The sequence below is a fragment of the Microtus oregoni genome, unplaced genomic scaffold (genome assembly GCF_018167655.1).
Source record: "Microtus oregoni isolate MIOR12 unplaced genomic scaffold, Mior012 000033F_ref0000390, whole genome shotgun sequence".
In the NCBI taxonomy this organism is placed as follows: domain Eukaryota; kingdom Metazoa; phylum Chordata; class Mammalia; order Rodentia; family Cricetidae; genus Microtus; species Microtus oregoni.
Window position 1 is genome coordinate 10,085,683 of NW_024543092.1, and position 72,089 is coordinate 10,157,771.

Here is a 72,089-nt window from a genome sequence, read left to right on the forward strand (position 1 = left end):
TATTGACCGTTCAGCTCTTTATGACCAATCAGGTGTTTTAGGCAAAGTAATTCAGTTTCATGGAGTTAAACAAATTCAACATAAAAGAATCCAACACATCTTTGCATCACTAAACAAATATTCCACAACATAAAAGAACGTAATACATCTTTAACTAATATTCCACAATAGCTTACCCTTTATATTTTTTGAATTCCATTTGTTGGCTCAAAAATGATCTTTCATAGTGGCACACCCTTTAATTCCAGCATTTGGAAGGCAGAGGCGGGTGGATTTCTGTGAGTTCAAGAGCAGCCTGCTACACATTGAGTTTTAGGACAGCCAGGGTTCACTAGTGAGTCCCTGGTGCAAATTAAAACAAAATAACAAGAAAACCCAGGGGGGGAAAGGCTCTTCTTGGAGGCTGTCACACATGAATCAAATAAGAACATATATTTTGCTCTTCCGAGATGGAGTATCTAGCAAAAATTCTGTTGGGTTTCCTGTACCAATCCTTTTGTTCTTGCTGTTGTGAGCTTTTCTCAACCACTGAGAGAGAGTCCTGAGGTCCCCAGCTATAACGGCACATTGGCATATTTAAGTTTACCTTTGGTTTGTGCCTCTTGAAGCTTCGTGGCTTCTGATTTATGTAGGGTGGCCACCACTCTTTTCTGATCTCAGGAAAAAGTGAAGTTGTGGCCCTGCCCTTCCTAAAGGAGTTTCTCATTCTTTGAGGTTCAGTTCACCTAGCTTGCTGACCTGTGGTTTCAACTATCTTCACAGTTATGCTCAACATACTAGACCTGGATGGAGGTGGGGGTTCCTTGGACTTCCCACAGGGCAGGGAACCGTGATTGCTCTTCGGGCTGAGGGGGGGGGGGGACTTAATTTGGGGAGGGGGAGGGAAATGGGAGGCGGTGGCAGGGAAGAGACAGAAATCTTTAATAAATAAATAAATTAAAAAAATAAAAAAAAAGATCCTTGGAAACAAAACAAAACACATAAAATAAATTTTAATAAGAGATAAAAAAAGAAAAAAGAAAAGTAAGAGGTGTGGCTGGATTGACTTTTAATCATTGTTAAAGAAGGACTGAAGTTTTCTTGTAGCTTTTACATGCTTAGCAGAAGTCTAATGCCTCCAGGAAGTTATGTAGCCCTGTTGGCCCAGACTGGCATTAACCTTATAAAGATAGGCATGCCTCTGCCTCCTGAGTACTGGGATTAAGCACGCCATCACGTCCAGTAGTACTTGCTAAAAAAAAAAAATTGTGTTTCATTACATTATTTAAAAAAACAAAACAAAAAAAATCCACTTTTCTCGCTGGGCGGTAGTCCTCCACTTCTTTATTTCCAGTACTCAGGAGGCAAAGGCAGGCAGATCTCTATAAGCTCAAGGTCAGCCTGGTCTACAAGAGCTTGTTCCAGGACTGGCTCTAAAGCAACATAGAGAAATCCTGTCTAGAAAAAGAAAGAAACAAACAAACAAACAGAACCTTTTCTCTTATTAGTCCTCATAATATTCAGTAATTGGAAACTGACAGCCCCCAAAACCCTTTCCTAAGCAAGACACCTTGATTTACAGATTACTCTGAAGGTAGTGTCTGTTGCGTTAAGACCTGAGTGTGAGGCCCATATGTCTTAAAAATAATTTTTTGTACAATATAACTTATATTTCAGTCAGGCATTAACCTTCTGCACGGTTGCAACTGATTCTCAACCAGTGTGTCATGAACATTTGGGGATCACACATGAGTTATCCTGCATATCATATATCTATATTACAATTTATAACAGTAGAAAATTTACAGTTATGAAGTAACAATGAATTAAATTTTATGGTTGGCGTCACCACAACATGAGGAACTATATTAAAAGATTGCAGCATTAGGGAGGTTGAGAAGCACTGGACTAGAGCAGAGTGCTGTGTGTAGTGTGCTCATACATCAGGTAGCTGTACTTGATTTGTTCTCAGATTTGAATGTCTGAAGCTCCCAGGTTACTCTGGAGAACCACATGACTTCCGAGTGATACTAGAGATGATTGAAACTGATATTTATGGACATTTCCCTGTAGTGGCATTTCAATTGTATCTTAATAAACAAAGCTTGCCTAGGGATCGTGAAGTAAAACAGTCACCCTGATCAGCCTTATAGTCAAGCAGTGGTAACACACACCTTTAATCCCAGTAGCCACACTAGTGGCCATAGAAATCGGGAGGTACATATCTTTAATCCCAGTGGTGCATACCTTTAATCCTAGCCCTAGATAGGATTATAAAACAGGAGGAGAGAGTTGGCAGACACAGTCTCATTCTGAGATTCCTGGACGCAGGAACGCCATTTCTGACTGAGGTCGAGGTTAAGAGCTCAATAGCCCAAAAGCTGGCTGCTTTGTTTTTTGGATCTTCAAGTTGAACTCTAATTTCTCTCTCCGAGTTTTTATTAATTATGCTTCACTTCCTTGCTCTACTTTCTGCTTTTTTTCATTGGTTAAAGACAGTAGTGTTAAACTGTGGAGTGGTTTGGGGGGAAGAAGGTCTTCCTAAGAAAGCAGAAGACAGCTTAAAGCATAAACAAGCTGTTTGCTGTTGTCACTTTGTACCAGAAGGACGATCTCACTTATTATAAACAAAGGAGGGACTGGAAATCAAATAACATGGGTCCTCTGCAGAGTTGACACTTTGGGCTTTAATCTGTCTGTGGGGGATGTCCTCTGACTTAATGGAAAAGTCACTTATGTCTTTCAGTCTTTCCTTTTACATCAATACTCTCTTCAGAACAGGGGGAGGCTGCTTAGAACAGGAAATAAGCAAATTCCTGTGGTTGAGAAAGTGAAACTTAGAAGTTTTAGAAGGAACTCAAGCAGGCTGTAGAAGGAGAAACCTTGAGCAGCTTCAGAGAAGACCCCAGACCTTTCCCTAGCCTGCAAGCTGTGCGGTTTCAGCTGTGCTGTTTCCTGAGTTGCTGCCTGAGCTGATGTGGGTTCTGCAGGGAGGCAGCTGCTGTGAATCCGTTCCGGCTCCTGTAAGTAACTCCTCACCACAACCCTGTTAGTAACCCCAAAGAAAACTTGATGGTTCGCCAAGATGGACCTTTGTGTTGTTGGTACTCTGCTCTCTCATAGGTGTGAGTGTGTGTATGCGTGTGTGCGTGCTCACACATCACCCCAGATCAAGTCTCTGGTACAACATCAGTTTTCATAAGATTCAATCATGCCTTGGTTTGATAGCAGCAGACAGTGGAATAGTGTGGCAGGCTTTGTCTTCACAGCTGCTGTCATCCTGGGTGTGTGGATGCTGGCTGTGTAAAAGTCGCTCTGTAGAAATGGAGGGATGGATGAACTTTACAAAGCCAGTTACTAAGCAGGCCTGCAGTCTGGAGTGGAGGTGCAGAACACAGGAAATCGATCTCTTCCGCTCCACAGCACCATTAACTACAAATAGATTCTCAGGGATCTCTGGAGCCTCATGACCCCTCTGTCTCCATGAAGGGAAGGCTGACAGGCCTGCTTTTGTGCAGGGTCATGCAAGTGGGAGTTCAGCAGGGCAACAGCCATGTCATGGCTGGAACACAGGGTTCTCTTACATCCTTTCTTCCACCTTTTTAATGAGATTCTTGACTCTTGGGTGTGTCTGGTTTAGTAAATGCTTTTAATCCTATGTCATGATCTCATTCTCCTGAAAAAACAATTTGGTGGCTTGGTTGAGTAACTCTCCATTTGATTCCATGAGCCTCTCTTTCCTTTGCGGCTTGTGGCAGTTCGGGACAGTTCACGGGCAGCTGAAGATTTCTGTCTGGAAAGGTTTTGCAGTGAGAGTCAAATCTCCAGACTCTGAGTCTGAAAGTACTCAACCCTTTACCTTAGGAGAGAAGTATGACAGGCATCGCTTACCTTGTAACCCAGTGACCCATGACCTCTGACAAATGAAGGGGATTTTGAGTACAGACCATCCAAGCCCTCTCAGACAGACCCATTTCTGGGGTCAGCAGCCTCTCAGTTGCAGGTGGCACAGAGGGAAGCGAGGCAGAAAGAGTAGACAGGCAGTCCTAGTTGACTGTGTGAAAACACCTTTGCAGTTGTGATTGAGATGAGTACATGATAAGGGTCCCTCTAAGGGCCAGGACAGGAGTGCATGCAAGTGATGCATTCAGAAGCTTGTTATGTTCAGTTCTATTGTCTGAGTGTAGGGGAAGCCCCAACCAATCCCCTTCCTTTTGGGGCGGGTAGCCCTGAGGCGCATGTTTACCTATAAATCTGGTGGGTGTGCTCTCCGCCTTCTCTTTCATTGCCTGCTCTTCTTTGGAACCGTAGTTTTGTAATTTCTCCCCTTATTAAAGCTGATATTGAGCTTGCCTGGCTAATTCTGTTTGCCGTTCGTTTATGCCGTAACATCTGAGCAGAAGACAGTATATTGGACTGGTAACCAGACAATTAAAATGTCAATGCTGGGGGCTGGGAGGATGGCTCAGTGGGTAAGGCCCTTGTTTTGGAAGCATGAAGACTGGAATTCACATCTCTCATACCCAGTGAAACACCTGTTCTGTGTCCTCAGCAGACTACCCTACCAAGAACCAGAGTGAGACCCCAGCCTGCTCCTTACCTCCTTGGGGATGAGATTTCCTCTTCACACACTTGTAAATGCAAGGGCAAAAAATGACAGACAGGATGATGACAGGGATGACTACCGCTGTGACAGCAGATTCTTTGTTATTGGGGATCAGCCTGGTAGACAGAAACTGGAAGGAAGATGTAACCTTTGTTGTTATCTGCGGCCCTTGACATTTGTTCTTTAAAAAAAATCCGAAAAATTCTGGATAAAGCTATAAACACACCTCAATCAACACCTCTCTCTAGGCATCCTGAGGGCCTCATGTGTAATAACTGTTTATAACTCCTGAGTAGAGAGAGGAGTGGAGCTATGTGGATGATGTCTTTACAGAGTTTATGTCATTAACAAAGAAAACAAACCGTCTGTGGAACCATCAGACAATGTGACACATTTACTTTGGTTAGGACTTTCTGGATGGTGGCTCAATTAGTGATGTTTATTTATGCCAAAGAAAGATAGTGAAGCTTCTCAAAGTGATGTGGAGCTGGAGGAAGGGCAGCTACAAGTGAGGCAGAAAAGGCTGGAGGTTCAGTGATGCATGCAGATGTGGGGCCCATTAGCAGGCCATGCAGTGTCTGGATCATTGGTTAATAGGGATCACTGGGAGGTGAGGTGAGATAGAGGAATCCCCGTGGTCATCACTGGATCTCAGAGAGGAAGACCACCAGGAAATTACCCACCCAGCCTATTATATGTGATATAGTTGCTTTTTGATAACCCAGGCTTTCCTTCTTGTGCTTTAAGAGTTCCTTGAGCCAGTGCCAGCAGTCTGTTGTGGGGATTATCATGAGATCTTTTAGGAAGTGCTCATCACTTCAAGACTAATCGGTGTCCAGCTCATATTTAGAGTGTTCAAGAGGCAGGTGTTCTTTCCACTGATGTTAAATCTCCAGGAGGTTCTAACACTTTGTTCTTGTTCATACCGAGAAAGCATGGTCATCTGTAAAGTGGGCTGACCTGCAAACCACATTCAATACCATCATGCTTTACTTTCATAGATCCATCATTTCTTCAAGTGTTAAGACTTTACCACTGGTTTATATATCATTATCTTGTCCACATGACTTGCTCTTTGTTCCACATGCTTCCAAGGTCGGACCAAGGTTGTACCCTCAACTCCCTCACACAGACACACTCACCATCCGATTCCCACATGTGCTCTGCCCTTTTTCTCTCTTGCCAGCTGTTTCTGGTTCTGTATTTGATCCTGCACTTACCACTGGTCTTCGTCATCTCTTGAATGGAGTTAGCCAACTTCTTCGTGAGCTCTTGCCCTGAGTATTCCAGCCCTTGGACCAAATCTGTCCACATAGGAGTGGCATTTAATACCTTTCTCTGGTCTCCTAAAGGTGTGGCTTTGTTGTCATTATCATGCTGCAGGAAAGGCTCTCCATCCACTGAGCACCGCCCTTCACACCAGGACTGCCCAGGTGTGGTACGAGCCTTGACAATGATGTCACAACTAAGAGAGTGTGTATCTGTGAGAGAAACAAGGTGCAAAGAGAGAGCAGAAAGTCACAGGACTTATGGGTTTGTGACACTAGATGGCATACTGAATCCCTATGAAGGGCAAAAGGGCAGGAATAGAAGCCTCTACTCATGATGTCCACTGGTTTCTGGTTCCTTATTTCCATGCCATCTTTGACTGTCTGATGGTGGTAGGATTCTGAGATGCACACAGTATCACCAGGAACATTTATCTCACAAGTACTTTTGGGGACTCTACTGAAGTGTTGAGGAGTAAGATCTGTCAGATAATATATGTTCCTGGGACTGAAAATCTACTGAATGCACATAGAAAGGAAGCATCACAGAACATGTAGTAAATTCAACATGGAGCCTGGAGTTCAGGAAAGACCTCCTGGACTATGCTGCAACTTGTCATGGGAGGGGAGCTGCCACCTGTGATCATAGTACTCACCGTGTTCCCCCTGGGGCACTTCACACAGCAATGTTGGACATCAGATCTCAAATCCTCGCCCATTAAACCACATCCCTATGTCATTCTTAAGAAGAGATCTCTGTCTGACCTGCTCGAAGCCCTGATCTCTCTTCTCTTCCTCAGGCAGTTGTTTCCCAGCTCACTTATGGCCCCTGGTCTCCTAGACTTTCCCTAGCAGCAACAGAGAAACCATACCCTAGAGCTGTTCTATTCAGCAGAATGTAAGAAAAATCTAGTTGGAAGTTTGATAAAAGGAAACTGTTTTTCTAAAGCTGGAAGAGGGATTTATGAAGGTGATTGAAAGAAAGCATCCCTGATGATGTCCAAATAAACACTAATAATAATAATTAATAACAACAATAATAAAAATGTCTTAGAAGGAAGTATTTAAACTCACACTTCCAGATCTGTGAAGGAAAACATTTTTATACTTTCTTACAAGTGTGTCACAGCAGAATTGATTAGACAAGGTTTCTAAAAAGCCCTGATTCTCACCAAGCAGGCTAGACAGGCTTGACACTGACTCCAGGGTTCTCCTGTCTCCCCCTTCTTACTACTGACAGGAAAACCACACAGCCCCACACCTGGCTCTATTACAGGGTCACTAGGGAACAAACCCATGTCTTCACGGTTGTGAAACACGCCTTACTAGTCAGCTATCTCCCTATGTTTGGACAGTCTGATTTTCAGTAGTCAGCAAACAGCCATGATTTTCTGGAGACAATGCCCATGTGCTCCAGTAATGGCTGCAGAGGCTGGGCCACACTGCATGAAACAGAAAGTCCAGAATTTCTAGAGCTGGAAGGGCAGGGCGTGTGTAAAGACTCAGAAAAGAACATGTAAGTACATTTGTTGAAGTAGATGTGATATGAAATATGTCCACTCTCTTTCATGGAGAAGCATGGGTGACTCTTATTTGCTAAGCATGGAAAGGATGCCCAGGGAGAAGGGCAGAGGCCTTGGCAGATGCCATTGTATGAAAACTATACAAGGTCAGTGCTGTGGAGGTTTGAATAAGAATAGCCTCCCTAGGCTCATCTATTTGAATGCTTGGTCATCAGGGGTTGGCACTTCCTAAGAGGAATTGAGAGTGTGGCCAAGTTTGAGTAGATGTGACCTTATTGAAAGAAGTGTGTAGTCGGGGGTGGGTGTTCAGGTTCAAAAAGCCCATTCCAAGCCCAGAGTCTCTCTCTCCTTGCTGCCTTTGGATCCAGATGTAGAACTCTCAGCTACCATATCTGTCTGTGTACCACCATGCTCCTCACCATGAGGATAATGGGATAAAACTCTGAAACTGTAAGCAAGCCCCAATTCAAGGCTTTCTTTTCTGAGAGTTGCCATGGTCATAGTGACTCTTCACAGCAAATAAAACTCTAAGCAAGTTCATGTTTCTCACACAAGTTGCTTTTGGAAGAATATTTTATCACAGACAAAGAATGAGACTAGAATAACACAGTCAAGATCGATCCCCTAAACATAGTGCAGTACGTCAGTGATATCTTTCTGAAACTGGTCAGAGGCTAGCCCAGAGCACAGAACACAGAAAATCTAGGCTGGTTTAATCTGGCAGTAGAAGAGTAGGTGATGTGGGAGTGCCATATATCAATCTGTTGATTTCATGGGCTAAGTAATAAACAAACTGCTTGGGCTCCTAGCTTAGAACATAGGTGGGTGGAGTAAACAGAACAGAATGCTGGGAGGAAGAGGAAGTGAGCTCAGACTCAACAGTTCTCCTCTCGGGAGCAGACGCCTCAAAAGAGAAGCCATGCCCCGCTCCTGGGCAGACACACGTGATGAAGCTCCGACAGGATGGACGTAGGCTAGAATCTTCCCGGTAAGCGCACCTAGCTGTGCTACATAGAATATTAGAAATGGGCTAGTCCAGGTGTGAGAGCTAGCCTAGAAGAGGCTAGAGAGAAACTGGCCAAGCGGTGTTTAAAAGAATATAGTTTCGGTGTAATTATTTCGGGTAAAAGCTAGCCGTGGGGGTGACCGGGTGCCGGGGACTCAGTCCCACCGCTCCTATTACTACAAGTAGGGATCAAGAATCTCAGAGAAGTGCATGTGCCAGAGTGGATGGAACAGCAAACATTTCCAGGGGAAGAGTGCAGAGTCCATGCTGTCTGTGGATGCTGGAGCATCCCTGCTGAGAAGCACAGTGAGAAGAACCAGGGAGAAGGGCACTAGCATTGCTAAGCTCAGGGATGATGATGTTGTATCAAGACTGTGGTTGGTGTTAGGAAACTGTATTCTTGAACCCTAGCAACATGGTACAGAAAAACCCCATAGGGTCGAATGGTCAGGAGAAATTAACAACAAAGGCAATAGTTCATTGATGAGAAAGAGGTCCCACTTTAAAGTCTAACTGCTTAAGGGGGTCATGGCTAACAGAACACAAAAATCCTAAATACAAAAAGATGGTTAGCCAACCTAGATGTGGCTGGGTTTTAATAATTAAAGACAAGCTGGGTGAGGGTGGCAAATGCCTTTAATTCCAGCACTCAGTAAGACAGAGGCAGGTGGATCTCTGGGAGTTTGGGGTCATTCTTGTCTACAAAGTAAGTTCCAGGATAGCCAGAGGTAAATAGAGAAACGCTGTGTCAAAAAACAAAACAAAACAAAATAAAAACCCAAAACAAGCAAAGAAAAATAATACAAAACAGATGAACAAGAAGCTGAAAGCTGTTATCCCATGAAAACTTCGACTCCTGTGCCCATTGTTTAAACTGAACCATTGGGGAAGTGATTACAGGCACTTGTTCTTGTAGCTGATCCAGGTTTGATTCTCAGCAACCACACATGGTAACTCGTCACTGCCTGTAACTCGAGTTCCAGGGGATCAAATGTTCTCTTTGATCTCTGACAGCACGAGGCACATATGTGGTGCAGATACATACACGCAGTTAACACAAAATAAATCTGAAAACAAAAATAAAACTGAACCCCCTCAAAGACAGACCCTGATTGCAGTCCCAGGAGGAAGAATCAGGCCCCAACAAGAGCGACCATTCAGCCCAGCAGCAAGTGCAGTCCTTCTTTCTGCACTGCTTCACTACTTCCCTGTCACTCAGGGAAGAACCCTAGATGCTCCTGTGAATGGATGGTGTGGTGGCTTGAATGAGCCTGTCCTCTGTAGAGTAGGATGTTCACATATTTGGTCCCCAGTTGGTGGCAGCTGTTTGGACTCACCACTGCCTGTAACTTGAGTTCCACAGGATCAAATGTCCTCTTTTGCCCTCCAAATGAATCAGGAACATATGTGGTGCACATACATACATGCAGTCAAAACAAAATAAATCTTAAAAACAATTAAAACTAAACCACGTCAGAGATAGATTCAGATTGCCTTCCTGGGGGACAGATCAGATCCCACGAGAGCGATCATTCAGGCCTGCATCAAGTGCAGGTATTCTTTCTGTATTACTTCATTACTCAGGTATGAACTCCTATACTCTCCTGTGAGTATCTAGTGTTGTTATTTGAATGAACCTGTCCTCTGTAAAGCAGGATGTTTGATTACTTGGAACCCAGTTGGTGGCAGCTGTTTGAATAGGTTCAGGAGGTAAGGCCTGGCTGAAGGAAGTATGTCACTGGAGATGTGGCTTTAAAACTCATTCCCATTTCTTCATCTCTGGTCCTTGCTCGAGGTTTAAGATGTGTGTTCTCAGGTAGGCCTGGTGTCACATAGCTCTCATCTTGAGAGGCAGAGTAAGGCAGAACTTTATGAATTTGTGTCCATCCATAGTTCTAGGACATCCAGAGCTATATGGGGAGATCTTATTTCAAAAACCCAAACCAGCCGGGCTGTAGGGGCACATACCTTTAATCCCAGCACTCAGGAGACAGAGGCAGGAGGATTTGTGTGTTCGAGGCCAGCTTGGTCTACAGAGCAAGTTCCAGGACAAGCGAGGACTGTTTCACAGAGAAACCCTGTCTCAAAAAATAAACAACAAACAAAAGTATAGTCCACCAAGAGGCATGCTGCATAGAGAAAAAAATAAATAAATAAAACCAACAACACAAAACCCAAACGAAACTGCAAACTGAGAAGGAGACTGTGGCTCTCAGCTTGCTGCTCCAGCTGCCATGTGTACACATTGCCGTACTTCTACATTGCCCTGCTTCTCAGCTGTGAAGCAGCAAAGACCCCAGACAGCTCGTAGAAGTAAAAGGCTAGGGAAAGATTGCCTCCAGTGGCTACATCCTTTGCCATGGTTCCTTCCTGAGTCCTGGCACCCGACAGGTGTGACTTGAGGTGCGGAGAGAATGAGGGAGTCCTCAGTACCATCCCGCAGAGGACCCTGCGCAGAGATTCGCAAACGTTCTGGGGTGTCTGTGGGTAGAGATGATTCAGAGGGTAAGAGCACCAGCTGCTCTTTGGGGACCCAGACTGGATCCCCAGCAATCACACAGCAGCTCACAGCCTGGGGAACTGAGGTTCCAGGGGATTCCATGCAGGCTCCTTTCCTCCATGGGCACTGCACACACACAGTGCAGAGAATCACACATGAATAAAGTGCTTATACACGTGAAATAAAAATGGTTTTTCTCCCTGTTTTAGAAGAGACTTTTACATAGAAAAAGTCCAGATCCCTGGTAGAGAATTTTTGAATTTCGTGTTACTTTTTCTAGTGTGTTCTTCCTGGTGAGCTGTATGTTTGTGAAGGTGTGGGTCTGTGGTGTGTACTTATAGGACAGAGATTAACCTCGGTGTGGATCCACAGGTTTCATCCCCCTTGCTTTAGGACACAGGTGTTTCACTGGCCTCAGCTCTCTGAGTTGGCTATGGTCCTGGTCAGTGAGTCCTAGAAACCCAAGCTCTTCCCAGATCTGTAGCTGACATGACCTTCAACTCATTGGTATTGGCATAAGAACAGAAAGGAGGACCAACGGAACCCTTAGGAGTTCCTTGTTAGTGACTTAGAAATTATTTGCACACATCTGTCCACAGCTGTCACATCAGGTCCCTGCATCTCTCCATCACTGTCACATTAGGCCCATGCATCTGTCTACCACTGTCACATCAGGTCCTTGGAAGGGAATATGTGAATCTGCTGTCACCAGTTTTTTATTTATTTATTTATATTTATTTACTTATTTTCCTTGGTGTGTTTCTGAAGGTGTATTGTATGTTAGTGAAGGTACTGATTTATAAGTTAATTGCTTTTAAAAGTTTAGCATTTTACAACTTTAGACACACATCTCTAAGTTAATCTTTGTTAAACTGAATATGCCTTTATATCCTTAGAAATTTAACATTCAAAAATCTATTCTAATCTAAACTATCCTGGAGAGTTATTGTTGTCTCTTTAGTCTAAAAGAAAGATAAAATACTAAACAGAAGGCTTAGTAAGACTAAGCGTTTTTTTGTTAGTTTGTTTTTTTGTTTTTCAAGACAGGGTTTCTCTGTGTAGCTTTGGTGCCTGTCCTGGAACTCACTCTGTAGACTTGGCTGGCCTCGAACTCACTGAGATTTGCCTGTTTCTGCCTTCCAAGTGCTGAAATTAAAGGTGTGTGCTACCATCGCCCAAACAGGAAGACTGTTTACATAATAAAGGCAATATACAGCAAACTAAATAGAGAAAAACTCCCAGCGATTCCATTGAAATCAGGAACAAGACAAGGTTGTCCACTCTCTCTATATATCTATTCAATATAGTTCTTGAGGTCCTAGCTAGAGCAATAAGACACCAAAAGGAGATCAACAGGCTACAAATCAGAAAAGAAGTCAAACTCTCACAGTTTGCTGATGATTTGATAGTTTACATAAACAATCCGAAAAATTCTACCAAGGAATTTCTATGACTCATAAACACTTTCAGTACTGTAGCAGGATATAAGATTAACTAAAAAAAAAAAATCAGTAGACCTCCTGTACACAGATGATAAAAGGGCTGGGAAAGAAATGAGAGAATCAACACCTTTCACAATAGCCACAAATAGCATAAAATATCTTGGAGTAACTCTAACCAAACAAGTGGAAGACTTGTATGACAAGAACTTTAAATCATTAAAGAAAGAAATTGAAGAAGACACCAGAAAGTAGAAAAATCACCCATGCTTTTAGGTAGGCAGAATTCACATATTAAAATGACAATCTTACCAAAAGCAATCTACAGATTCAATAAAATGCCCCAACAAAATTATTCACAGTTGAAAGAACAGTACTCAACTTCATAAGGAAAAGCAAAAACACCCAGGCTAGCCAAAACAATCTTGTACAATAAAAGAACTTCTAGAGGCTCACAATCCCTGACTTCAAACTCTACTACAGAGCTATAGTACTGAAAACAGCCTGGTATTGACATAAGAACAGAGAGGAGGACCAACGGAACCCAATAAAAGATTCGGATATTAATCCACACTCCTTCAAATACCTGATTTTTGACAAAGAAGCAAAAAAATATCAAATGGAAAAAAGAAAGCATATTTAACAAATGACTGGCATAACTAGATATCAACATGTAGAAGAATGAAAATAGACCCATATCTATCAATATACACAAAACTCAAGTCCAAATGGATCAGAGATCTCAACATAAAGCCAGCCACACTGAACCTTATAGAAGAGACAGTGGGAAGTACACTTGAACACATTGGCACAAGAGACCACTTCCTAGATATAACCCCAGCAGCACAGACACTGAGAGAAACAATAAATGGGACCCCCTGAAACTAAGAAGCTTCTGTAAAGTAAAGGACACAGCCAACAAGACAAAACAACAGCCTACAGAATGGAAAAAGATCTTCACTATCCCCACATCAGACAGAGGTCTGATCTCCAAAATATACAAAGAACTCAAGAAATTGGTCATCAAAAGAACAAATAATCCAAATAAAAATAACAGACCTAAACAGAGAACTCTCAACAGAGGAATCTAAAATGGCTGAAAGACACTTAAGGAATTGTTCAGCATCCTTAATCATCAGAGAAATGCAAATCAAAACAACTCTGAGATTCCATATTACACCTGTAAGAATGGCCAAAATCAAAAACACTGATGACAACTTATGCTGGAGAGGTTGTGGGGAAAAAGAAATACTTCTGCATTGCTGGTGGTAATGAAAGCTGGTATAGCCCCTTTGGATGTCAGTGTGAGGATTTCTCAAAAAATTAGAAAACATCCTTCCTCAAGACCCAGTAATAGCACTTTTGGGTATATATCCAAAGAATGCTCAATCGTGCCACAAGGACATGTGACCAACTATGATCATAGCAGCATTGTTTGTCATAGACAGAACCTGGGAACAACCTAAATGCCCCTCAACTGAAGAATAGATAAGGAAAATGTGGTACATTTACATAATGGAGTACTACAGAGCATAAAAATAACAACACAAAGTTCAAAGCCAAATCCATGGCGCAGCAGAGAGGGAAGAGGCCCCTGTGCCGTGGGGCTGCACTCAGGGATGGAGGCAAAAAGCCACATGTTAGGGCGCCAAAATGATGGGGCATAAACGACCAGCAAATAGGATTAATCAGGCTAACTTTAATATCAGCTTTATTAAGGGGATGAAGGGAATAACTTACAAAACCAAGGTTCTAACGAAGAGCAGGAAACAGAAGGGAAGGCAGGGAGCACATCTGCAACATTTATAAGTAAATATTAGCCCAAGGGGATCCCACCCTTCAAGCAAGGTGATTGGCTAGGCTTCCCCTACACAACACCTTGAATTTTGCAGGAAACTGGATAAAGCTACAAAACATATTTTGAGTGAGGTAATCCAGACCCAGAAAGACAATTTTCAAATGTACTCACTCATAGGTGGTTTTTAAACATAAAGCAAAGAAAACCAGCCTACAAACCATAATCCCAGAGAATTTAGACAACAATGAGGACACTAAGAGAGACATACATAGATCTAATCTACATGGGAAGTAGAAAAAGACAGGATCTCCTAAGTAAATTTGGAGCATGGGGACATTGCAGGAGAGTTGAAGATGGTGAGTGGGGGAGGAGAAGCAGGGAGGGAAGCAGAGAAAAATAAAGAGCTCAATAAAAATAAAAAAAAAAGAGTGTTGTCTTGGTTTATACCATGTGGGTCTCTTAAGATGATGGTGAAATTATGTAGTATGCATTATTTTTTAACTTTAGTAAAGGTGGCTCCCAGGCACATGATCTTTTTATCCTGATGAAGCATCAGCTAAGATCAAGACAAACCATGTGGCTGTTATTAAAAAAATACATTTTATACATTATGATATAGTAGACCTAATTTTTAAAATAAGAGCTGAATCATTTATATTATATTATATTATATTATATTATATTATATATATAATGCTATAGTAAATAAAAGTTGCCTAGGTATAGATTTAACTATCTGCCTTTTGTTACAAGTTTTATGTTAAATTTAAACAGATGTTTTAAGCATATCCAATGAACTTCTAAATTTTGAGATAAAGAGTATATAGAACACAGAGACACCTCTATTATCTATGTGCTAATTTAATATGAGGTCAGTTACTACTGAGCCTTAATCTCTTTTTGGGAGGGGGGATAACCATTTTGAGTGAAGGTGTGCAAACAGGAGATTCAAAGCTATCCATTATGAAGACTCTGATTCTTCTTAGTCAATCCAGTAAACTGTCACTCAAATTTAAATGAATAGCAAAGTCAGTTAAATATTTAATGGCTGAAAAACATTCAATTAAAGTTGATTGATTATGGCAAACTTCTGCTTTTGGGCTATATCTCCTGTGATGTGTACAAAATTCAAGGCACCTTTGGAATTTGTATATTGAATACATGCTCCTTGTCCTTTCAAAAAATCATACATAAAAGAACTAAAAGCAATATATTTTAGATTTTTAAAAATCATAAATTTATATAATTTTTAGATGTAATTTTAGGTGATGCCTATAGGGTATCTTTAAAAATCTTTAAGAGGAAAAATTTTGGATAATTATCTACAGGATTCAAATAACATGCTAATATAACCTGTCTATTATTATCAATGTGAAGTAAATAATTCACCTGATCTTTATCTAGCAGCATAATGGTTTCTATAGGATCTTATTAGTAAGGGAATATTTTAAGTTACTTCTTCAGCAACTACATTATTTAACAAATTAATAGCCTACTTTGTTTTAGATATTAAATTTGTTGTAGAATTTAACTGACAGCTTTTAAGAAAAACAGATAAGAGCATTCCTAATAATATGACCCAAAAGTTTTAAATTTGCTTTTGCCAAGAAAACTAAGCATTTTTTCTTTTTATTTATTTATTTAAGATTTCTGCCTTCTCCCCACCACCGCCTCCCATTTCCCTCCCCTTCCCCCAATCAAGTCCCCCTCCCTCATCAGCCCAAAGAGCAATCAGGGTTCCCTGCCCTGTGGGAAGTCCAAGGACCACCCACCTCCATCCAGGTCTAGGATGGTGATTTTTTAAGTAGTAATTAGATGACCAGGAGAAGGTAACATCCTCTATATAATACATGACTAATACCTCTAGAAATGTAAGTAGCAGTGGCTTAGTGTTTCACAATTTGACTGCAGTTGTCTCTGTGCTGTAAATTGTACTTTTTTATTATTGGGGGGTGGAGACAGTGTTTCTAATTTTTTTAATCCCTTGAAGGGACCATTGATAATGTTTTATTCCCATTAATAGGTTTTCTGTGCCTTGATAGTAGGTTTCTCTGCTGACTCAGAGAACACTTTGGATGGAAGGATTTGGGCTACTGGCAACTTTACAGTAAGAGCTACCACAGCTGCCAAAAATGTGGATGGAACTGGTCTTTTTGGCAACTTTTCTTTGTTGGCGATTCGCTGAGAGGAAGGGGGTTGGAGAGAAAGGAATGAGGTTTTCTGGATCAAGCAGAGTGAGCTGGAGATTCCAGTCAAACACCCATTATGAGGGAAAAAGAAAAAGAAATATTTTCCATAAAAGAATCTTTAACAGTGAGTTATTTCTGCTATGAAGAAAAACACAATCTTTTAAAGAAAAATCAAGCCAACAGACAAAAAATTAAGTCCTGAGGTGAACATGATTAATAAAAACTCAGAGAGAGTAATTGGGGTTTAACCTAAAGATCTGTAAAGCATAGAATCCAGCTCTTAATAATGAAGCATGAGTAATAAAGCCCAGAGAGAGAAATTAACATTCAACCTGAAGATCCAAAAAGCAAATAAGCCAGTCTGTTGCAAGGAGCTGTTTGTTTGTCCCTGCTGTCGAGAACCGAAACAATCATACAGCAACTGTGTTATTTAAAAACACTGCTTGGCCCATGAGCTCTAGCTTCTTATTGGGTAATCTCTTACATATTAATTTAACCCATTTATATTCATCTGTGTATTGACACATGACAGTGGCTTACCAGCTAAAGCTTTTAGCATCTGTCTCAGGGGACTCTATCGCTTCTCTGTGACTCTGCCCTTCTTTCTCCCAGCATTCAGTTTAGTTTTTCCCACTTACCTAAATTCTGTCCTGCTATAGATTCAAAGCAGTTTCTTTATTCATTAATAGTAATCAAAGCATACAAAGGGAAATCCCATATCACCAGTCACCAGCTGATGCCTCAACCTCAGTCCAAAATTGGCAGTCCGGCCTTCAGGAATCTCAGAATGAGACTGTGTCTAAGAGCTATCTCCTCCCATTTATAATCTTCTCTAGGGCTGGGATTAAAGGCATGCACCAGTAGAATTAAAGGATGTCATGGCTGGTTTTTATGGCAACTAGTTGGCTACTGGAATTAAAGTGTGTTACCACTGCCTGGTCTGCAAGCCTGATCAATGGGGCTGTTTCACTCTCAGATTTTCAGGCAAGATTTATTTATTAAAATACAGATGAAAGGCCACTACATTGAGGCAGTCCAGCTAGCTGTTGTTGCAGTGTTGGAGTTCCACATGTAATTTCTCGGAAATTACTCTGCTCTACCAGACCCCGGCAGTCCTACAAGCTGCAGACAGGCAGTCTCTGAAATGCAGAAAGATGACTCATGAGAGTCACAGTATAGCTCTAACTAATGTGTAGCTTCAGCAGTCAAAGAAGTCTCCTTTGGCTATATGCCAAGACCTGCCAAGATGTGTGGCAGAAAAAGTCTTTTTTTATAAATCTCCTGACATGCTCCAAGCAATACATTATGTACTGCAGCTTGTAAAATGATTAACATGGATTTTATCCCCCATTTCATGGGCTATGCATATAAAGTTGATGTTCTGAATATTTTTCTTCCTTGAGATCTCAACAAAGATCTCAATAATTGTACAAAATGCTTTGTCTCAAAGGACTGAGAAGGCCCATGTAAGTGAGACTCTCACTTACAGTCTCAACCCCTTGGGTGAGAGGACCGAGTTTCCTGATTTCTATTTAAAGAAAACTTTTCTTATCTTCTCTGAAGGTCCCGCATCCCATGTTGTGGCAGCAGCTGTGGTGACTTCCCTGCAGGCTTTACAGCAGGAACAGGGGAAAGGATCCACGAAGAAACAAGAATAAAACTTGACTATCAATTTTATTGTAACTGCTGCTGGACCAGGACTTCTAAAGTTTGCCACAGATCATCTTACTTTAGCCATATTTAAGCACAGCACAATTTTTGGAAAAAGTATTCAGAGAACAGCTAACTCAGTCTTAAGGGAGCAACAATTTAAGACATGTTTGCTTTGAAATGCCTTACAGAGTCCATCTGGCTTCTTTTGCAAGAATGGTTACTATTGACACAGAGATAGTGCCCAAGATTTATAGTCTGAAGGGAATGACTGAGATAAACATAATGCCTATAGGTATCAGGATTGACCTGGCCCTAAGATAACATAGAAGTCACTTAGGCTGTTATAAAGCACGTGTGACATCATTCATAAGAATAGACGTTATGCTCTAAAAGCAATGCTCAAGATTTAGGGCAGTGCTGCATGGGAGCAGGCAGCTTGTTCTTCCTGGCTGCCCGAATAGCTTACACCCAAAATAACCACACAGAAACTGTATTCATTAAATCACTGCTTGGCCCATTAGCTCTAACTTCTTATTGGCTAACTCTTACATTTAACCCATCTCCATTAATCTGTGTGTCACCACGAGGTTATGGCCTACCAGCAAAGTTTCAGCACGTCTATCTCTGATGGTAGTTCCATAGTGTCCCTCTGACTCCGCCCTTCTTTCTCCCAGCATTCAGTTCTGTCTTCCCTGCCTGCCTATGTTCTGCCCTATCAACAGGCCAAGGCAGTTTCTTTATTCATTAATGGTAATCACAGCACACAGAGGGGACTCCCACACCAGAGAAGAAGGTCTTGGATAAGTAAAGACATAAATTCTGAGAGATAAAGTAGAACATCCCTCATCTGAAAGCAAAGGATAACTAGGTTGTTAAAGGGCTTCATTCCTAGATTTCAGGTAGAGCAGCTTCACTGCTCATCCCTTTGAAGAGGTAAGCTATATGTCTAACTTTCCTGCTTCTCCAGTGCTTCTTTGTGTGCACAAGGCTTTTTGTTCTCTATGAAAGCATCACCATTGAAAAGCTTTTTGCTTAAATAACAAATATTTATGCTCAGTCAAGATAATGCCCCTGTGCCTTCTTCTGAGTTTGTCAAGCTACTCACTACTTAAACCTGGGTCTTCACCAAGTTGAAACTTATTTAAAAATTGATTTTTGGTCAATCTCCAAGCAGTCACATGACTATTTCTTCTTCAGTACCAATCCAACTGTCATATTCCACATTTAATAGCTCATAACTGGGAGCCAAAATCAATTAGGACAACAGGGTAAAGGTGAAAGACAATGTTTAGGCCCTTGCTCCCAGGTTGTATATTTCTTTGGGGGACAGTGGGACATTTCTTAAGAGAGACCTATATATCTGGTAAGTTCTCTGTCCTTTTTTAAAAAATAATTCAAAATGAAGAGTTTCTTAGAATTTTGTGAGTACTGTAATTACGTCGTTTCTACCCTCCCTCTGTCCTGTTATTACATCATTTCTACCCTCCTTCTGTCCTGTTATTTCATCATTTCTACTCTCCCTTTGTCCCCTCAACTCTTTGCCCTCCTTCTGTTGCCTTTCTCTTATTCATGACCTCATCTTTAATCATTATCATTGCATAAAATACACACAGACACACAACATTTAGTAGTGCTGGTATGTCCATGAGTTGATGATTGATCACTTGTAATTGGATAACCTTTTGGAGGACTGGTGGTTGGAGAAGGTCCTTTTCCACTCTCTCAGCAATCACTGGCTGCCCATAGCTTGTCAAATAGAGACAGGGCCCTATAAAATTTCTTCTATGCACAAGGCATGTCAGTTGATATTGCCATTATGCAGGTCGTCCTTAGACAGTCATTGTCGAGATTTCATGGGTATGGCATCCCTGCGATGGCTAGGAGACACTGGCCTTAAGCATTCTGGTCCTCTGCCTCTTAAAAATCTTTCCATCACTTTCCTCCAGTATTTCTCGAGTCTTAGGTGTAGGGTTTGCACTGTAGATATATCAGGTTTTGTTGGGCACACAAGGTCACTTATTCTCTGCATTTCAAACACATGTAAATCTTCATAACAATCTCTGTTCGCTGCAAAACAATAGCAGCTTTTTGATGATATGGAGAGATGCTCTTTATTTTTCTTATATACTAATATACCTTTCCCCCTCTTTCCTTCCTTTCTTCCTTCCTTCCTTTTTTTTTTCTTTTTTGAGAGGGTGTCTCATTAGGTAGATTTGGCTGTCCTGGAACTTGCTATGTAAACCAAGCTGACCTTGGCCTCAGTGATCCTTGGACTTCTGCTTCCTGAATTCTGGGATTACAGGTATATGCCAACAGCCCTGGCCATAGAGCTACACTTGCCTGTGGGAGGGTACAAGGATATATATTTAAAATATAATTAGAATCTGTGTTGATATAGGAATATGACAATTTTAGGTTCTCCTCCAGGGTCAATGACCCCTCCAGCTCATGTGTTCTCTTGATCAGAGAGACCTTGGGCAGAACTTAGCTTTAATTTTTAACCAGCATGCATTCTGGGAAGATGAGGGAGGCCATCAGAGAGGGAAGTATCTTCAGTAGTTCCAAGGGAAGCTGCATTGTGGGAAAGAGCCCGTCTCGTTCCAGAAACTGGGAAAAAGAGTAGAAGAAAACCAAAAGAGCCACGAGGCTCCACCCAAACCTCTCCAAGCAATCCCTTGACACCTCACACTCCCAAGGGGTTGTTTGAAGCTCAGTCCTCTCACAAAGTGCTTCCTCCATGGACAAACCTTTCAATTGACTCTGACATGTACAGAAACCTTAAAGATATAAACAGGAGTAAGTTAATGCATATTTCCTTTTCTAACTGTAAAAACCAGAACTTCACACTCTACTTGATTCTACATGTGAACAGAAGGTTATGATCGGATGAAGTGTGTGGTCAGATATGGCAATGTTGGGAGACAAAACTATGCATGTGATATCCATTCAGAATGGCAACTAAATAGAAGGTGAGAACAACCATGGTATTTGCATTGTTCTTTGTCTCCTAGCTTTGGAGTGAGGGTGAGGGTTGTTTACCTACAGGATGTGCAGTTCTTAGTGTGTCTGAGGAAGCCAGGAATGCCACATCAGACTTTCATTTTCTCTAGCCCTGTTTCACCTTCCTGCTGTAATTTCTCAGCTTTTTTGAAAGCCTCTAAGGGAACGAGTATGTGGTGAGTTAGAGAGCATACCCCAAGGTCTGGACTGTACAGTAATCCAGAAGGAGCCTGTGAGGGTTGGACGAGAGGGGTGGTGGTCCAGGGTCCTCAGGTCAGGTAGGAGCATCCTTCCTTCCTGGTACTGTAATCCTCTGTCCCCTTAAGATCTGTTGTTCAATCACCAAAACTCCTGGGCTGTACTCCAACACCATGGGCTCAGAGCCAAGGTGCACTTAATGAGCTTGGTGATTGGCAGAGATCATGGTATTCCTTCTCTAAACTCAGCCTTAGATGTGAAGGGCACTGTAATAAACACTAGCTTCCTACTGATGACATTCAGGAAAAATTCAGAATCAGGGCTGTGACCTCAGGCTGTTCAGGTTTTGTCTGTCACACCCTTCACTTTTTGTCTTAGAGGTTTTGTGGTTACATCAGCAACCAGGAGTGGCTCTGGAAGGCTCAAGACCTTTCCTGAGAGGCCATGGCACCTGGACAGGAGCTGAGCTGCCTGGGCTCTGTGGCTCTGGTGTCCCCAGGCCTCCCGTTCCATGTGGTCTTTTCCCCATACAAAGTGACTGCTGCCTAGGAGACCCAAAGCAGCTGAAGCATGGTAGAAAGTCAGGAATAAAGTCAGTGCTTTTGGCCTGTGCAGCAGTCATTACCTGCAGCCAGAGAGGAAGTTTTAGTGACTGTTTGAGGGGTTTCTTCACATCCTCCCAGTCCCTGTCCAAGTACCCAAGCTTGGCTGGCCTTGCCTTCCACTCTCTCCCACCAACACCCCTCTCCCCCGACTCTGCCTTGTCCTACCCATACTGCCTAGGGCTGCACACAGATTATTTCCTTCTTTTTAGCCCCAGTTTTAGGGCCCTCTCTGCTCTGCTGGCAGCCCTCAAACTCTCACTGGCTGCTTTCCTCCTTTACCCCTTTATCTTGACCCTACAACCCTTATACCCCAATGCTTTATTCTCTCCCCAAGCCATCCTCATTCCCTCTTGACCTTTTAATGTGGTGTGGTAGTGCCTTTTATCCTATTCCTTACCATATTCTCATTCCTGCCTTCAATTTCTCTGTACCCTTGTGGTCCTTACCCTCTTAGCTCTCTCCTCCCTCTCAAACCTCAGCTCCACTACAGCCCACACTGCCTTAGTCTCCTCCTCCCATCAATCCTTCCCTTGCTACACTCTCTACCCTCACCACAACAACACTGTGTTCCCTGTATGCTCTTGCCACCTTTGGTCTGGCTCACCATGCCTTCACTCTTAGCCTTGTTCACCTTCACACAGCTGCCTTGGATTCCAACACAGTCCTCACCCGTTCTCTACACTGACCCGTCCCAGCAGCCTCCCCTCCCTTTAGGCCTCCCCATATTCTTCTTCATTTCCCTCCTCTTTTCTGTTGCTTCACTGCCTCCACTCCAGACCTTCCTCCCAACTCCTCCTCCTAACACCCCTTTCCAATTCCTCTTGGACGTCATGGCTGCCCTTCTCTCATCCAAACTCCTTCTCATTATATTCTTTTCCATATTCCCTCTTGCCTCCTCCAGTTGTCTCTCACCCGACTCCCCTGTCCCTCTGTAACCTGTCTGGAAGAAATGTAGATATTCTTGCCTTTAATTGCAACACTGAAGAAACAGAGGCAGAATGATATCTATGATTTCAAGGGCAGCCTGCTCTACAAATTCAGTTTCAGGACATGCAGGGATACATGGAGAGACCCTGTATCAACAACCCAAAGCAATAAGCTAAACAAAAATAAACACAAAAATGAAACAAAAAATAAAGAATGAAATAAAAGCAGATAGACTAAAGATTACTCGAGTCTCTCAATCTACAGAGTATGGAAACACTAGACCCCAAGGAGCCTAGAATTTCTCTAGGAATCTCATGCTGGAGTGCTGTGGGGCAATGGTATTGCACTTTGTACTGGTTTAATAAAATGCTGATTGGCCAGTAGCCAGGCAGAAAGTATAGGTGGGGCATCCAGAACAGGAGAATTCTGAGAAGAGGAAAGGCTCAGTCTGCAGGTGTCACCCAGACACAGAGGACATAAGATGAGAATGCCTCACTGATAAAAGGTACCACGCCATGCCACGTGGATAACACAGACAAGAATTATAGGTTAATGTAAGATATAAGAATTAGTTAATAAGAAAGCCTGAGCTAATAGGCCAATCAGTTTATAATTAATGTAGACATCTGTGTGTTTCTCTGGGACCCCCCACTAACACTTGGGGAAGGAGAAGGCTGCAGGCAGAGGGACAACTTGTGTCCTGGGAAGAGATGTCACACACTTCTAATGACCTGTCAGATCACTTTTCAGACTGGGGAGGGGGGACTGAGAATAGGCCACAGGTGGACATGACCACAGCTTGACTGAATGACTTAGATGTACAAATCTTTGGCTTTCTATTGGAACCATATCTTACTGCGGGATACCAGGACAGACTAAGGCATTCACTTCATCTCTTTGTCCCTCCTCCCAGTGTGTGCATGATTGACAAACTAATTTTATTTACATGTTCTCATACAAGAGATTGACATCACTACCATAAAAGACAGGGTCTGAGGGGGACCCACTGTCCTCACAGAACACATCATTCCTTGGTTGGACTTTCTTAGTCCCTACAGTTGGATAATGTACTTGTTTTCATTTCCAATATCACTTTGGCAGTAAGAGAAGCTTTTAGAATTAAGTATTGTCCCTATAAAGCCTGATTCACTCAATTTTCAGGAAAGATAGAGGATTAATGTCTTTGTTTATTTTTGAGATTATATTTTAATTAAAATATATCCCATTCCCTTTCCTCCCTCAAAACTTTCCCATATACCCCTCTTTGCTCTTTTCTCAAATTCATGGTCTCTTTTCCATCAATTGCTATTGTGTGCATATATATACTTGTATATATGTATATATCCCCAAATAGAACCTGTTGAGTCTATATACTGTTACATGTATGTATGTTTTCAGGACTAACATTTGGCACTGGGCAACCAGTTGTTGTGTTCTTCTCTGGGGAGAGCCACCCCCCCTTCTCCCATCTTTACTCATTTGCCTGTAGGTCTCTGGTAGGGTTGAGTCATCCTGGGCTCCTCCTACCCCAGCAGTTGGTGTGGTCATTGGTCTCCTCCTTGTTCAGGTCACATTAGCTCACAGTCTGATTGGTGAGGCTTCACTGTAGTGGCTTCTGATGCTACTCACAGCAAAGTCCCTGCTCCTCTGGCTCTTACAATCTTGCCTGTCCACAGTCTGCAATACCCTCTGTGCCTATGGTGAGCGAGAGGTTTTTAGATGTAACCACTGGGACTGGACTCCATAGCACTGCATGTTGGTTGGTTGTGGTTTTTCTGTAACCATCTCTGTCCTAAAGAGAAGTTTTCTGGATGGGTATTGAATCCTACACTTCATTTGCTATGCCCTGTGTTTCATCCCCATCATCCACAGAGGAACTTTTGAGCTCTAGATTGAACACTTAATAGAGGAGATATTTGGGAGAGAGTAGGGGTTCAGAAAAGAATTGAGAAGAATTTTCCGTGCACTCTGTGAAGGTTCACTCTGTCAACCTGACACAGCTCTGAACTGGACTGTAACTATAACTGAATTGGAATTAGGTGCCAAGTAAAGCCTTTTTCCTCCATGTTGCTTTTGGTCATGGTGTTTTGTCACAGCAACAGGAACAAAATCAGGCAGAAATTGGCCCCAGAGAAGTGGGCTATTTCTGTGGTAACCTAATTGTGTTGCTTTGGGGATGAGGACTTTGGAATTCAGGGCTGGAAACATTATTGAATACTCTCTCAGTGTTTAATGTGCCATTATCGTGAATCCTTGGAAAATAAGAATTCTGACATTAATGTGGATAGCCAGTTCCAGAGGTTCCTGGGCAGGGGGAGAAAGGGCTTTATTAGGAATTGGGATGAGGCTATTAGTGTAGTATTTGGTCTAAAAATCACTATTGCCTGATCGGGTTAGGGCTGAGGAAGCATCTGTGGTCAATAAGAGAGCACCACCATTGAGGGACAACAGGAAAGAATTTCCCCAGGTTCGGCACATAGATATATGAATCAGTGGGACCAGGTGATATCTTGACCTGTCAGCTGAACTTGGTGTGTTACTAGTTTTGAAGTCATGAAAGATACAAGATTGACAGACTAATCTACATTGCATGTTATCATTTTCCAGTAAAGACAGGGCTATACTCTGAGAACCTATCTCAAAAGCAAAGAAAAGAAGAAAGAAAGAAAGAAAGAAAGAAAGAAAGAAAGAAAGAAAATACCCCAACAACAGTCCGTGAGAACTACTATTTCTCCATATCCAAATCCTTGAAGATATTTATTTTGTAGTAGCCACCCTAAGACACATGGATGCCCCTCACTGTTATCTTGAGTTACATATTCTAAACACCGTTGAATGTTTTCATGTGCTTATTGATCATTTGTGTATCATCTTAAGGTAAATGTCTTTCCAAGTCCATTTCTCATGTTTTAGTTATATTATCTGCTTTATGCTGCTAACATGATATCTTAAAAGGCAGAGACATTAATTACATAATGACAAAAGAATATGTTCAATAGCAGCAATCACAGTCATAAGTATCTGTTGATTTAAATGAATAATTTGAATGAATCAAATGTTATGACTGCAGTGAGAAATGCATAGCAGCATGGTGACTGAGGTTTTAATTCCTTGCTTTTGTTGTCTTTATTTATTTATTTTTCTTTTTTGAGACCATTCAAGGCTGGCCTTGAAGTCACAGAGATCCACCAGCATTTACCTCCACAGTCTGGGATTAAAATCATGTGCCTCCACCCCGGTCCAATTCCTCGCTTTCAATAATGGAAAGAACAACCAGATTTCTGTAAGGAAACAGGATGTGGACCTCTACTGTGAACCATTCTGACTCCAAACTATATAACCTATATTATTTTCTTATGATCATGCTTGCCATTTCTCAAAATCATTTATTTCATGTACATTGGTGTTTTTCCTGCATATATGTCTGTACAAGGGTGTCCATCTTCTGGAGCAGGAGGTACAGACAATTGTAAGCTGTCATGTGGGTGCTGGGAATTGAACTTGGGTCTTCTGGAAAAGCAACCAGTGTTCTTAACCTCTGAGCCATCTCTCCAGCCCCACAATAATATTTTTAATCTGTACATAGAATATTTCCCAGGATAGACATTGCCAAAGTATATAATAATTAAATAAGGTTAAGATTAAAACAATATAAACTGTATTAATGTATTAATATAAATTATATATAAATTATCTTATTTTATAGATTAATGTAATTTATACATTACTATTTTATTATATAATAATAATATATTAATATATTTTAATAATTTATATATTAATATTTATTATATATCAATAATAATATATTGGTGTATTTATTAATAATTTATATAAATAACTCCAGTGAAGAGTGACCAAACTAGAAATTAATAAACAGAAAAAATAGAGAAAAATGTAGTAATAGGAGTGGCGGGGTGTGTCCCCAGCACCCCGGCTACCTGGCTAGCTTATGCCCTGAAATAATTACATGGACACTGTATTCTTTTAAACACTGCTTGGCCCTCGTCTATCTAGCCTCTTCTCGGCTAACTCTTGCACCTGGACTAGCCCATTTCTAGTGTAGCCCACCAGGGAGATTCTAGCCTACGTCCATCCTGGGTCGGAGCTTCATCGCGTGTGTCTGCCCGGGAGCGGGACATGGTGTCTCTCTGAGCTCACTTCCTCTTCCTCCCAGCATTCTGTTCTGTATACTCCTCCCACTTATGTTTTAACCTATGAGGGCCAGCCAAGCAGTTTCTTTACTTTTTAATCAATGAAATCAACAGATTGATATGGCACTCCCACATCACTTCCCCTTTTTCTGTTTAAACAAAAAAAGGAAGGCTTTAATTTTAACACAGTAAAAGTACATATAACAAAACATTTATCAAGCAAGAATTACAGTTACAATATTTATATCTATTTTATCTTTTATCATAACAATGGAAAACTAGAACTATAACTATCTATCTATTCTTCAAGTTTATCACAGACTCCAGAAGAATATAATATTACCTAAGTAAACAAGAAATCCAAAATTCTAGAAATGACAGAGACATCTCACTGCCTGTACAGTCACCCAAAGTTCCTCTGTACTGTTGGGGCATCTATCTTCAGCCTACAGGCCCATGGTATCCAGCAGACATTTCCATGAAGCAGGAAAATTCAAAGTCAGTTCAGTCACTATCTGTTGTGTCCTGCAGAATGTCTTGCAGACTCCTTCATGAATCAGGAATCTCAAAAGATCATCTCACCTTTAAGCAAGTTCAGTAGTCCTCTCTCTGCGGGTTCTCTGTTTCCAGTTTATGCAATAGTCCAGGCAAGAGCAGTTTCTTGCCCAAATGGCTATCAAACTCCATAATGATCCTCTTCAATGCCCATCTTCTTCTTGAAGTACATTGGTGCTGCCAGGAGCAGAGTCTCATTGTCATGAAAAACCCTAAGTTATTAAAACATTTAAAATGCCATATTCTATAATCTTTGAAAGATATGAAGAATGCCTATCTAAAATGTATCTAAGTACATCTAGAAAATATTAACTAACATGACTACAAACTTGACTATTATGATTATCTATTAACTACCTATATATATTACATTTTTAAGTGAACTACACAATCACAATACCTTAATCAATATCAGAAATACATATACATATAATAAAATTGACCTTAAATCTCTATCAATAAAGCAAAATCTATACTAATACAAATTATTCATATCTATATCATATCCCCCTTTAAATGTTAAAGAACTTTTATAAACCATATTTGGGAACATGGGTGCAGTTTTTTCTCTCCAAACTGCTTCCTGCTGAATGGGGGCGTAGTTAATTAGGTCTTTCATGGTATAACCTGTGTGTTAGTTTCATCTCAGTTGGCAGTTGAGCAAAGCAATTTTATGAAGATGTTCACAACAACCCTTCAGGAGGGTGTGGTCCATCATACCATATCGGAATAGAAGAAATGAACAGGGTCTCATCCTCTGTGAAAACAAAATAAGAAACTACTTTCCAAAGCATCATGTCCTTAGATCCAAATTTCAAATTCAAGGGATATTCCAAGTATCTATGTTGAATTAGTTCAGCAGCATTTATAAACAAATATCTTTTAGCAGCTGTTGCTCTTTCCTCAGCATTCAAACAATTCAAAGAGAGCATAATAGCATACAGTATCAAAAGTGTCTGTGTGTTTTCCATCATCGTGTGGCTTTATTTTAATCTATTTCATTTCTTTTTACTTCTATTTTATATTCTCTGTATATCTTTGACCTGGAATAACTCTGTGGACCAGGCTGTCCTTGAACTCTCAGAGATCCCTCAGTCTCTGCCTCCCAGGCATTGGGATTAAAGGTGTACCTACTACACCTTGAACTCACAGAGATCTGTTTGTCTCTGCCTTCTAGGCACTGGGATTCAAGGTGTGTGCTACCACACCTTGAAGTCATAGAGGTAAATCTCCCTTAGCCTCCCAAGTGTTGGGATTAAAGGTGTGTACTACCACACACAACAACTCTCTTCCTTTTTTATTTTGTTTTTTACTTTAAGAACTTCAATGTTTAGCATGCATATATTTTTAACACACTGTAAACCATTTAAACATTTTCTTTGACTTTGAATCTTTCTTTTACTGTATATGTCTCTTTTTTTGACCACATGAGTCCTTAATTTAGCAAGCAATATTAGTAGGATTAAAGCCGTGGCTTTGCCAACTAGATCCAGTCCGTTCCTTAGCTTTCCAGCCTCATGGCTGAGGTACTGGCTGTAGCCATGTTTACTGCCACAACTCTATGGCATTTCAAGGTCCCTGTCAGCAAGCGAGCTTCAGCAGCCTGTGCTTGCAAACCGCATGAACCGCCTGCATCAAAGAGTCAGAGTTTGCCCTGGCAGGACAGCCCAGAAAGCCGGCATTTTTAAACGGCACAGCTTTTTTCCTGCTACGGCTGAAAACCGAAAAGCATGTGTTCAGCTTTTCGTCAACACTGTTTAAGTGTTTCATGGCAGGACCTCTTAAGAGCTGCAGGGTTTTGCAGCTGAAGCTGAGTCAGGAAGCCTCTCTTAGATGAGAGCACTTGCTTGCCTCTAGCAAGCAGAACAGACCCAAGAAATTGCCACAAGAATCACGCTTTACTCTATTCTTTCCCAAGCTTTCTCAGGCTTTCTGTGGACTCAGTTACCCACACGTCTGGGTGCCATTCTGTAGCGATAAGGGCAGCGGGGCTGTGTCCCCAGCACCCCGGCTACCTGGATAGCTTATGCCCCGAAATAATTACATGGACACTGTATTCTTTTAAACACTGCTTGGCCCATTTCTATCTAGCCTCTTCTCAGCTAACTCTCGCACCTGGACTAGCCCATTTCTAGTGTAGCCCATGAGGTGGCTAACCAGGGAGATTCTAGCCTACGTCCATCCTGGGTTGGAGCTTCATCGCGTGTGTCTCCCCGGGAGCAGGGCATGGCGTCTCTCTGAGCTCACTTCCTCTTCCTCCCAGTTCTGTTCTGTTTACTCCTCCCACCTATGTTTTTACCTATGAGGGCCAGCCAAGCAGTTTCTTTATTTTTTAACCAATGAAATCAACAGATTGATATGACACTCCCACATCAAGAAAACTGTAAGAATAGCAAAATTAAATGCTACATGTTTTTTTTTTAAAAAAAAATCAGTCAGAACACAATGAACCTGATAGAAGAGAAAGTGGGAAGTACTCTACAACACATGGGCACAGGAGACCACTTCTTACGTATAACCCCAGCTGCACAGACATTAAGGACCTCATTGAATAAATTGGACCTCCTGAGACTGAGAAGCTTCTGTAAAGCAAAGGACACTGTCGCTAAGACACAAAGGCAATCCAGTAACTGGGAGAAGATCTTCACCAACCCCGCAACTGACAAAGGTCTGATCTCCAAAATATATAAAGATCTCAGGAAACTAGACCGTAAAAGGCTAACCAACCCAATTATAAAATGGGGCATTGAGCTGAACAGAGAATTCTCAACAGAAGAACTTCAAATGGCCAAAAGACACTTAAGGTCATGCTCAACTTCCTTAGCAATCAGGGAAATGCAAATCAAGACAACTTTAAGATACCATCTTACACCTGTCAGAATGGCTAAAATAAAAAACACCAATAATAGCCTTTGTTGGAGAGGCTGTGGAGAAAGGGTACACTCATCCATTGCTGGTGGGAATGCAAACTTGTGCAACCACTTTGGAAAGCAATATGGTGGTTTCTCAGGAAATTCGGGATCAACTTACCCCTGGACCCAGCAATACCACTCATGGGAATATACCCAAGAGAGGCCTTATCATACAACAAAAGTATATGCTCTACGATGTTCATAGCAGCATTGTTTGTAATAGCCAGAACCTGGAAACAACCTACTGTCAGGTGCTGGAGGATACTTTAGGAAGGTGGGAAAGAAAGTTCAAGGACAAAGAGGTCCCAGAATGGTGGATGGAATCCACCAGGATTGTAAGGAATCCTGGGAAGACAGTCTTCAGAGAGTAGCATGCCTGAGGTCCAGATGAGCTCTCTGAGACTGCCTCCCATGGAGGTCTTGTACTGTACCTAGCACATTCTGTCCTGGCGACAGGATTTTAGTCATCCTGTGACCCCTCTCTCCCCGACCTAGTGGTGATGAAGGCACGTGTCACAAGCACTCCCTTCTGCCACCTAGGGCTCAATATAACTTTTCCCCTAAGTTCTTTAATCAACAGAAGCCTGGGTGAGGTAGGTCCAGGAAGAGTCAGGAGGCTGGAGTGATGACGAGAGGGACGAGATGTACCCAGGAACTTCCAGCTAGCCTAGGGGTATTGTGAACTTCCTGGCTTAGAGCCAGGTCTGTCTCCATTCCCCCAGCAACCCTCCACTTTGACCTTGGCAACTTGTTCCCCAGTAACCGAGTAGAACCAAAAGGCTCAGATTGTGAGAATGATTGCACATGGACGATTGTTCCTTTGCCATGGTTCCTTCCTGAGACCCGGCTACCTACAGATGTCACTGGAGCTGTGGAAAAAATAGAGGATTTCTCAGAACAGTCCCTCAGGGGGCCCTACGGAGAGATTTGCAATGTCCAGGGTAATAGGGCTGTGAGTTCAGTCCTTTAAGTGTTCCAATCATGCAGAATCCTAGTTCCTATCTTTTCCTATATTTCTTCCAGGGATCCCTCTGGGCACTGTGGCTCTGGTCCTCCCTCCCTGGGAACCATGCTCCCCATCGCGCTTGGGCACTTGGAACACTCGTACTGTGAATTGAGAGGGAGGACACTGTTGTCCTGGGCTCCCACACCAAGCGGACCCTTCACCACACTCAACACCAGCTGTGGCAGCTGCACCTTCAGCAACTCTTGGCAACAGAATCAGGAGAGATGTAGACAGAATAAGGTCTGTGCCTTTTGTTGGTTCTCTGCAGAATGCACTGAAATTTACCCGCACTTGTCCCTGTGCGGTTCCCACACCTACTGCAAAAAAAGTTTCAATCTTGTCCTCATCTGGTGGCCCTTAATTGTTATTTTAGCTTTTTTAAAATCAACGTTTTGTTTGGTTGTTTGTTTTGTTTTCTTCAAGACAGGGTTTCTCTGTAGCTTTGGAGCCTGTCTTTGAACTCACTCTTTTAATCCATTGTGATTGTAATGCCTCCGTATATGTCTTTTGATCATATTTATGGCTAATCCTTTGCCCCCACTCCTTCCAGATCAATCCTTACCATCCCCTAACTTTGTAAAAAAAAAAAAGTAAATAAATAAAAATTACCTTTTCTAGGGACTGGAGATCTGGTATGGTTTAGTGGTTAACCAAACTGGCTGCTCTTTCAACGAAACGAGGTTCAATTTCCTGAACCTACATGGTGATTCACAACTGTCTGTAACTTCAACTCTAGAGAATCAGATGTTTCTTCGGCCTTCTGCCAGCAATGCATGTACGTGGTGCGCGTGCTTATGTGCAGGAAACGACCCATAAACAGAGGATAAAAGTAAACACTAGAGATGAATACACATAAAATAACAATAAATATATAAACTAAAGAAAGAAAACCTTACTACTCTAAACACTGACTAAGACATCTTCATGATGGCTCCTGAGCCTTGGGGGCAGGATATAGATGTCTCATTCGTGGAATCTTTGTTGTCACCTCCAGAGGTGATAGACCAGGGGATTTCTGATTTGTTTCCTTTTGGGGTGGAGATGTCAGACCCCTCTGTAGCATTAGGCAGGAACTGATCAAAGGGAGCCTGGGGACCCAGAACTCATGTTGCACACCCCTTAGGACAGTGGATCTCAACCTTCCTACATGTTTCCTTTAATAAGTTCCTCATATTGTAATAAGGTTATTAGATTATTTTGTTGCTCCTTCATAACTAATTTTGTTACTATTATAAATTGTAATGTAAATATCTAATATAGAGGATATCTGATGTGTGACCCCTTTGAAAGGGCCTGTGAATCCAAAAAGCAGTTGTGTCCCACAGGTGGAGAACCAATGCCCTAGAAGCTCCTTGACCACCACATTTGTCCCTGTTCCAAGGCACTCTGAGATCGCCATGGTCTTGAGGTCTTGCTCTGGAATTACATGAGATGTCCAGAAATGTTGTGGAATACTCACCAGAGAAGGTTGCTCAGATATGGGTTTAAATCAACAAAAACTCTTTATTAGCTGGTCAGTCAGCAGCTACACAGGGTGTGTGGGATTCCAGGGTAGCACCAAGCATTTCTCAGATAGAGCTTTCAAGCAAAAAAACAATGTTCTTGGTCAACATACTTTAGTGAACAAGAACAGTTAGCCAGAAGTGGAACTATAGAAGCCAAACAGCAAGGTTAGTACACTCAGAGACTTTCCCTCGACTACGGGCTTGGATAGATTAGGCTTTTATTTTCATTTTTGCAGTTAGTTCTATCTATGTGCTCTGTTTTGTGGCCTGAATGGCACTTTCATCATGCAGTCATTTGTGGTAAGGTCTGGGTTCCTGTCACAGTTACCAGAGACTTCTACTACACAACTGGTCCTCAGTTTGCATTTACAGTGACTAGCTGTTATAGGTTTCCTTTAGTGATACCTGAGATATTTGATTGTTGTCTGTGTACTTAATGTCACTGGTTTTACAAATTAATTTGGGTGAAATGGTCAGTTGTAAAGTTCTAATACTTTAATAGCATACCAAAAAATCTAAAAAACAGTTAGGTGTGGTGGCACACACCTTTAAGCCTGATCCTGTGTAGGAAGATGCAGGTGAATCACTGTGAGTTCCAGGTCAGCCTAGTCTACATGGTGAGACCCTGCTTCAGTATATTTCCAACAGTGGATTTTAATCCTATATTTTCCATATTTTGGGGTCCTTATTTTACTTTTTATTGGTTGTCACTGTGTGTGTGTGTGTCACTGTGTGTGTGAGTGCTAGTGCACTTGTGCAAAGTGTCCCTGTGGAGTCAGAGGAAACCAGTGTGAGTTCACTCTCCTTCCATCCCAGGTCTGGATTGCAGAAGAAGCTTCTCTGAGTACAGTGGAGAGCAGTGCTGCCACAGAACTGCAGCAGGAGGATGTGGACCCAGCAGCATGAGATTCCCAGAACCTTCCAGCCTCCACTGACAGGTTGTCACTGTAGTGACAGCCAGGCTGCAGGACTGAGTGGCTTCCTGGTTCTCTGTCCCCGGTGTAAATGTAGGTATTGCTGGACTATGTAGTTCATGTCACAGAGATTAAGCTATAATAATAATGATACTATAAAATATTATATTTTATGTTATGGAATATATATTTCTATCATGTATAGTCACAATTAAACAATAAATACATCATTTTGTTCTAAAGAATACTGTCTTGTTGACAGAGACTGCTTGTTTGTTTCCTGGCCACATAGAACTGAAACAATCTCTCAGAAACTATATTAATTACCAAACTGCTTGGCCTATTAGTTTATGCATATTTCTAGCTAGCTCTCACATCTTAAATTAACCCAATCCTATTATTTTGTATTTTAGCATGAGGCTCGAGGATTAACAGCAAGGTCCAGCACCTGTCTCCCTCTGCAGTGACATGGAATCTCTCTGACTCTGCCTATGCTCTCCCAGCATTCAATTTAGTTTCCCCCACTTAGCCATATTCTGCCCTGTCATAGGCCAAAGTAACTTCTTTATTAACCAGTGGTATTCACAGCAGTCTGAGGAAAATCACACATCACCTTTCCTTTCCTGTCTAATTTAAAAAGAAGGTTTAACATAGTAAAATTACATATTGCAAAACAGGTATCAAGCAAGAATTATATTTACAGGATTTATATCTATTTTATCTTTATTATAACTAAGAAAACTATAATTATAACTATAAATTCTTCAACTCTATCAAAGACTCCAGGAAGATATACTATTACTTAAGTGTTGCAAGGAGAGCCTGCTTTGTTGGTTCCCCACCACCTGGCTAGCTTAGCCCCAAAATAATACACAGAAACTGTATTCATTAAATCACTGCTTGGTCCCATTAGCTCTAGCTTCTTATTGGCTAACTCTTATATTAATTTAACCCATTTCTATTCATCTGTATATCACCATGTGGCAGTGGCTTACCAGCAATGATTTGGCATGTCTGACTCTGGCGGCCCCATAGTCTCTCTCTCTCTCTCTCTCTCTCTCTGTCTTCTCTCTCCCAGAATTCAGTTCAGTTTCCCCTGCCTACCTAAGTTCTGCCCTATCAATAGGCCATGGAAGTTTCTTTATTCGTTAACCAATAAAAGCAGCACATAGACAGAAGGACCTCCCACACCATTTCCCCTTTTCTGTTTAAACAAAAAGGAAGGCTTTAACACAGTAAAATTGCATATAACAAAACAGTTATCTAGCAAGAATTACAGTTACAATATTTATACCTACTATATCTTTTATCATAGCTAAGGAAAACTATAATAATAATTATCTATTCTTCAACTCCACCAAAGATTCCAGAAGGATATAATATTACTTAAGTAAGCAGGAAGTGCATTGTCAGCAATTTCCAAAACTCTAGAAGTGACAGAGATATCTCACTGCCTGGCCAGTCATTCATTGTTCTTCTGTACTGTTGGGGCATTCAATCTTCAGCCTACAGGCCCATACAATCCAGCAGACTTTTCCATGAAGTAAGAAATTTCAAATGTCTTTTTTTGCATATCTGTAATTTTTTTCTGACCAGAGCACTTCTTAAAATGCTAAGCTCTTAAGAATCTAAGCTGCAACATTACTAGGTCAAATATGGTACTTCCTACTTGCCCCACCCAGTCCAGCATGGTAGAGCCACTTGCACCTCTGAGCCATGCACACCACAACACTTCCAGGCACACAGACAGTCCAAGTTGCCATCAAGCAAGCTGAAGCAATCTGCTCACAAATCCCATTCAAATGTTCCATCTCCTGAAAGAGCCAGAGGTTTTCTGGCCTAGCTATATTCTGTCCTGTCATAGGACCAAAGCAGCTTCTTTAATAACCATTGGTATTCACAGCATGCTGAGGAAAATCCCATATCTCTGCCTACTACAGGGATGTTATAATTAATATGTATTACAAAACATATTCTTAACACAATTTAATTCCTAGCCAAATAACTTAGGGAGGGTGGGGGTCTTCCTAGTCTGTCTCACATTGACCTAGATACTGATAAGTTATATACACAGGAGTAAAAAAACTTGACACTCCCACTAAGGAGATCTGGTTATCCTGTGTCCTATGCTAGGGATGTGTACATAACCATGTTTTCTTCAGATCTCTAGTTCAAGTTGTTCTACATTACAGGGAACATCAAGAAAAGAGTACCTGGTAATAAAAAAGGGACCAAGTGATGTACACAGGGTGAAAGACCATGAAATTCCATGCCTACAGCATCATGATTCATCTGGTTGAGGTTGATAGAAAGCGAGAGTGGCAGTACCAAAAGGACTATCATGATGTTCCTCTTCCTGAGCAAGTCTTAAGTTCAATGAGAGAGATTCTGGTTACCACCAAGGTATGTGTGCCACTTCTGTACCTATAAGGGTTACTGTGGCATGCTGCTCATTGATGTGGTCCATAGTCATCAATTCCTGGGTGGAACTGTTGGTTGCCTCCCTCCTTTGGAAGTTTGCATGGCACCTTTTGGAACAATGAAAGGTAGTCCCTCAGAGGGATGGCTTTAGGTCAGTTGCAGTTCAGGGGCATCTGGATCCTGTTTCTAAAGTGCATGGTGTCTTCAGCAATAGAGACTTACCTTCCACCTCTGTTAGGTAGACAATAGCAACAGCAGTAGACTGTATGTTTTGGGAGTTTTAAAATAGCCCTGACTCAAAGGAGGGCTTCTCTTACCTGATATTGAGGTTTTATTAGATATTCTCTTGGAGGGAGCACCATCAGTCCCCATGAGAAAAGTTAATTAAAAATAAATATGTATAGTTATACATTGAATTACATTTGTTATATTTTTAGGTAATTAGTTAATAGTAAGACCCCTCGTGGTTTTTCCAGGTATCATATTTTTATTTTACCTCCCTACTTCCTTCTCCTGATTTACCTTCCTCCACCTTCCCTAAGGAGACTTCATTTTCTACATTTCTCTATCAACACAATTGTATCAATTCTGATATTCCTCTCTACCCTCTTCTCACCTTCTTCTGCACTGGCCTCCCTCTCCCACTCTAAGTCCCCCTTCCCTTGTCCCTATCAGATTATCTAACTCTTAGGATATCTTCCTAAACTCACACTCAAGACACTAGTTCTTGTCCATGTTACAGTTTTTGGATTATCAGAGTCTGTAGCCCTCCTTCAACATGGACCCTTACTAATCCTGAGACTCACTATTTGTCTCAGTGTTTTATCACATGGACAATCAAGACCATCTAGAGTCCCCAAACAAACCTTTTCAGTCACTGCCTCACAATAGTATGGGAGATTGGCTCTACCTTAGCATTCTCCCACAGGACAAAAGGCCACTAGATCCTGTCTGCATTGGACCCTGTCAAGCTCTCACAAGTCCAACTTCAGTCAACTACAAGGCCAGCCACTATGGATCCATCTGTCCAGAGTTAAGATGCTCTGTCCACAGAATCTCCACTGCTCTGTTCTTTTAAGCCTCTTGCAGATCTGTTTCCTCTGCCAGTGAGACCTAATCCCCCCAGTGGGTTCTGGGCCTGGAACTCAGTTGTCTTGTGTCTTAGTTAGGGTTTCTATTGCAGTGATGAAATACCATTGTAGTGAGGAGTGGCAGCGGGCTGCTTCCTGCCACCTGGCTAGCTTTACCCGAAATAATTACATGGAAACTGTATTCTTTTAAACACTGCCTGGCCCATTAGTTATAACCTCTTATTGGCTAGCTCTTACATATTGATCTAACCCATTTCTAATATTCTATGTAGCACCATGAGCTGGCTTACCAGGAAAGATCTTAACCTGAGTCTGTCTGGAGTGGGAGAATCATGGCGACTGCCTTCACTGCCTTCTTCCCAGCATTCTGTTCTGTCTACCCCACCTACCTAATTTTCTGTCCTATCAAAGGGCCAAGGCAGTCTCTTTATTTAACCAATGAAATTAACACAAAACAGAAGACTCTCCCCCATCATACCATGACTAAAACAAATTGAAGAATGGGTCTATTTGGCTTCTGTATGCCCAGTCACAGTCCACTGAGGGAAGTCAAGGCTGAAACTCAAGCAGGGCAGGAACTTGGAGACAGCAGCTGATGCAGAGGCCATGGAAAGTTTACTGTGTTGCTCTTTATAGCTTGCTCAGCCTGCTTTCTTACAGCACTCAGGAGCGCAAGCCTAGGTGTGGCATTGTACACTATGGGCTTGGATATCTATCTGCTTATATGGTATATGAGTGAACATGTGAACATGCACCCATGTGTTTTTGTGAATGTGCATGTATAAGTAGACAACAATGTTGAAAAACTTCCTCTATTTCTCTGGACCTTATTTTGAAGATATGATCCGATGTTTCGCAGTTCAGCTAGACTGGCTGGCCCATGACACTCCAAATTTTACCTATCTTTGCCCAACAGTGTTGAGTTACATACCCACACTACCATGCTTGACTTTTACATGGTACTTGAGAGCTCACCTCAGGTCCTCAAGCTAGGGAAGCAAGTGATTTACCCATTGAGTTATCTGCCCAGCACTTGCTGTGACTTTGACTGGCATTTCCCTGGTGATATGAAGCACTATGGCTGGTCCTCTGTTTATATGCTTTCCCTCTTGCCTCTACCTTTATAATTTTATGTTTTAATTTTTGCTTTTGTTATCTGTGAATTTTGTGTTCAGTTTCAAATGTCATTACAAAAATACATATCAAAATGTTTGAGTTACAGTTTTTGGAATAGTTTTACAATATCAGATTTTATACTTAAATCTTCAGTCCATTTTAAGGATGCTTTTGTATGATGGGTTCTTTGAGGTACAGGTTTTGTCTTTGCATGGTGTTTTCCAGTCTCCTCAGTAGCATTTATTGAAGAAATTTTCCTTCCCCCAATTCTTAATCCTGTCATCATTGTTAAAGATCCGTGTGCAGGCTTGGTTCTGGGCTCCCTGTGAGAGATCCAGACCCCAGAAAGATCTGTGATCCATAGCCCTGGCATAATCTCTGAGTATCCTGAGCCCAAAGCCTGTGAAAGAAACACACCCTGGATTTTGATCCTGGGTCAGTGAAAGAATCTGTTTATCTCTGAACCCAGAGCCAAAAGAAGACACTTTGCCCCTAAAATCTGAGCCTGTTAAGGAAATTTTCCCTGCTTCTAAATTTGGAGCCTAACACCTATAAAAGAGAAGAAAAAGAAGCAAAGTTTGGCCCTGAAATCAGAGCTCTCTTAGCCCATGACAGAAAACCAAGGAATCCCTGAGCAGGAAAATCCAACCAATCCCTGAGTAGGGAAGTAGTAAACACTAGTTTAGAGATGTACAATGACATTTTCCAGACCATAGCCTGGATGGGGCAGCCAATCCCATGGTTGTAGAGTTGGAATAACCATGGGAGGTAGCCAATCCCAAGTCTGAATACTTGGATTTCCCATCAGCCCACAGGAGGCAGCCAATTGCAAGCCTGTAAACTTGGAATTCCCCTAACCCCTTTGGAGGCAGCGAATCCCAAATGAGTAGACTTGAAATTCTCTTCAACCCTGGGGAAGCAGCCAATCCGCAGCTTGAAGACTTGGAATTCCCCTTAGCCCACAGGAGGCAGTCAGTGCCAACTGTGTAGACTTGGAATTTCCCTCAGCCCACAGGAGGCAGTCAGTCCCAACTGTGTAGACTTGGAATTCCCCTCAGCCCACAGGAGGCAGTCAGTCCCAACTGTGTAGACTTGGAATTCCCCTCAGCCCACAGGAGGCAGTCAGTCCCAAGTGTATAGACTTGGAATTCCCCTCAGCCCAAAGGAGGCAGTCAGTCCCAAGTGTGTAGACTTGGAATTCCCCTTAGCCCACAGGAGGCAGTCAGTGCCAACTGTGTAGACTTGGAATTTCCCTCAGCCCACAGGAGGCAGTCAGTCCCAACTGTGTAGACTTGGAATTCCCCTCAGCCCACAGGAGGCAGTCAGTCCCAAGTGTACACACTTGGAATTCCCCTCAAACCTTAGGAGGCAGCCAATCACAAGCTTGAAGACTTGGAATTTCCCTCAGCCCACAGGAGGCAGTCAGTCCCAACTGTGTAGACTTGGAATTCCCCTCAGCCCACAGGAGGCAGTCAGTCCCAACTGTGTAGACTTGGAATTCCCCTCAGCCCACAGGAGGCAGTCAGTCCCAACTGTGTAGACTTGGAATTCCCCTCAGCCCACAGGAGGCTGTCAGTCCCAACTGTGTAGACTTGGAATTCCCCTCAGCCCACAGGAGGCAGTCAGTCCCAAGTATGTAGACTTGGAATTCCCCTTATCACTTGGGTGACAGCCAATCTCAAGTGTACACACTTGGAATACCCCTCAAACCTTGTGAGGCAGCCAATCACAAGCTTGAAGACTTGGAATTCCCCTCAGCCCACAGGAGGCAGTCAGTCCCAAGTATGTAGACTTGGAATTCCCCTTATCACTTGGGTGACAGCCAATCTCAAGTGTACACATTTGGAATTCCCCTCAAACCTTGGGAGACAGTCAATCACAAGCTTGAAGACCTGGAATTCCCCTCAGCCCATAGGAGGCAGTCAGTCCCAAGTGTGTAGACTTGTAATTCTGCTCAAACATTGGAAGGCAGCCAATTTCAAGTGTGTAGACTTGGAATTCCCCTCAGCCCACAGGAGGCAGCCAATCCCAAGTGTGTATACTTGGAATTCCCCTCAGCCCACAGGAGGCAGTCAGTCCCAAGTGTGTATACTTGGAATTTCCCTCACCTTACAGGAGGCAGCCAATCCCAAGTGTGTATACTTGGAATTTCCCTCACCCTATATGGGACAGCCAATTGCAAGTATGCTGTGGGATAATGCTTTTGTATATCAGAAATATTTGCCATTCATATTGGTTTAATAAAATGCTGATTGGCCAGTAGCCAGGCAGGAAGTATAGGCAGAGCAACCAAATTAAGAGAATACTTGGAAGAGGAAAGGCAAAGAGATGCAGTTGCCAGCCAGATGCAGAGGAAGCAAGATGAGAGTGTGTCACTGACAAAAGCCGAGTGGGCCAGAAGTTGTAGTAATATGGGCGGCGGGGGCTGTGTTCCCAGCACCCCGGCCGCCTGCTCGGCTAGCTTATGCCCCGAAATAACAACACACAAACTGTATTCATTTAAACACTGCTCGGCCCTGTTACGGGAGGTCCTCCCACTCCTCCAGCCTATCGCCTCTGAGATACCAGCCCATTGGGGCGTGGTCTCTCTCCCTTTAAAACAGCGGCCACTTCCCTCTACTCTCTCTCTTCACTTCCTGCTCCACCGGCGACTAGACTCACTTCCTGGTTGCGCAGAGGGCTGACAGTGATCTGTAAGTTTTTTCCCCTTTAAATAAATACCACCCTATTAATCATAATTCCAAACTGGTGTGGCATTGTTTATGACTTACGCCTTCAGTTGGCACACAACGTTTGGTTTTAGAACCTCTCCTTTCCCCGCTCGGCTGCCGGCCGCGAGTTCGGCTTGGCGGGAGCCCTCCCTTCCTCAGCCGCCGCCCGCAGCCTTGGCCTCCCCACATGGATTTAAACTCCACAGGCCCGCGTAGTCTCTGCCGCGTGGTTTGCTCTTTTCTGAGTCGTTTTTAAATCTTCCTTGCAAGCACAGCTCTTAAGTGGCACGAACCAGAGCACGCGGTTGCTGAAAGCTGCAACCCCTCAGGGTGACTCTGTCACGTGGAGGCATAAGCGGCTTCCAGGTTGCTCTTCTCTCTATGCCTGGATTCTGGGTTTCTGGTTCCGTCTCTGGAATTGATTTAATTACATTTACTTTGTTGAGCAACTTACATTTTCCAGTTCTTAACAAATACTAGGCGGACTCTGAAACAGGACTCTGTTTTCATCGCGACTTGGCAACAGCGCCACCTGCTGGATAATAGGTAATATGGCAGTTTTCGTTTCCAACGCGAATTTTACTGTTCTGGTTGCCAATACAATGGGTTATATCATGCAAGGTTTATATGACTATGGGGATAACTTAATTTACTGGTTACTAGGCTTCAGTATTCTTTTGAATATTCTATCATTTAGGAAGATCATGGCACTCCGAAGAACCATACAATCTTTACTAGAAACTCATGCAGGTCAGGAGATTCAGGATTCAAAAGAGACAATAATAAAGACAATAATAAAAAGACTTGAAATGATTGAAGAAATGATTGGAGCTGGTGAACAGAGTAATAAGGCACAAGGACAGGATACAATGCCAATACCAGCCATTAGAACTGGCTTACCCAAGGTTTTAGCGGCATACCCTATACTTAATTCTGACAAAGCGTCAACTTCTAAAGGCTCAAAGGGAGTCAGAGAAGCTAGATGGACGCCAATAGCAATGAATGATCTAAAAGAAATTAAGCAAGCTATTGTTAATTTTGGCTTGTACTCTGCATATGTAAAGGAAATGATAAGGACTTGGACTTCTAATGTTAGAGCTACCCCCCATGATTTCCATCAGTTAGTGTCTGCAGTTTTAGATATTGGACCTTCCTTGATGTTTGGAATTTATTTCAGAGAAGAATCCAAACATATGGAACAGCAAGGAAGAGCAAAAGGTGTCGAGGTTTCCCAAGATCAAATTCTTGGTGCAGGAGAATATGCTGATCCACAGGTCCAAGCTCTTTATGATGATGAAGTACTGTGTCTATGTCACCAAGCAGCTTTAAATGCTTGGAATAGGATACAAGATCCATAAAAAAGGGTTGAATCATATACTAGAATTAGGCAGGGACTGAGAGAACCCTTTATTGACTTTTTGCAAAGATTAATTAAGGCTCTGGACATAGGGGTAACAGACCCAGAAATTAGACGAATACTTCTTGAATCTCTAGCTTTTGAGAATGCAAACATAGAATGCAAAAAGATAATTGGGCCTTTAAAGTCTAGATCAGCATCTATGGATGAATGAATTCAGCATACAATGAATGTTGAGATGTTTAGTTATAACGATGAACCTTGGGTAGGAGAAGCGATTTCCACAGCAATGAGGAAACATCAAACTGCCAGGTGTTTGAATTGTGGTAAATTAGGACATCTGAAAAGGGATTGCAGGCACAGAATTTCTAGGAATATTATCTCCTCTGGGAATGACAAAAATAGGAGACCTAGGCCTTCAGGTATATGTAGGAGATGCGGTAAAGGCCGACATTGGTCCAATGAATGCAGGTCAACAACAGACAAACAAGGCAACCCGATACCGTCGGGAAACTCCTTGAGGGGCCTCTCGCAGGCCCCCAAGCCAACAGTGGCCCAGTCATTCCCAGTCACAGTGGAGAACGTGCCTCAACAAGAAAATTAAAAGCTCCAATTTCTGCTGTAAAAAGTAATACTGGTCTAAATGATGAAATACGTGTGGAGGATGAGTCAAAAAACCCAGTAGGACAGAGTAAACGTGTATTTTGGCAGACTTCTATTAATGATCAAAGACCAAAGCTAAGAGTCTGTATAAATGGCACTTTTATTGAAGGCTTATTAGACACAGGTGCAGATGTAAGTATCATTACCCCAGAATCTTGGCATCCGAATTGGCCTCTTCAAGAGGTAGATGTTCAGTTCCTGGGAATTGGAACCCTATCTTGTGTAAAACAAAGCACAAGATGGGATGAATGTATAGGGCCCGAAGGGCAAATAGGAAGACTAAGGCCATATATAGCCAATATTGCCATAAATTTATGGGGCCGTGACCTGCTACAGCAATGGAATACCCAGGTTAACATTCCTGTAGTTCCAGGAACTCATAATTCTGGGAAGGATATGATGAGGTATTATGGGAAAAGGTCACCAGCCATTCAGGCTGTACAAGAACATACAGCAAATACCAAACCTTTAGAGGTACCAACAGCCCTACCTTTAAAATGGCTAACTGAGAAGCCAATATGGATCAAACAGTGGCCTCTAGCTGAAGATAAACTACAGGCATTGGAACAGCTGGTGCAAGAGCAACTAGATGCTCACCATATTAAAGAATCAACAAGCCCTTGGAATTCTCCTGTGTTTGTTGTAAAAAAGAAATCTGGTAAATGGAGAATGGTGACAGATCTAAGAGCTGTCAACAAAGTAATTCAACCTATGGGCCCACTACAATCTGGAATTCCTTTGCCTTCCCTGTTACCAAAAGGATGGCCTCTTATAGTTATTGATTTGAAAGATTGTTTTTTCACTATACCGTTACAAGAAAAGGATAGAGAAAAATTTGCCTTCACAGTGCCTACTTATAATAATTCTCAGCCTAATAGGAGATATCAATGGACTGTCCTCCCACAGGGTATGCTCAATAGTCCTACACTGTGCCAATATTTTGTAAGTAAGCCATTGGAAATAATTCGTAAACAATTCCCCAAGTCCATCATTTATCATTACATTGATGACATCTTGTTATCTGATTCAAATAAAGATACTTTAGAAATGATGTTTGAAGAAGTAAAGAAAGTCTTGCCTAGGTGGGGATTACAAATTGCCCCTGAAAAGATTCAAAGAGGAAACTCTATTAATTACCTAGGTTACAGAATAGGGTTAGAGAAAATTAAAACGCAAAAGGCACAAATTAGGAGAGACCGCTTAAAGACTCTTAATGACTTCCAAAGATTGTTAGGAGACATTTCCAGTCTACGACCAGCTGTTGGGATAACACCTGATCTAATAGTTCATTTAAACAAAACCTTAGATGGTGATAAAGAATTGAATAGTCCAAGAAAACTGACAGCTGAAGCAGAAAAGGAACTGACAATGATTGAGGAAAAATTACAGGAGGCACATGTGGATAGGGTGAACCCAAATCTTAGCTGCATCCTAGTCATATTGCCTTCCAGAATTTCTCCTACAGGGATTCTAATGCAGAGGGAAGATATTATTTTAGAGTGGATATTTATACCTAATAAACCAAGTAAAAAATTAAAAACTTATGTGGAAAAAGTCTCTGAATTAATTATAAAAGGTAAGCTGAGACTTGGTCAACTAGCAGGTATAGACCCAGCAGAAATTATAGTGCCTTTTACTACTGAAGAAATAAAAAAGTTATGGGAAGATAATGAACCGTGGCAAAGAGCTTGTGCTAATTTTTTATGAGAAATTAATAGCAACTATCCCAAAAGTGGTAGACTTAACCTCATAAAAAGAACTTTTTGGAATCCTCCTAGAATTGTACATGATGCTCCAATAACTGGAGCCCGTACGTTCTATACTGATGCAAATAAATCAGGGAAAGCAGGTTACAAGTCAGATGAATTGAGTAAGGTGGAACAAAGCCCTTATAATTCTGTCCAGAAGGCAGAATTATATGCCATTCTTATGGTGCTAAGGGATTTTAAAGAACCTCTTAATATAGTTACAGATTCACAATATGCAGAAAGAGTTATCTTGCATATTGAAACCGCTGAATTTATACCAGATGACACAGAGTTGACTTCATTGTTTATCCAGGTACAAGACATAATCAGGAACAGGCTTTGTCCGATGTACATAACACACATCCGGTCCCACACAGGTCTGCCTGGTCCTCTAGCCCAAGGCAACGCTGAGATTGATCAATTATTGATTGGAAGTGTGTTGCAGGCCTCAGAATTTCATAAGAAGCATCATGTCAATAGTAAAGGCCTAAAGAAAGAATTTTCCATTACTTGGCAACAAGCTAAGGACATTATAAATAGATGTCCTACTTGTTCTTTCTATAATCAAACACCGTTGCCTGCAGGGAGTAACCCAAAGGGTACTAAGAGAAATGAAATCTGGCAGATGGATGTGTTCCACTTTATGGAATTTGGTAAATTAAAATATGTACACCACACCATAGACACGTATTCAGGTTTTCAATGGGCTACTGCCCTGAGCTCAGAAAAGGCTGATTCAGGAATCATACATTTATTGGAAGTTATGGCCATCATGGGTATACCTGCGCAAATAAAGACAGATAATGGTCCAGCATATGTATCTAAGAAAATGAAATGCTTTTTTGATTATTATAATATAAAACACATTAAAGGTATACCAAATAATCCTACAGGTCAGGCAGTTATAGAAAGATCAAATCGTACTATAAAGGATATGCTGAACAAACAGAAAGGGACTGAAAATACCCCCAGGAATAGATTACATAATGCTTTATTAACCTTGAATTTTCTTAACGCTAATGAGAAAGGAACGACAGCAGCAGAGAGACATTGGATAATGGAAAAGTCTGCTGAACTAAATCAACCGATTTATTTCAAAAATGTGCTGACCTCTCAATGGAAGCCAGGAGATGTGCTACGTTGGGGAAGGGGTTTTGCTCTTGTTTCCACAAGAGAAGAAAAATTGTGGATACCATCAAAATTAATAAAGTTTCGATTTGAAGAGGAGAAACCTCTTGGAAAGGAGAAATGACAACTTATCCACAATGATGATATTCATACAGGTGGTAAGAAAAACATATAGAATGGGGGCAGGGTTCTGTTCTTATCTCCACAGGAAAACACTCATCTTTGAAAAATTCAAGGGACCCTGGATATTTGGATACTGACAGATGGAAAAATACCTGCCCAATAGGAAATATCAAGAAAACTGAATGGGTTGTGAAAGTTCAATTAAACCATATTTCTAAATTTATAAAGCTGGTTTTGAAGTTGGACTCTGGCTCAGTCCCTCTCCAATTCCAAGCCTGTTAGTAAGAGAAAAACCCAGAGTTTCTGGAGTTTCTGTCTCATGTCAAGAGCCATGATGTTGGACAGAAAGAAATATGAGTTTAGAAAACATCTTTGCTTTTCTTCATATCTATCATACTTTTCATTGAATATATATATCATGTCTTTCATTGAATATATATATATATATATGATTAATGTTTAAGTTTTTCATAATGAACAATGAGTTTTTCCTGAAGTGACATTTGAAGTTTCCAGGAAGAAGATGGGGCCCCATAACAACAACTCCACCTGGTTGATATGACGTCATGATACTGATAGCGCTACTACAAGACCTGCTTTGGATACCAGCTGCACAAGACAGTTCCAACTTGGTTAGCTGAAATGGTGCACATCTTATACAACATTTTGGCCAGACCTGCACAAAATACTCATTGACTATTGGCAATTTTAAAAGACATTGATCTTGAAATTTAACCATCATTTTACTTTCACAGGATCCCCCAGAAAGAACGTCGCCCCCATGACAGCTGGAAGTAATTCTAGAGGACGATGTCCCCTCTCCCAGTAAAGTTTGCCCTTGGGTTTAGGGACATCATTTAGGGGTTGATTATAATTAGTATACGATTAAGGGTTGGGGGAGGAATTTTATAAGCTCAGGGATCATTTTGAAAAAAAAAAGAGGGATGATGGGATAATAGATTTGTAATTGTGAGTTACTGTTTTTAGACAAATATATTGGTATAGATTCTTGTATATTGACACAAAGTTAAATTATATTGACTATTGTAAGCATGCATGTTTCTACCTCTGCTTAAAACATTTTTTATGTATTGACATATATTGTATTGATATATATATATATATATTGTATATATTTACCATATTGCAGTGTACATTTCTACCTCTGATTAAGATACTTATATAATGTTTGTGTATTGATATATATTTACCTACTGGAATGTATATTTGTACATTGTTTATATTTGGAGGCCATTGTCCTCATTTGTTTCACAGTCGTTTATTGTCTTAGTCTTTAAGTTAGATAGATATTGAGAATTATATAGACTAATAGTCATCTAAGTTTGTCATTTATAATTAGACTAATCAGGTTCTTTAGGTATATAGAGATTATACTCAGTATAGATAGATAATCTTCAACTTCTTCAAGGAGCTGTAGAAAATGGCCTTTAATCTAACTCAGAGTTTTGTGGTAGTGAGACACAATTGCTCCTGGCAACACCACTCTATTCCTGAGAGAATGTTGAGCACCAAAGACACTCCACCTGGAGCCTTCTTTTTGGCAGAACTGGCCTTGGGGCAAAGAAATGCCCATACCCCAACCACTGACAAAGATACAGAGCATGCATCAATGGATAAAACAGGGCTGTCATATCCTGCCAAGACAGGGTAAGATAGTTTTGAAAAGTTGCTTGCATTTGAAAACTGGTATGTCAGTTATGTTAGGCCTTAGCCAATGTTGGTTGCTTCAACGCTGCTAATGTGACTTTGGGTGATTGCCTAGGTAGCTAGTTGTCTCTGTGATTTGTTGCATGTTTTGGAAGTTGTTTTACTGAACTTCCTAATTACTCAGGTAACATTATTTCCCTTCTCAGATCTTCGATGGGGTTGAAGACTATATAAATGCAGTTACTTTCTCTCATGACTTGGCCAAGTTATTTATTATACAAGACCTAAGCTAGTTAGAATAGGATATTTGTACTTATTGTATATAATTTCATAGTAGGTTTAGAACTCTCTTATTTAAACAAAAGGGGGGGGGTGTTACGGGAGGTCCTTCCACTCCTCCAGCCTATCGCCGCTGAGATACCAGCCCATTGGGGCGTGGTCTCTCTCCCTTTAAAACAGAGGCCACTTCCCTCTCCTCTCTCTCTTCACTTCCTGCTCAGCCGGCGACTAGACTCACTTCCTGGTTGCGCAGAGGGCTGACAGTGATCTGTAAGTTTTTTCCCCTTTAAATAAATACCACCCTATTAATCATTATTCCAAACTGGTGTGGCATTGTTTATGACTTACGCCTTCATGGCCCTTTAAGCTCTAGCCCTTACTGGCTAATTCTGATATCCCGATCAACCCATCTCTAATAATCTGTGAGAACCGGTCTTACTGGGAAGATTCTAGCCTAGTCCATCCTGGGTCGGAGTTTCATGGTGTGTGTCTGCCCGGGAGCGGGGCATGGCGTCTCTCTCTGGCGTCTGCTCCCGAGAGGAGAGCTGTCGAGTCTCTGAGCTCACTTCCTCTTCCTCCCAGTATCCTGTTCTGTTTACTCCACCCACCTATCTTCTAACCAATAAAATGGGCCAAGGCAGTTCCTTTATGAGCCAATGACCTTCCTCCATCAAGAAGTCTCCATATACACAAGTCTGTAGGCTTGAAATCCCCCAAACCTTCTTCTCAATAAAATCCCCTCCTCTCCACGCTCAGGGCCTCTCCTTCTCTGCCCCTGTTGCTGCTGTTGCTACCATCACTACTGCTGCTGCTTCTCGGGACAGGACAGACAGAGGGACCAAAGTGTTACTATTCATGCTTCTGTACTGGCCTTGCCTTGGGGCCCTGAACAGGATAAGTCCTCAGCTGCAGTCACTAAGAGCACCTTCTGTGCACATCTGCTATGTTCCTTTTTAAAAGGTGGGCCATATCTACCTCCCCTCTCTCTCCCCCATCTCTACTTCTCTGCCTGTTTCTCTGTCTCCCTCCTCTCTCATTCTGTCTCCCTCTTCTCTTCTGTGGCTCCTGTCTCAGGGCTGGTCTCCCCCTTCCCTTCCCTCTTTTTACGTTCCTATTCCCCTAATAAATCTTCTCCATGTGAACTCTGTCACATGGCATCCTTCTCTCTCATGCTGTTTCTTTTTAAATTACAACACCAAGTTAACTTGCAATAAACACTCTTTGCTCTTGCATCAGATTCGGTCTCGAGGTGGTAATTTGGGGATCTTCAATTTGGGCATAACACCTGCTCTGTTCCATCTTTGGTCAGTACTTGTTTTTTATCATGCTATCTCAATAACTGTAGCTTTGGGTATAGTTTGAAATGAAGAAATGTGTTACATGCTGCTGTGTTGATTCTCAATAATTTTTTTTGTTAAAAGTTTATAATTATTTTAATGTTAACATCAATTTCAATTCATGAGTTAAGGTACAGAGTGGTTTTTTTTATTGCGAAAAGAAGAAAAAAAACATAAACAAAAAACATGTTTCCACCTCCTCCCAGCCTCCCATTTCCCTTCCCATCCTCCCACCCTTCTCCCCCTCCTCCCACCCTTCTCCCCCTCCACCCACTCCTCTCCCCCTCCCTCTTGAGTCCACAGAGCAGTCCGGGTTCCCTGCCCTGTGTTAAGACCTAGGTCCTCCCCCCTCCGTCCATATCTAGGAAGATGAACATCCAAACTGGCTAGGCTCACACAAAGCCAGCACATTAAGTAGGATCAAAACCCCCTGCCATTGTCCTTGGTGTCTCATCAGCCTTCATTGTTCGCCATGTTCAGAGAGTCCGGTTTTATTCCATGCTTTTTCGGTCACAGTCCAGCTGGCCTTGGTGAGCTCCCAGTAGATCAGCTCCACTGTCTCAGTGGGTGGATGCACGCCTCGTGGTCCCGACTTCTTTGCTCATGTTCTCCCTCCTTCTGCTCCTCCTTGGGACCTTGGGAGCTCAGTCCAGTGCTCCTGTGTGGGTCTCTGTCTCTATCTCTATCCATCACCAGATGAAGATTCTATGATGATATGCAAGATATTCGTCAGTATTGCTCTAGGATAGGGTCATTTCAGGTTCCCAATCCTCAGCTACCCAAGGAACTAACTGGGAACCTCATCTTGGGCACTTGGGAGCCCCTCTAGGGTCAAGTCTCTTGCCCACCCTAAAGTGGCTCCCTTAACTAAGAATTGTGGTTCCGTGCTCCCCTATCCACCTTTCCTTTATCCCAATTCTCCTGTTTCCCCAGGTCCCCCCTCCTTCCCTTCTACCTTTTCTCTCCCCATCTCCCCTTACCCCCATCCCACCCCACCCCCAAGATCCCATTTTCTCCCCGGCAATATGGTCTACTTCCCTTAGCCAAGAGGATAACTATATGTTTTTCCTTGGGTTCACCTTCTTACTTAGCTTCTTTAGGTTCACCTATTGTAGACTCCGTGGTCCTTATTTATGGCTAGAAACCAATTATGAGTGAGTACATGCCATATTCATCTTTTTGGGTCTGGGACACCTCACTCAGGATAGTGTTTTCTATTTCCATCCATTTGCATGCAAAATTCGAGAAGTCATTGTTTTTTACCGCAGCGTAGTACTCTAGCGTGTATATATTCCATACTTTCTTCATCCATTCTTCCATTGAAGGGCATCTAGGTTGTTTCCAGGTTCTGGCTATTACAAATAATACTGCTATGAACATAGTTGAACAAATGCTTTTGTCATATGATAGAGCATCTCTTGGGTATATTCCCAAGAGTGGTATTGCTGGGTCCAGGGGTAAGTTGATCCCGAATTTCCTGAGAAACCGAAACACTGACTTCCACAGTGGTTGCACAAGATTGCATTCCCACCAGCAATGGATGAGGGTACCCGTTCCTCCACAGCCTCTCCAGCAAAGGTTATCCTTGGTGTTTTTGACTTTAGCCATTCTGACAGGTGTAAGATGATATCTCAAAGTTGTTTTGATTTGCATTTCCCTGATTGCTAAGGAAGTTGAGCACGACCTTAAGTGTCTTTTGGCCATTTGAACTTCTGTTGAGAATTCTCTGTTCAGTTCAGTGCCCCATTTTTTAATTGGGTTAATTAGCATTTTAAAGTCTAGTTTCTTGAGTTCTCTATATATTTTAGAGATCAGACCTTTGTCTGTTGTGGGGTTGGTGAAGATTTTCTCCCAGTCAGTAGGTTGCCTTTGTGTCTTTGTGACCATGTCCTTTGCTTTACAGAAGCTTCTCAGTTTAAGTAGGTCCCATTTATTCAATGTTGCCCTTAAGGTCTGTGCTTCTGGGGTTATACATAGGAAGCGATCTCCTGTGCCCATCTGTTGTAGGGTATTTCCCACTTTCTCTTCTATCAGGATCAGTGTGTTCGGGCTGATATTGAGGTCTTTAATCTATTTGGACTTGAGTTTTGTGCACGGTGATAGTTATGGGTGTATTTTCATTCTTCTACAGGATGACATCCAGTTGTGCCAGCACTATTTGTTGAAGATGCTTTCTTTCTTCCATTGTATACTTTTAGCTCCTTTATCGAAAATGAGGTGTTCATAGGTTTGTGGGATAAAATCCGGGTCTTCTATACGATTCCATTGGTCGACTTCTCTGTTTTTATGCCAGTACCACACTGTTTTCATTACTGTAGCTCTGTAATAGAGTTTGAAGTCAGGGATGGTAATGCCTCCAGAAGATCCTTTATTGTATAGGATTGTTTTGGCTATCCTGGGTTTTTTGTTTTTCCATATAAAGTTGATTATTGTCCTCTCAAGATCTGTGAAGAATTTTGATGGGATCTTAATGGGGATTGCATTGAATCTATAAATTGCCTTTGGTAGAATTGCCATTTTTACTATGTTGATCCTCCCAATCCAAGAGCAAGGGAGGTCCATCCATTTTTTGGTATCCTCTTCAATTTCTTTCTTCAATGCCTTAAAGTTCTTGTCAAATAGATCTTTCACTTCCTTGGTTAGATTTACCCCAAGATATTTTATGCTGTTTGTGGCTATCGTGAATGGTGAAGCTTCTCTGATTTCCCTCTCTGCTTCCATATCCTTTGTGTATAAGAGGGCGACTGATTTTTTGGAGTTGATCTTGTATCCTGCCACATTACTAAAGCTGTTTATCAGCTGTATAAGTTCTTTGGTGGAGTTTTTGAGGTCGCTTATGTACACTATCATATCATCTGCAAATAATGAAAGTTTAACTTCTTCCTTTCCAATTCGAATCCCCTTGATCCCATTATGTTGTCTTATTGCTATTGCTAGAACTTCAAGCACTATATTGAAGAGGTATGGCGAGAGTGGACAGCCTTGCCGTGTTCCTGAGTTAAGTGGGATGGCTTTGAGTTAGTCTCCGTTTAATTTGATGTTAGCTGTCGGCTTGCTGTATATAGCTTTTATTATATTTAGGTATGACCCTTGTATCCCTAATCTCTCCAAGACTTTTAACATAAATGGATGTTGAATTTTGTCAAATGCTTTTTCAGCATCTAAATAAAAGATCATATGGTTTTTTTTCTTTCAGTATATTTATATGCTGGATTACATTGATAGATTTTCGTATGTTGAACCAGCCCTGCATCTCAGGAATGATGCCTACTTGATCATAATGGATAATTTTTCGGATGTGTTCTTGGATTCGATTTGCCAGTATTTTGTTGAGGATTTTTGCGTCGATATTCATGAGTGAGATTGGCCTGTAGTTCTTTTTCCTGGTTGAGTCTTTGAGTGGTTTTGGTATCAGAGTAATTGTGGCTTCATAAAAGGAATTTGGTAATGACCCTTCTGTTTCTATATTGTGGAATACATTAAGGAGTATAGGTATTAGGTCTTCTTGGAAGTTCTGGTAGAATTCTGCATTGAAACCATCTGGTCCTGGGCTTTTTTTGGTAGGGAGGTATTTGATAACAGCTTCTAATTCTTTGCGACTGACAGGTCTGTTTAGATTGTTCACCTGGTCCTGGTTTAGTTTTGGTAAATGGTATTTATCTAAAAAAGCGTCCATTTCTTTTACATTTTCCAGTTTTGTGGCATACAGGCTTTTGTAGTAAGATCTAATGACTCTCTGAATTTCCTCTGTGTCTGTGGTTATGTCCCCCTTTTCATTTCTGATCTTATTAATTTCCGTGTTCTCTCTCTGTCGTTTGATTAGTTTGGATAGGGGTTTATCAATCTTGTTGATTTTCTCCAGGAACCAGCTTTTTGTTTCATTGATTCTTTGGATTGTTTTCTGTGTTTCTATTTTGTTGATTTCAGCCCTCAGTTTGATTATTTCCAGTCTTCTACTCCTCCTAGGTGAGTCTGCTTCTTTTTTTTCTAGAGCTTTCAAGTGGGCTGTTAAGTCTCCAATATGTGCTTTCTCTGTTTTCTTTAGGTGGGCACTTAGTGCTATGAACTTTCCTCTCAGGACTGCTTTCATAGTGTCCCATAAGTTCGAGTATGTTGTTTCTTTATTTTCATTGAATTCAAGGAAGACTTTAATTTCTTTCTTTATTTCTTCCTTAATCCAGGTATGGTTCAGTAGTTGACTGTTCAGTTTCCATGAGTTTGTAGGCTTTCTGGGGATAGCATTGTTGTTGAATTCTAACTTTAATCCATGGTGATCTGATAAGACACAGGTGGTTACTAATATTTTTTTGTAACTGTGTAAGTTAGCTTTGTTACCAAGTATGTGGTCAATTTTCGAGAAGGTTCCATGAGCTGCAGAGAAGAAGGTATATTCTTTCCTCTTTGGGTGGAATAATCTATCGATGTCTGTTAAGTCCATTTGCTTCATTACCTCCATTAATTCTCTAATTTCTCTGTTAGGTTTCTGTCTGATTGACCTGTCCATTGGTGATAGAGGAGTGTTGAAGTCTCCTACTATTAGTGTGTGCGGTTTGATGGCTGCCTTGAGTTTTAGTAATGTTTCTTTTACGTACGTGAGTGCTTTTATATTAGGGGCATAGATATTCAGGATTGAGACTTCTTCCTGATGAGTTGTTCCTGTTATGAGTATAAAATGTCCCTCTCCATCTCTTCTGATTGATTTAAGTTTGAAGTCAACTTTGTTAGAAATTAGTATGGCCACACCTGCTTGTTTCTTAGGTCCATTTGCTTGATAAGCCTTTTCCCAGCCCTTTACTCTGAGTAGGTGCCTGTCTTTGTGGTTGAGGTGTGTTTCTTGTAGACAGCAGAATGTTGGATCCTGTTTTCTTATCCAATCTCTTAGCCTGTGCCTTTTTATAGGTGAGTTGAGCCCATTGATATTAAGTGATATTAATGACCAGTGGTTGTTAACTCCGGTCACTTTTTTAGTAGTAGGGTTTGTGTGTTTTCCTTCTTTGATTTGTGCTGGTGAAGAGTATCTAGATGTCTGAGTTATTGTGGTCATTGTTGGACTCCTTGGTTAGTGATTTTCCTTCTATTATTTTCTGTAAGGCTGGATTTGTGGCTACGTATTGTTTAAATTTGTTTTTATCCTGGAAAATTTTGTTTTCTCCATTTATAGTGAATGAAAGTTTGGCTGGATATAGTAGTCTGGGCTTGCATCCGTGGTCTCTTAGTTTTTGGAGTACATCTATCCAGGACCTTCTGGCTTTCATGGTTTCCATAGAGAAGTCAGGTGTAAGTCTGATAGGTTTACCTTTATATGTAACTTGGCCTTTTTCCTTTGCGGCTCTTAATATTCTTTCTTTATTCTGTATATTTTGTGTTTTGATTATTATATGGCGAGGGGATGTTTTCTTTTGATCCAGCCTATTTGGTGTTCTGTATGCTTCTTGAACCTTCATAGGTACATCTGTCTTCAGGTTGGGAAAGTTTTCTTCTATAATTTTATTAAGTATATTTTCTGTACCGTTGAGCTGCACTTCTTCTCCTTCTTCTACTCCAATTATTCTTAGGTTTGGTCTTTTTATTGTGTCCCATATTTCCTGAATGTTTTGTGATGAGAGTTTATTTGACTTGCTGTTTTCTTTGATCAGAGCATTTATTTTCTCTATGTTATCCTCAGAATCTGAGATTCTTTCTTCTATCTCTTGTATTCTGCTGGTTATACTTGATTCTGTAGTCTCTATTCCTTTACCTAGATTTTCCATGTCCAGCCGGCCCTCTGTTTGTGTTTTTTTCTTTGCCTCCATTTCAGTTTTCAAGTCATGAACTGTTTCCTTTATCTGCTTGATTGTTTTTCCTTGGTTTCCTAGGGTATCATTCACTGATTTACTCAATTCCTCGAACTTTCTATTATACTTCTCATCCATTTCTATAAGGGCGTTTTTTATATGCTGTTTAAGGGTGTCAATCACTTTCATGAAGTCAGTTTTTTCTACTTCTTCTTGATTAAGGTGTTCATGTCCTCCTGTTGTGGGGTCACTGGCTTCTGGTGGTTTTGTGTTGTTTTTCAGATTGTTGGGAGAATTCCTGCATTGGCGTCTGCCCATCTCTTCCTCCCAATACTCCCCTTTGGATCTTCTTTTACAGGATCAGGTCTTCTTGCCCACTGATGTACCTTCCCAGTGATGTCAATCTCCAGAGATGTTTCTCCACAATGATATTTCACTCAGTGCCCAGATCGAAACTCCGCGCTGCTTGGTTAGCTCGCGAACAAAGGGCCCACCCCGCTCGCTGCGGGCAGGCTATGGGAACAAAGGAGCTACCGGCCACCCCTTTGTCCTCCCGGTTCGGGTTGGGTCCCAGCGCCCTAGCAGGCTGAGGAGGGAGGCGCTATGCCCCAAAGAAGGGAGGGAGGGAGGAAGACAGGGGGTGTGGGGATCTGGATGTAAGCTGAATGGGATAGGAAGAGAGAGGCGGTTTGGGCAGTATAGCCCCTGTAGGATGGCCAGGAAGTGTGGGCGGGCTGAGGTATGTTCCCAGCTGCCGCAGCACTCACTCACCACAATGATGTTTCACTCGGTGCCCAGATCGAAACTCCGAGCTGCTTGGTTAGCTCGCGAACAAAGGGCCCACACCGCTCGCTGCGGGCAGGCTATGGGTACAAAGGAGCTACCGGCCACCCCTTTGTCCTCCCGGTTTGGGTTCGGTCCCAGCACCCTAGCAGGCTGAGCAGGGAGGCACTATGCCCCAAAGAAGGGAGGGAGGGAGGGAGGGAGGGAGACAGGGGGTGTGGGGATCTGGATGTAAGCTGAATGGGATAGGAAGAGAGAGGCGGTATGGGCAGTATAGCCCCTGTAGGATGGCCTCTCAATAATTTTTGAATGCAGCTGGAGAGGTGGCTCAGCCATTAAAAACTTTGGTTCTGGCAGAGAACTAGAGTTCAAGTCCCAGCAACTAGGTGGTGGCTCACAGCCATGCACAACACTGTGGTACACAGACATACATGTGAACAAACACTAATATGTATAAGTCTGAAAATTAAGAAATAAATTGACTGTCTGCAGGTTTCTATATTTCTGTATGAACTTGCCTCCCTACTATGGAAAATACTCAGGATTTCAATAGAGATCACAGACAATCTGTAGGTCACTTTGATTAGTATGAACATTTTGACATTTCTTCCAATCAGTGAACATAGTTTATACCCACATTTATATGTATCTTCTTTGTTTCTTTGTTAATCTGTCTTCAGTTTTCCATACTCAGATCTTTTACCCTTTTGACTGAATTTATTTGTAAGCATTTAATTCTCTTCGGTCTTACAGATAATGAAGCAGTTCTCTTAATTTAATTTTCACATTATATGCTGTTAATGTGTGAAAATAAACTAAATTTTTGTTTGTTGATTTTTTTTTATCCTACCAATTTAAACTCAGTGTGTTACTCTTAACTTCAGAGTTGTGAATTCTTCAGGGTATTCTAAATATACCATCATGTCATATGCAATTTCTGTGTAGATGCATTTTATTTCTTATTCTCACCCAATAACCTAGTATTTCTACTGCTATATTGAGTACAAGTTGTGAAAGTGGGTATCTTCTTGAGTTCAACTTCTCACTGTTAGCTGTGTGGTTAGCTATGTTGTAGTGTATGTCTCTCTGTGTGTGTCCGTGTGTGTTCATGTGTATAAGGACATTCTTCCCATACCTAGTTTATTGACAGGTTTCTATCAGAAAATGTCCTGAGTTTTAATACCTTTTTCTACATTTGTTGAGGGGCTCATGAAATTTTTGCCCTCATTCTTTTCATCTGGTGTAGAACCTTTATTGACTTGGGTATCACTGAATAGTTGTGGGGCAATATTATACAGACAACATTATTTCTGCATTGTATGGTAGCTACGTTCTGAAGCCACAGTTCGCACCTGAGGTGGTCACCTACCACTTGCAGACTGATCGTCACCTGGGTCAGGATATGCTAATGTTGTTCTGCTCCCTTTTTTGTAATTATGGAGATCGCCTGGGAAGAGGCGTTAATCCAACCATGGTTGTGGATGTGTTGCTACCCAGGGATTTCCTGCTACCCAGGAAACGGAATGCTAATGAACTCCCCCCTCAGTTTACCTTTGGATAAAAAAGCTGTTTTGAGAATAAACACTGGTGATCTTCAGGATTTGAATGTACCCTGAGACTTTCTTCTGATATTGCTGTGTGAACTGTGTCTCAATTATTCCTGTATCTTCACGCTAATCCAGAGAAATAATTTATGTTGGAGTTGGACCCCAACAAATAATACTCCTTCTTCATTGATGTTTAAGTGAGGACTGGGAGCTCTAGGGGTAAAGGAATCAGTGTCCTCATAGAATTTTCTATTTCATTGATTTTCTTCTAGTGTATCTGTGATTCCTATTTCTGCAAAATGTTGTCTTATCTTTCATATTTTCTATCCTCTACTTCCAGAGGTTATTTTGCACTGCATTTATTTTTCAGAGTATTAATTAAGATTACTTACTTTTAATATAAACATTTACTATTTTACATTTCTCTGTAACCATCCTTTCACTTGTGTATGTAAAGGGTCTTTTGGGTACCAGTCCCTCAAACCCCTTCAGGGTCCAGTCAAGATGCTACAGCAAGTGAGGGAAAACCTAAGATATTTGAGGCCAAAGAAATGATTTGGTTCACACAGTCTCCTTCTTAGCATCCCTCTTTATTGTTCTCTTTATTGTTCTGTTCCTATTCTAATTCTCCTGTCTTAATTCTAATTCCTCCTAACTTCTTCTCTTTATATAAATACTTTTTTCCCAGAGGCTTGGAGTAAAAGAAAAAGTTTCAAGAGTCACCTCTCAATGGTCATAGGCACATTCCTAGGTTAAGTGGTAAGAAACCGAGCCATCTACCGTGGCAACACAGGACCTCAAGGTCTCAGGAACAAGACCATGATCAGTGAAAGTGTGGGCACAGTGCCCAGAGACAAACTTTGAAACATGTCTTTTGTCAGCAGATTTGCAAGCAAAGAATAGATGTACTTTCCTAAGTGTGCTCTGTGCAGTCCTTGGTAGACACCTGTGACTCAGACCTTGTACGTAGCTATGATGTTCTCTTTTAACAAAAAAGCCTTTGTCTAATTGAACTTGTTCTGAGGTGAAAAAGAGCTAATTGTGTGTAGTAAGTAAAAGCAGGTTTTTAAGTGTCTACAGTTCTTATGGGACAATGGATCAGGTTATGAAGCATATCCTAGTGTATTTTCTAAAAATCAATCTTACACAGCTAAACAAAAAGTCTTATTTCTGTCCATTCACAGATATATGTGCACATAAGATTGAGGTGTAATCATAAGAGTATGTGTACACATTACATGAAATTACACACACTACAACACAGGTATTGGGGAGACACAGAACTGCTTTAGCAAAAGTGAGCAACAGCTTGCAGATTCAATGGTCCTGCAGACCTTGTCTGGACAGGATGAACCTCCATCAGACAACCACTCCTCTGGTGGGTTGACAACTGAACACTAGCTGTCACCTGGTGTAACTCTCATGGCCCCTGACATGTATGGCAACTCGTTTTCAGAACTCTGTTTTTATGTATATTTCAGTAAATAACATTTACACACAAGAAAACACACGTATCGTTTGACCTTGTGATTTAGCTGAGTATATTACATCAGTATTTCGGTATATGAAATAGAAAAGCAGATTTTTAAAATTTATTTTTACTTAAATTTTTGTTATTATGTGCATATGGGTATTGTTTAGTCTGAATATATGTGGGTGCAACATGTACATGCTTTTTGCCCATGGAGGCCAAAATAGAGTGTTTTATCCCCTGGAACTGGAATTGCAGGTGATTGTGAGCACCATGCTGGGCTGAGTTAACACTGCTTCAAATCAACCACAGGAGACTAAGAACTGAAATAGGAATGGATTTTTTTGTTAAAGGAGCATCTATCAATAACGCAGCATATTGGTGTTAGGAAATAATCTCTCTGGACTCTGCTGCCCCTGCTGGAGGTACCAGATCTTTCTGTCAACTTTCACTCTCCTTCCTCTCCCCTTCTCCCCACTTCTGCATCTACCACCCTTTTCTGATCATTGCCACATTTTCTCCCAAGTCTATGTTTCCTTCTCCAGCCCTCAGCTTTTCAAGTGCATCCTCATTATCGCCTGAGGTTCTTTTTCATCTCATGAGAGAGTTTGATGGACATGAACACGAATCCTCTGCCACCCAGGACTCTCGTGTTCATTGTAAAGCAGAAGCTAACAAAGCCTACACATTAACATGGATGATGAAGTGAGCATTTATGTCTAAGAAAATCCATGTAGGAGCTGGGTCTATGGATGGACTGCACATGGCTGAACTTCTTGAGCACTGAACCATACATGGTGCTGGCACCTGTGCTTGGAGGAAGATGGACTCAGAGCACACGAGAGGGTGAAACCCTCCAGTGCATTTAAAAGACTGGTTTGTGACAGCAGGATCCACCAAAAGGAGAACCCTGTGCTGAGGAAGACGATGAGGAAGGAAAGAGCAGACTCCAGTGAGGACATCTACAGGACACACCGCAGCCTCAGAGGCCAGAACTCAAACCAGCACAGCAAAGTCTCAGCTCTCAGCACCAACTTCAAATGATCAAACCTAGTCTGAAAGTAGGAAATCAACCACAACTCACCCAAGGGACCTGATTCGTGAAACGACACCACCACCGCCACCACTACCACCACCACCACCACCACCACCACCAACAACAACAACAACAACAACAACAAATGGAAGCAAGGAAAGAAAAAAGTGGCTGCTTTGAAAGTAGAAGTTCATCGACTATGTTTATTTAGAATTTCTTCCTGATGTCTGAGGATTTCTCCTTATGAAAACACTACAAGTCGTTCCTGAAATTTGCCCGTGTTACTTGTTTTCTACAAGATACTTAGCTCTCTCTTATAAATGTGATGTCATAATCCTTTTCTAGGGGAATGCAACACACACACACACACACACACACACACACACACACAGAGAGAGAGAGAGAGAGAGAGAGAGAGAGAGAGAGAGAGAGAGAAAGTTCTCTAGTGCCAATGGTAATTTATCCAATTTATGCCTCTGATGCATCTATAGTAGAGAAAGGTGCTGGGTACAGCACAGGGAATTTCCTATTTGGAGAATCACAATATGAACTCTGGTGACACAGGGCAACAGAAAAACATGTATCATTGTGTACCATTTCTTTAATTTTAAAAATTGATGTATGTCTGTGTGTCTGTGTGTGAGTATGTCCTCATGCATGTGGGTGTCCACTAAGGTCAGCAGGCAGCCTCAGATCCCTTGGAGACAGAGTTTCAGGCTGTCGTGTGTTGCTTGTTATAAATGCTGGGAGCTGAACTCTGTTTCTCTGGAAGAGAAGCAAGAGCTCAGGACCTCTCAGCTAACTCAGGCCCCTAACATGCATTATCCAAAGTGGCTCTTAGCATCATATTGAACCCTGGGACAGGAGTCTCTGGTTGAGGGGTATCAGTGACCACAAAGCCTCTATCTGGACATCTTTCCTACTACAGAGATAGGTCATTTGGTAGACAGGCCCAGTATGCAGAGAAGAACCTCAAAAGAAATTACAGAAGTGGTATAATCAGTCAGTCACCCGGATGGTCGGATGATCGGGGTCCACAGCAGGAAAAGACATTTGACTGACACAGCCTCCCTTGTTCCCTGGACAGTTCACTTAAAAAACCTTTCTGTGGAAGATGTGTCAGAGATTGGGAACTTGAGGCCTGGACTCTTCTAGAAAGATTCCAGAGAAGCTGAGTTCCCAGGCTACCTTCTACTCTGTTTCTCCACACCTCAGCCCACTCCACTACAGTCTGATTCTGGGACCTCATCAGCTAACCTGGGACAGACACATCCTGCCCATCAGCAGGGACAGAAATAGGTGGCAGTGAGTGAGCTTGGTGGCTGCACCCATTGCCATGGTTTCTTCTCCAGACAATGGGCTGCTATAGGAGCAACTTGGGCTGTCAAAAACTAAGGGAAAGTCTTAGTCAATCCTGCCAATGGCCCCACCCACAGAAAGTTTTTGAAATTTGGGCTGTAGATTTTAGGCCGTTCCTCCTTGATCTAGCTAAAATCGGTTCCTAGTTCTCATTGGTTTGCCCAGATCCTTTCAGAGCCACTCCAGGGTCCCTGAATCCTGGTGCCCACTCCCTGAGGATGGCAATGTTGCCACTCCAGTGACTCGTATTCCAGGGAGCACTCAGGCTGTGGGAAGGCACCTGAAGGCAGGGACTCCAAGCTTTTGCATCCACAGTGCTAGGAGCCTTGGATTACCCACAGCAGGCTCTCACTGGCCTTGCCCTTGGAGACCTTGGGGCAGCAAAACTGGACAGAAGACAAATAAAGTGCCCACAGGGAGCTGCAACCAGAGGCAAGTTATCCAGGATGCAGTGTGCATGTTTTTGTGGGGTCAGCTACATCCATCCCCACTCCCCACCTCTGATATGTCCAACTTCCTGCTGCCTTCCTAGGGAGCCTCCTAGCATCTGTCTGGTCATGGTTGTCCAGCTCCACACCCCACCTCCTCTCTTCTTATCTATATCTTCGCTTTCAGACTGCTCTTGGTGTTTTTTGTTTGTTTGTTTTTTGTCTTAAAAATATAAGAAGTGGAGACAGGTGGATCTCTGTGAATTTGAGGCCAGCCTTGTCCACAGAGCAAGTTCCAGGACAGGCTCCAAAGCTACAGAGAAACCCTGTCTCGAAAACCTAAATACAAAACAATAACAACAAAAAACAATAAGGCAAAACCCTAAAAAACTTAAGTTCAGCCCCACCTGAGAAATCAGAATTGTAGTCTGTCATGTCTGAAAGTTGTGCTTTTCTTTCTTTTTTTGGTTTTTCGAGACAGGGTTTCTCTGTGGCTTTGGAGCCTGTCCTGGAACTAGCTCTGTAGACCAGGCTGGTCTCGAACTCACAGAGATCCGCCTGCCTCTGCCTCCCGAGTGCTGTGATTAAAGGCGTGTGCCACCATCGCCCGGCTAAGTTGTGCTTTTCTAGTCAATTCTATGGCCCTCATCATCTTGCCTGTGGAAACCAGTGGTCAATATTGGGTGTGCACATGTCTTGCAGAGAGTGAACTTGTTTGTTTGTTTGTTTGTTTTTTTTTTTTTTTTGACGTAGGGTTTTCCTCTAAAGTTGGGAATACAGACTTGGCTGGACTGAACAACTTTCAAATGCTGGGAATCTTCCTGTGTCAAGAATTACAGACGCAAACCATCTCTTCTGGAAGATTTGTGTGGGTTCTGGAGGATGAAATGCAGGGCCTCTTGCTTACAAGGCTGCAGTTTTGAAAATGAAAGCAACTTCTTAGCTGCTCATGGTGGCACCCTCCTCTCATCCCAGCCCTTGGGAGGCAGAGGCAGGCAGCAGATCTCTGTTGAGTTAAAGGCCAGGCAAAGTTCCATGGGGAGATACTGTCTCAAAAAAAAATAAATAAATAAAATAAACAACCGCAGAGATCAGTTTTTAAAGAAAATGTTAGCACTGGCAGTCAGGAATGTGTTACTCCTACACTTCGTACTTCCTGTGTGGGTTGTGAAGGGCAGAGCTGAGTGCTCATGCGCAGGGGCAGTGCCCACACACCTCCCATGCAGGGGATGACAGAGATGATCAAGGCTGTAGTTCTCTTGCTGGTTTCCATCTTTTGTTTGAGACCGACTTGGGGATTACCAAGAGAAAAACTACATTGGCTACCAGTGAGTCCCAAGAATCCACTTGTCTCTACCGTAGCACTTCTGAGATGCTCTACCACCCCTCCCTCTACAACATGGATTCTAGGGCTCAAACTTGGGTCTTGATGCCGGCAGGGCAAGCACTGTATGACTCAGCTATCTCTCCACACTGAGCGTCTGTTCACTTAGAGTTTCCTTTTCGGTGAGCTTCTTCTCCTTCATCTTCTTGTTCTTCTTGAGACAGGGTTTCATTGTGTTTCTCCTGGCTGTTCTGGAACCCACTCTGTAGACAAGACTGGCTTCAAAATCACAGAGATACACCTGCCTCTGCTTCTTGAGTGCTGGGATTAAAGGCATGTGCCTCCACCTCCCAACTTTAGAGAGCTCCTCAATTGTAACCTTCATTCACGCATTCTCGTAATAACTCAGCCACTAGGCAATACCATTATACACCTCAAGAGAATGTCTGAGGCTGCTGTGCAGCCTGAGTGACCTGCAGTCCAGGACACCCCCTACCCAGTGCTCTTTCAGCACACACTGCCTAGGAAACTCCTTGCAGGGAACTCAGAGAAGAAGCTGTGTCCCCATGGCACTTAGAGTGAAGTCTTCATGGTTGGTATTCGAATGTCCACTTTGGAAGCACTCTAATGAAATACAGTTTCTATGATGGGGGAGAGTCTTCTGTTTTGTGTTAATTTCATTGGTTGAATAAAAAGACTGCCTTGGGCCTTTAATAGGACATAAAATTAGGTAGGCAGAGTAGACAGAACAGAATGCTGGGAGAAAGAAGCTGAGTCAAAGCAGTCACCATGATTCTCCCACTCCAGACAGAGGCAGGTTAAGATCTTCCCTGGTAAGCCACCTTGTAATAATTAGGGCGGCGGTGGCTGCATAAATAATTACACAGACACTGTATTCTTTTAATCACTGCTTGGCCCTTTTGCCCTAGCCCTTACTGGCTAATTCTGTTATCCTGATCAACCCATCTCTAATAATCTGTGAGAACCGGTCTTACCGGGAAGATTCTAGCCTAGTCCATCCTGGGTCGAGCTTCATCCCGGGAGCGGGGCATGGCGTCTCTCTCAGGCGTCTGCTGCTGAGAGCAGAGCTTTCGAGTCTCCGACCTCACTTCCTCTTCCTCCCAGTGTTCTGTCCTGTTTTCTCCTCCCACCTATCCTCTAACCAATAAAATGGGCCAGGGCAGTGCCTTTATTAGCCAATGACCTTCCTCCATCACCACCTCATGGGCTACACACATTATTAGAAATGGGCTAGTCCAGGTGCAAGAGTTAGCCGAGAAGAGGCTAGATATAATGGGCCAAGCAGTGTTTAAAAGAATACAGTGTCCGTGTAATTTTTTCGGGTATAAAGCTAGCCGTGCAGGCAGCCGGGTGGCGGGGATGCAGCCCGCTGCTCATACTACAACAGTTTCTACATGTGCTTTGAGATGCTAATTAGAGTTTCTGTAGTTCTTCTAAGTAACTGCTTAGGTGCCATTTGTTCTATGGATCCAGCTGATAGCAGCACCTGTAATTTGATATACTTAGCTATCTACCTTAGCTACATACTGTGATATATGTGATGCAAATATGTACATGTTCCCATGATAAGATTTCCCCCATAGGAGTTAATAAAAATTGGCTTTTACATAAAGGTTTACATTTAAATTTAGTCCCAATTCATTTTAATTCACTGGATGTAAGCAAATGTAACAAATTAGTTACTTTCCCTTTGACCTTTGACAAACTTGACCCATACAAACTGTGCAATAGCACCAGATGACTGACATTAGGTGCTGAAACATTTAATCAATAGCACTGTAACTTTGATGGCATCATCTAACTACATTTGTAAATGACAGAAAGAGTCAAATGTGAACTATGTCCAGGCTTTTAATAACTTAAGAGTCTCACAAATTGTGAAGAATTTTAGGAAAGACAGTGAAACGGAAAGAGACCAGTAAATGTGAGAAAGGGAATGGTATACGTGTACAAACTCAGTCACAATGAAAAGGGAATGATTTTGGATAAGAAAAGATTTCTGTAGGAAATGTATTTATTTGATCAACGAAACCCATAAGGTTAATCTTTGTCAGAAGAAGATATGTCAACTTTAAAAAGAACTATTTTATTTAAAACTTCTTGAACTCTTTTTTTTAAGATTTACTTATTTTATGGCCTACCTGTAGAGTCACCTGTTCTTTTGATCACAGACACTGCCTTAGTTACTGTGGTGGTTTGAAAGAAAATGGCCCCCAAAGTGAGTGGCACTATTAGGAGGTGTGGCCTTGTTGGAGGAAGTGTGTCAGTCACACAGGGGGCAGGCTTTGAAGTATCTTTTTCTCAAGCTTCCCTCAGTGTGACAGTCAATCAAAAACTCCTATGGCCCGCAAGATCGAGGACTCTCAGCTCCAGCACCACATCTGCCTGCATGCTGCCATGCTTCCCTGCATGATCATAAGGAACTGAACGTCTGAAACTACAAGCGAGACACCTTCAATTAAATGTTCGCTTTAGGAAAGTTACCATGGTCATGGTGTTTCTTCAGAGCAATAGAAACCCAAACTAAGACGGAAGTTGGTACCGGGGACTGAGGTATTTCTGTGATATGCCTGATTATGTGCTTTGGGGGAAGAATTTGGACTTTGCTCCTTTAGGTTATGAAAATGGTGGAATGATTTAAACACTGCTTTATGGTCCATACTAGTAGGCGCATGGAAGACAGTGGTACTGAGTGTGATTTGATGAACGGTGGGGGGGCTCAGTCTGGTGGTATCAGAGGAGAAGAATTTTACCATGCTGCCTAGAGATTATTCTTGTGATATTTTGAAGAAAAAAAGTGGCTACCATTTGCTCTTGTAGGAAGAGTCTGCCTGAGGCTAAAGTGAAGAGATTTGGATTAGTTCCATTGGCAGAATACATCTCAAGAGAGCCTAATACAGACACTGTTGTGTGGATGTTATAGGCAACGTCAATGAAGATTTAAAAATGAAAAGGATCAAGGTGAGCATAGTAAATTTTGAGGAGAAAAGGAGCACCAAGAAATTGAATGGAGCTAAGTCCTATGTCCAATGAGATAATGGATTGAGAAATGGAATAAGGGGGAAAGGTGACCTTAGGGCAAGATTCCAAACAGCTAAATTTCAAACCTGTAGAAAGAAACTAAAGAAAAGGTTAGAACAAGTGTGGTAGTGTATATGCCTTTAAGCCCTGCACTAGGAAGGCAGAGGCTGGCATGTCTCAGAGTTTGAGGTCAGCCTGGTCTACAGGTAAGTTTCAGGACAGTTAAGCAGATAGTGAGAGACAAAAGGTTGATGAAGGTATAATTGAATGAGGGAGCAATGTTCTAGCCCCAGAAAATAGCAGAATGTGGTAGCTTCAGTCATATGATCCCGGATTTAGAGTTAAGGACAGAAACGGAATAAAGATGCTGAAGCCAAGCATGTGTCAGGAATGTCCCTGAATGAAGGACTAGTAGAGAGGCCATTGTGTGAAGCTATTAAATTGAAGCCTGGATTTCCTTGAAGAAGAGGCCCAGTGGAGTCAGCAGTGAGGACTGAGAGTGCAAACCTGCACTCGGGGTCCAAGGCTGAACTGCACATGGCACATCCCAGTGCTCAGGAGTGTCATGTCCTTAGAGACCTCGCAGGTCCCTCCTAACACAGGCTGCTGCTACATCTAGCACAGCAGGACAGGGTGAGGATCCAGGCAGCCACATAGAGACACTCAAATTACTGTCTTCTAAGCACAATGCCTGCTGCTCAGTCTGAGACAGTGAGTTTGATGTCTCAACTCACCTCTAGGATGACAATAAGCACCTTTTCTGTGGGCAGCCAAGTCATCAGTCATCAGCCAAGAAATAGTCACTGTAGGAGCTTCAGACGTATATGTTTCTCTCTGTCTGGTGCATCTCATGTCCTCCAGGAAGAGAGAGATAGGATAGACATCTGAACTGTGACTGGTGGTTTGAATTAATGTGGCCCATATAGACTCAGGTGTTTAAATGCCTGGCACATAGAGGGTAGCACTACTGTTAAATGCGACCTTGTGGAGAAGGTGTGGCCTTGATGGAGGAAGGGTGTCACCACAGAGGTTAGCTTTGAGTTCCTAGAAGCTCAAGTTGAACCAGTGTGACTGTCTTTTCTGCTGTTGCCTTTAGATCAAAATTTAAAGCTCTCAGTTCTTCTCCAACACCCTGTCTGCCAGCAAGCTGCCATGTCATGCCATGATGATAATGGACTAAACCTCTGAAACTGTAAGTCAGACTCATTAAATGTTTTCTATTATAAGAGTAGTTGTGATCATGGTGTCTCTTTACAGCAATAAAACCTAACTAAAATGGTTGCAAAGTTGGTTCAACTATTGAGCTGAAGTCTTTGTATCTGTCAAAGTGATCTTCAACTGCCTCTGCACTTATGTGGCTCCTGAAAGGTGAATAAAGTCACAAATTGCAGGCTTTCAGATTAGAGAACATCAGCCTTGAAAAAAAGATACCTCAATGAATCTTGCTAATATTTTAATAGCACATGTAGTAATGATTCTTCTTGAAACTGACATGCTTGCCTGGACACACATGGCTTTGGGATTGGCCTAACTTGGGTCACAAGTAATGAATAAACAGCAGAGACCTATTCAGAAAACCTGAGATATGTGAGATGTGATCTGAGAGTCACTTCTTTATGCATTGCTTTATTTCTTTCTTAATTTTGCTAAACAATTCCTTAAGAGTTGGAAGCCCTCACAGATGAAGCCATGTGGCTGTCCATTCCTCTTACCTCTGACTCTTCATCAACCTGGATTGGAGGTTTCCCTCATTCTAGTTCCTGGGTCAGGTGTCTATTAAATAATGTAAGGCTACACTGTAGTATGCAGTAGGCCCTATGTCAGCAGAGGAAGCATAGGTCTGTTCATCAATCTCTGGCAGAGTTGATGAATTTAATTTACATCATCAAGTAGGTTAACTTGGTTGACAAAATTTTGTATATACCTGATTAGTTGGCCAAAGACTGTTTCATTATTGGATTCCTTTAACAATTGAAATTCTGCCATGACTATGATTAGAATGCTGAGCAAGGCTCCTACCCAATAGTCCCAGAGCTGGAAGTAATGGTACCTCCACCATTTTGAAAGTGGGGAGAGGTTGAGTCAGCATCCAGAGCCACTGCAACCAAGGTGCTTACCATTTTAAAAGCTCTTCAAGACAGAAAAGAATTACAGACACACAATAGGACAGATGCAAACATAAAAAACCTCTAAATGAGTCACAGTGTTGGATAAATGTATGTAGCCCTGAGAGAGAAAGGAAAAATAATATAGACAGTTATAAATAGAAGTAAATGGTATTAGAAAAGGTAAAGTCTATAAAGAAACAGTACAGACAGTCATAGATTAAAGGAGTAAAAAATAAGTTATATAAAATGGAATATACACAGGGAGTCTGGATTATGAATATTATTGTGGTTTTTTTTTTAATTTTTTGACTGTGAAGACGCTAAGTACAGAGAGACATTTCATTGTATGGGTCGCAAAGCTAAACCAACACTTATGTTTTAAAGGTATTTTGTCTTAAAAATACAGATCTAGGGATATGGTTCCTTGGAAAAGAGGTTCTTCTTTTGTTTCCATAGAGGATGAGAAGCTGTGGATTCATTCCAGGCTAATGTGGTTTGATAGACCAAGATCCTACATAAGGTCACTATGAACACATCAAAAATTACCTTGCCCAATAAACAGCAGGAAAAAGTTTGAAGAGAACTATACCTATATTCCCAAATATCATCTATAAGTATTTGTTTACATTTAAAGGGGGATATGCTATAGAGATTCTCATTGGTATGGATATTAGTTTATTGATACAAATTTAAGGTCAATTTTGTTATACTATATTTATATATGTATATATATTTCTGCTCTTGATTAAGGTATTGTGTTTGTGCAGCTCTTTTGAAAACATAATATATAATTAAGAAATATAGATTAATATAGTGTCAACTATAATAGTCAAGCTTCTAGACATGTTAGGTTTTCTAGATATATTTTAGTTAGATAGGTAATCTTCAAACTTTCAAAGACCTTCAGAATATGACATTTAAAATGTTCTAATAACTTAGGACTTTTCATGACAATGAGACACATCTGCTCCTGGCAGCACAAGCTACTTCAAGAGGAAGATGGGCATCGAAGAGGCTCTTATGGAGTTGGTTAGCCATCTGGGTAAGAAACTTCACTTGCCTGAACTGCTTGATGGCATGCTTTATGAAATGGACATGCAGGACCCACAGAGAAATGACTGCTAAACTGCATAAAGGTGAAACCGTCCTTCAGGGTTTTTGCTTCATGAAAGAGCCTGCTAGAAATTCTGCAGGACACAGAAAAAAGTAACTGACAAGCTGCCAATGTCAGTGGAAATTTTTTTGATATTTCCTGCTTCGTGGAAAAGTCTGTTAGATGCTATGAGCCAGTAGGCTGAAGATGCCCCTAATGGTACAGAAGAACTTTGGGTGACTGATCATGCAGAGAGATGTCTCTGTCAATTCTAGAATTTTAGAAGTTGCTTACAATGAACTTCCAGTTAACTTAGGTAATGTTATATCCTTCTGAAATCTTTGATGGAGTTGAAGAATTTATAGTCATACTTTTCCTTAGTTATGATAAAAGATAAAGTATATATAAATATTGAGTTTTTCCAACCAGACCGAGATGTGATAGTTTTGTAGCTATAATTCTTGTTTGATACCTGTTTTTGTTATATCCAGTTTTACTATGTTAAAGTTAAAACCTTCCCTTTTGTTTAAACAGTAAAGGGGAAATGGTGTGGGAGATCCTTCTGTCTATGTGTTGCTTTTATTAGTTAATGAATAAAGAAACTGTCTTGGCCTGTTGATAGGTCAGAACTTAGGTAGGCAGGAGAAACTAATTTGAATGGTGGGAGAAATAAGGGCAGAGTAAGGGAGAAGCCATGTAGCCCTGCTGGAGACAGATGCCATAACCTTGCTGGTAGGCTATGAGCTTCATGGTAAATTATAAAATAATGGAGATGGGTTAAATTAATATGTAAGAGTTAGCCAATAAGAAAGTAGAGCTAATAGGCCAAGCAGTGGTTTAATTGATACAGTTTCTATGTGATTATTTTGATTTTGGGCAGCCGGGATGAACAAGCAGTCTCCTTACAACTCTTATGAGCTAGAACCCCTCACAGATGAAGCCATGTGGCTGTCCAGTCTTCTTACCTTTGACTCTTCATCAACCTGGATTGGAGGCTTCTCTCATTCTAGTTCATGGGTCAGGTGTCACCTGAATACTGTAAGACTACACTGTAGTATGCAGTAGGGTCTGTGTCAACAGAGAAAGCAAAGTGTCTGTTCATGAATCTCTGGCAGAGTTGATGAATTTAATTTACATCACCAAGTAGTTAAACTTGATTGACAAAATTTTGTATGTACCCAATTACTTTGCCAAAGACTGATTTCTTATTGGATTCCTCTAACAATTGAAATTCTGCCATGAATAAGCTTTGTTAGAAATATAAATGGATATGCTTATATCTTTTTACAATATCAGTATTGAATAATAATGAATCCACACTCCCACAGCAGTATCTTTGGCTACAGTTTCTCAAGGAATTTCAATTATTTTTGATAAATGGCCACTGGGAAATATGTGTTTTTTATTCCAATATTAATTACTAATTTTAAAACTCAGATCTTTTATTATGTATCACACAGTATATGTAAGTGTATGCATGTACTTGAATGTATGTGATGTATGTGTGTGGGGTACAGAAGGGCTAAAGAAGAACATAAATATCATGTTTGTGTATGTACGTGATTTGTGTATATGTATGTCCATGTATGCGATGTATGTGTGGAAGTTATATAATTCCTGAAGAAGGTATGTATGTGATTGTGTGTATAGATATATAATGTGCATGTGGGTATGTGGTGTTTTGTGTGTCCGTGTATGTAATGTGTGTGTGAACATTATGGAATTTCTGAAAAAGGATTATATATATATATTGTGTGTGTATGTATATAATGTGTGTGTATATATCCATGTACTTGATGTATGTGTGTAGGTTTTGGAAAGGACATAGAAGGATTAAGGAATCTACACATAGAGGCTTCACTAAGCTCAGAGACAGAGATTGGTTCAGATGCACTTATCCAGAAAAGATATTAAAGAACCAGCGGGAGAGCTGTAGACTAACAGGACTGAGCCAGGTTAAGCGTTAAATGAAACTGCAGGGGTGAAGTATGTAGACAGAAGTTTCTGTCCTGCTTGGCTCCACAGCTGTTCAGTACCAACAAAACATACAGAGTCTTGTATTAATTATATATGGTTTAACCTGTTAGCTCAGGTTTATTTTTATCCAGTTCTTACAATTTAAATTGACCCATAATTCTTGTCTATGTTAGCCAAGTGGCTTGAAACCTTTTATTAGTGAGACATTCTCATCTTACTTCATGGGTTTCAGAGTGGTGACTGCAGATGGTGTAGATTTCCCCTCTGTATCCTGTGAATATGTTTTATTACCATTGATTAATAAAGAAGCTGCATTGGCACATGGCAGTGCAGAATGTAGCACGTCCAAAAATCCAAGCAAAGATAGATGAGGAAAGAAAGTTGAATAAGGGAGACACCATGTAGCTACTGGAGAAAGATGCCAGAACCTTACTTGTAAGCCACAGTCTTGTAGTGACATACAGATGAATAGAAATGGGTTAATTTATGATAACAGCTAGCCAGGAATATGCCTGAGCCATTGGCCAAAGAGTGCTGCAATTAATATAGTTTCTGTGTGATTGTTTGGATCTGGACAATGGGAAAGTGAAAGCACGACAACATCAGAAGTGCAGGACCATGGGATGAGGGAGGCAAGGTGAGTGACAAAGTCAGGATAAATAGACTACATGGATAGGAACAGAAGCACGTGCTGACACAGAGCTGAAACACAGGGTGTTATCAGTTCTCTCCTTGTTGGTCTCAGCACATGAGAATCTGTTGTGAAGG

General features: G+C 41.7%; 1 long non-coding RNA gene across 1 annotated transcript; it reads left to right on the plus strand.

Annotated features, from left to right (window-relative positions):
- Positions 1–2,858: 2,858 nt before the first annotated feature.
- On the plus strand, positions 2,859–33,948 carry LOC121466283. Its single transcript, XR_005976753.1, has 3 exons — positions 2,859–3,002; positions 31,336–31,558; positions 33,640–33,948. It is a non-coding gene; the product is annotated as an uncharacterized LOC121466283 (long non-coding RNA).
- The last annotated feature ends 38,141 nt before the right edge of the window (positions 33,949–72,089 follow it).